Source organism: Lissotriton helveticus, chromosome 6 (genome assembly GCF_964261635.1).
Source record: "Lissotriton helveticus chromosome 6, aLisHel1.1, whole genome shotgun sequence".
NCBI lineage: Eukaryota > Metazoa > Chordata > Amphibia > Caudata > Salamandridae > Lissotriton > Lissotriton helveticus.
The window spans coordinates 291341302-291413390 of record NC_136067.1 but is presented as its reverse complement, the minus strand read 5'-3'; positions in this window follow the sequence as shown (position 1 = coordinate 291413390).

Below are 72089 nucleotides of genomic sequence, written 5' to 3'. Positions count from 1 at the left end.
CCCCCAGCCTCCTTGGGCGCTGGCTCCGCCCCCCTGCTGGGTGTCTGGAGTCCTCCATCCCAGACCTCCCGACCTCCAAGAGCGAGGGTCCGGACATCAAAGGGCGCCAGACCTATAACTGAGGCAGCCCCAGGACAGGAAGGCAGTTGTATCCTGGAGTCGAGAGACACCGAGAAGAACTCATCCTTGACGGACTGCTGGCGCTGCCACAGCCCTGCCTTGTGAACTATTGCCCTGCCTGCTGGCGCTGCCGCGGCCCTCTGCAACCTTCATCCTCGTGGGACCTGCTGGCGCTGCCGCGGCCCTCTGCAACCTTCATCCTCGTGGGACCTGCTGGCGCTGCCGCGGCCCTCTGCAACCTTCATCCTCGTGGGACCTGCTGGCGCTGCCGCGGCCCGTAGAAACCTCCATCCTCGTGGGACCTGCTGGCGCTGCCGCGGCCCGTTGCAACCTGCATTCTCGTGGGACCTGCTGGCGCTGCCGCGGCCCGTCGTAACCTTCATCCTCGTTGGGACCTGCTGGCGCTGCCGCGGCCCGTTGCCACCTACGACCTCTTCGGGCCTGCCGGCGCGGCCGCGGTCTGACCCATCCGAACACCGAGCTCGAGGATTGTGAGCTATCACCGTTACACCTCCGTACCCGTGGGTACCAAGACTGTCCCGCTACCCCCTTCCCTTACTAGAGACTAGAATTGAGAGGATCGTCGTGTCCTGAACGCCTTGTATCATACCACTCTACTACCAGAAGTGCCTATAAAAGGTGTTACCCTGATCTTTGTGTGGTGTCCATCTGTGGGGGGGGAAGTTACCTGTCTGTGCGATCACTGTGCTCGGCCGACCCTTCAGGTCTCCGTCTAACATTGGTGGCTAGCGGCGCGATCCGAACCAACGCGTACCGTACAGACAGTAACTCACCCTACGACTAAAACCACAATGACGACCAAAGAGAACGGATCGGCGGAGAAGTTCCAGATGGAAAAGCTGGAAGAATACAACCACCGAGAGCTCAAACAATTTTGCATGGACTTAGGCATTGCTACCACCGGGCTAAGCACAAAAGAAGACTTCAAAAACGCCCTAGAGGCCTGGACAGAGACAAATACCGCAACCCCCCGGGACCCCGCAGCCCCGGAAGTCAACACCACCCGGACGGAGGAACGGAGAACAGGCCCCTCCCATGAAGAGATCCAAGAGCGGGAAAAAAATAGATTACACGAGTTAGACTTGGCACGACTCAGATTAGACGGAGAATTGAAACTGGCGGAACAAAAAATAAACTTAGAACACTTACGGCTCAGAGAAGAGCGAGAGGAAAAACAGAGACAGAGAGACCTCGAAGAAAAAAGACTGGCATACGAGCACGAGTGCAAACTAGCGGAGATAGAAATACGCAAACTGAACAAAAACCTAGGGGTGCCCGAGCAACCGCACTCCCCGGGTCCTACCGAGCAGAAGGTCCACATCCCCAAGGATGTGGTCCGAGAATATCACCGGCACGACGACATACAGCAGTGGTTCAAGGCCTATGAGATTGCCATGACCGCCCACCGAGTCGCTCGAAGTGACTGGGGAGCCGGTCTATGGGGGAGATTCGTCAACGAGGGTCGTGATGCCCTGCTGCAACTTCCGGACCATCAAATGACGTCCTATGACCACATGAAGGCCGCCCTCCTCAGTCGATATGGACTTACACCCGAAATGTACCGCCAGAGGTTCCGCAACTGCACCCGGATCCCAGGTACGACGTGGTTGGAATACGTGAACTATTTCAGCCGAGCCTTCGAGGGGTGGATCAAGGGTAACAACGTAACCACTTACGAACAACTCTTCAATCTCATTGTGTGGGAGCACCTCTCCAACAACTGCTTTGTCGAGCTCAGGCAGCACCTCCTCGACAGTAAATTGACTGAACCCCGGCAGCTCGCCACCGAGGCTGACCGGTGGGAGAGCACCCGAGTGGCCCGGAGTGGGCCGAATGAGCAGAACAGAACCAACCAAGGTCACCATCGTCCCCGAGGAGGAGGAGGAGGCCCGGGCCGGGGCAGAGACGCCGCCCCGACCGCACCCACTAACGCCACCCCGGCCCCAGCAGGCCGGGGAAACCCCCCGATGCGCCCGGGGTTCCGAGCTAACGTGACGTGTCATCGATGCCAGCGAGTCGGCCACTATGCCAGTGACCCGACCTGCCCGAAGAACCAGGCCCCCGGGCCCCGCCAAATGGCGGCCGCCGCCCTGGGAGAAGAACAAGTCTCCGAAGACACGGAGACCTATGAGTCGGAGCAGTTCGAGTGGGAACCCGCCGCCATGACCCTGGCATGCCTAGGAGGAAGAGACATGGTCCCGCGGACTCCCCTGCCCGCCAACACTCGGAAGTACAGCCAATGGGTGAGCATCAATGGGCGCAAGGCCGAGGCCCTGCGTGACACCGGGGCCAGTGTGACGGCCGTCCGCTGTCACCTGGTAACCCCGGAACAAATCCTACCAAACGTACTTTGCCCCGTCCGATCGGCAGATAACTCAGAGAGCCTGTGTCGGATGGCCTGCGTCCCCTTCGAATGGGGAGGAGTGTCCGGCATGCTGAAAGTAACTGTCCGTGACGATGCCCCCGTAGACTGCCTCCTGGGGAACGATCTCGAGAGCTCCCCGTGGGCCGCTGTGGAAAGAAGAGAGCATCTGGGGATGTTGGGTCTCCCGGACTGGGCGTGCGTAACCACCCGGTCCATGGCCACCCGCACCATCCCTAGACCAGAAGAACCAGAATGGGCAGCACCTCCGCCCTCGATCACTCCAGAAGAAGACTTCCTCCAGACCGACCACCCGGACCCCACCCCAGAGGGGTCCACACAGCCCCCCGAGCTTCCCGACCTGGCTCAGTGGCGTCAAGAAGGGGGGCCCACCCAGGAACAATTCCGGCAGGAGCAAAAGACCTGCCCCTCCCTCGAGGGATTGCGACAGCAAGCGCTCGCCCAGAGCCAAGGAGACACCACCGGGGCCCACTGGGTTTATTGGGACAATGATCTCTTGTACAGCGAACAGAAAATCGCAGAACTGGGGGCCGGGCGAGTGCTAGTGGTGCCCCTCCACTTCAGAGACTTCCTGTTGAACCTAGCCCATGATGTCCCCCTGGCCGGGCACCTGGGCCAAGACAAGACCTACCACCGCCTGGTGACTCACTTTTTTTGGCCCAAAATGAGAAATGACGTATCCCACCATTGCCGGTCCTGCCCGACCTGCCAGGCCAGTGGGAAGAGCGGCCGCAAACTCAAGGCACCCCTACAACCATTCCCCGTGGTGACCACCCCGTTCGAAAGGGTGGGAATAGACATTGTGGGGCCCCTGGACCCCCGAACAGCACAGGGACATCGCTTCATCCTGGTCCTGGTGGATCACGCTACCCGCTATCCTGAGGCGGTCCCCCTTCGTACGATAACAGCCCCAGTAGTGGGTCGAGCCTTGATGGGGATCTTCTCTCGAGTGGGCTTCCCCCGGGAAGTCGTCAGCGACAGGGGTACGAACTTTATTTCAAAGTATATGAAATCCCTCTGGCAGCAGTGCGGAGTCACTTACCGATTCACCACCCCCTATCACCCCCAGGGGAACGGGCTGGTCGAGCGGTTCAACCACACCCTCAAGGGGATGATCATGGGGCTGGAAGAACCCCTACGCCGCCAGTGGGACGTGCTACTACCGTGCCTCCTCTTCGCCTACCGAGAAGTCCCCCAGAAGTCCCTCGGCTTCAGCCCCTTCGAACTCCTGTACGGACACCCCGTTCGCGGGCCTCTCAGCCTAGTGAAGGAGGAATGGGAAATGGCCCCCCTAAAGACCCCTCCGGACGTCTACAAATACCTCCTGACCCTCCGTAATCAGACCCGGAAATTCAGGGAGATCGCTAAAGCCAATCTGGAGGCCAGTCAAGAAGACATGAAGAAGTGGTACGACCAACATGCCTCCTCCATCGAGTTTGAACCGGGTCAGCAGGTATGGGTGATGTCCCCCATCGAACCATGTGCCTTGCAGGACAAATGGACGGGGCCCTTCAAGGTGATCGAGCGCAGGAGCCCCGTCACCTATCTCATCGACCTGGAGTCCCCCCGGAACCCCCTCCGGGTCCTCCACGCCAACCGACTCAAACCCCACTTCGTGCGCTCAGAGCTCAGCCTGCTGATGGCTACCGACAGTGGCGCGGAAGGAGACTCCGAGCCCCTCCCTGACCTACTGAGGACCCGGGAAAGAGATGGTTCGGTGGACGGGGTCCGACTCTCTGAGGCCCTGACCCCAGAGCAGCGTCAAGATTGCCGGGCCCTCCTGCTGCCGTTCGCAAACCTGTTCTCTCTCGCACCCGGAGTCACCTCCTGGTGCCTGCACGACGTGGACACGGGGGACAGTCCTCCTGTTCGACACCGGGCGTACCGAGTACCGGATCGGGTACGTACATGCATCCAAGAAGAAGTCTCCAAGATGCTCGCCCTCGGAGTCATCGAACCTTCGGACAGTCCCTGGGCCAGCCCGGTCGTCCTGGTCCCCAAGGCCGCGGCCCCGGGCACCACCCCTGAACTCCGGTTCTGCATTGACTATCGGGGGCTGAACGCGGTCACCCGTACGGACGCTCACCCTATCCCCCGAGCAGATGAACTAGTCGACCGCATGGGGGCAGCCCGCTACCTAAGCATCTTCGACCTGACAGCGGGCTACTGGCAGATCGGCCTCACCCCCAGAGCCCAAGAACGTTCCGCTTTCTCCACCCCGGATGGGCACTACCATTTCAGAGTGATGCCCTTCGGCATGAAAAACGCTCCAGCCACTTTTCAAAGACTGGTGAACCAGGTATTGGCGGGCCTCGAAGAATTCAGCGCCGCCTACCTGGACGACATCACGGTATACAGCCGCCACTGGGCGGATCACCTCCACCACCTCAGAGAGGTCCTGCAGGCCCTCCAACAGGCCGGCCTCACCATAAAGGCCAGCAAGTGCCAAATCGGCCAGGGGTCCGTGACCTACCTCGGACACCAAGTGGGGAGCGGTCTGGTGGCCCCCCTCCAACTCAAGGTAGCTGCCATTCAGTCCTGGCAACCCCCCGAGACACAAACCGAGGTCCGAGCCTTCCTGGGGCTCACCGGATACTACCGGCGGTTTGTAAGGGACTATGGCAGCATTGTGGGGCCCCTCACGGAGCTCACGTCTAAGAACCACCCAAAAAGAGTCAACTGGACTCCCGACTGTCAAGCAGCCTTCGAGACGCTGAAGGCCGCCATGTGCACCGCTCCTGTGCTCCAGGCCCCCGACTACAGCCGCGAGTTCATCGTGCAGACCGATGCCTCCGACCATGGTATTGGGGCCGTCCTCTCCCAACTGAACCCCGAAGGAGTGGACCAACCAGTGGCCTTCATCAGCAGACGCCTACTGCCCCGAGAACAGCGCTGGAGCACCATTGAGCGAGAGGCCTTCGCGGTGGTATGGGCCCTCAAGAAGCTCCGGCCATACCTCTTCGGAACACATTTCCGGGTACAGACGGACCATCGGCCCCTGCAATGGCTCATGCAGATGCGGGGGGAGAACCCCAAACTATTGCGATGGTCCATCTCCCTGCAGGGGATGGACTTCACTGTGGAACATCGCCCTGGCCAAGACCACGCCAACGCGGATGGCCTGTCCCGCTTTTTCCGCCTCGACGAGGAAAGTCCCCAAGAAGATGGGTGACTCTCCCCGCCTTCAGCTGGGGGGGACGCATGTTGGACAGGCCACATGAAGGGCTCGCTCCCTCCCCGCAGGACAGGGCCCGGGCCACCGTCAGCACCATTGCCCGGCCCAGCCGCCATCTTGGACACGGCACCACGCGGCCGCGCGGCCTCAGCCCGACCCCAACCCTGGGCCTGGCCAGGCCCCGACATCCCGGCACCTCCCTCCACCCAGGAGGTGAACGGCCCACTTGGCAGGTCAATGGGAGTACGAAGTGTCGATGGCTCTCCCCCGCCAGGTGCCGAGCACCCCCAGCCTCCTTGGGCGCTGGCTCCGCCCCCCTGCTGGGTGTCTGGAGTCCTCCATCCCAGACCTCCCGACCTCCAAGAGCGAGGGTCCGGACATCAAAGGGCGCCAGACCTATAACTGAGGCAGCCCCAGGACAGGAAGGCAGTTGTATCCTGGAGTCGAGAGACACCGAGAAGAACTCATCCTTGACGGACTGCTGGCGCTGCCACAGCCCTGCCTTGTGAACTATTGCCCTGCCTGCTGGCGCTGCCGCGGCCCTCTGCAACCTTCATCCTCGTGGGACCTGCTGGCGCTGCCGCGGCCCTCTGCAACCTTCATCCTCGTGGGACCTGCTGGCGCTGCCGCGGCCCTCTGCAACCTTCATCCTCGTGGGACCTGCTGGCGCTGCCGCGGCCCTCTGCAATCTTCATCCTCGTGGGACCTGCTGGCGCTGCCGCGGCCCGTAGAAACCTCCATCCTCGTGGGACCTGCTGGCGCTGCCGCGGCCCGTTGCAACCTGCATTCTCGTGGGACCTGCTGGCGCTGCCGCGGCCCGTCGTAACCTTCATCCTCGTTGGGACCTGCTGGCGCTGCCGCGGCCCGTTGCCACCTACGACCTCTTCGGGCCTGCCGGCGCGGCCGCGGTCTGACCCATCCGAACACCGAGCTCGAGGATTGTGAGCTATCACCGTTACACCTCCGTACCCGTGGGTACCAAGACTGTCCCGCTAACCCCTTCCCTTACTAGAGACTAGAATTGAGAGGATCGTCGTGTCCTGAACGCCTTGTATCATACCACTCTACTACCAGAAGTGCCTATAAAAGGTGTTACCCTGATCTTTGTGTGGTGTCCATCTGTGGGGGGGGAAGTTACCTGTCTGTGCGATCACTGTGCTCGGCCGACCCTTCAGGTCTCCGTCTAACACCTATCTTCACTGAGACATTTAGTGCGGACTCAGCTCTTTCCAAACTTAATGACTCCCTCATAAAGGCAGCCGATATACTAGCACCGGTAAACCTACATAAACAACATCCCACCTCTAAGCAAGAAATAGGGTACACCGAAGCACTTAGAGTAGAGAAACAGGGATGTAGAAAGATTGGAAGGTATGGAGGAAAACCTGAACTGAGGAGAATAAGAAGGCACATCAAGAGGCCCAATCGAAATATTATAAAAATATTAGGCTGGCAAGGAAGAACAGTCTTATCCAGCAACTTGATGAGGCAGGCAATTCCTCTAAGGAACTTTATAAAATACTACAGGCCTTTGTAAAACCGACGGCCTGTGAAAGTTCGGATGAGTTTTCCCAGTCTCTCTGTGATGACATCTCTCTGTTTTTTGAGAATAAAATAAATATGATCTATGATAAAATCATGAAAGCCTCCAGCCATATGAACAGTACTCCTGCTCCATTCAAATCATCCATACTTGGTAACTATTCATTTACCACCTTTCCATCAATTAATGATGTTGATTTTTCCAATCTTATCAGTCATATAAAATCTGGGTCTCCAGATGATTTTTTTTACCCGCCAAAATGATTGCTCCTTTGAGTACTCTGATTAGATCTGAAATCAAATTTGTACTAAACCTTTCTCTCAAGGAAGGGCGGGTACCTATGGAGTGGAAGAAAGCGGTGGTGAACCCTATTCGTAAGAGCACGGCACACCCATGGACAGAGCTCTCCAACCTCCGACCCATCTCCCTTTTGCCATACTTCAGCAAGATGGCCGAGAAACATGTGAACACCTGTTTGTCAAAATACATCGAGGCAGCGGGGGGTCTGGACTCCTCTCAATCGAGGTTTAGACCCAATCACAGCACCAAATCTGCCCTCCTCTCAGTGACCGATATGATCCGGATGGCACTAGATGGAGGGGGCTCGATGATTCTGGTGCTGTTAGATTTGTCCGCTTCCTTCGACACGGTGTCACATGAGATTCTTCTCGGCTGCTTGCGGGAGGTGGGTATAGGGGGTGTGGCCCTGTCCTGGGTGGAGAGTTTTCTCCCAGGCCGCTTACAAGGTGGCAGATTGGGCTCCCTTCATTTCATCTCTAGGGAGCTCACCAAGGAGTGCCACAAGGCTCATGTCTAAGCCCTACACTATTTAATGTGTATGTGGCCCCCTTGGCTGACATTGTGAGAGAATACGGGTTCACCCCGGTGTCGTATGCTGACGACACCCAGCTTCTGTTCCCTTTCCAGTCCCTCACTCCAGCAATAATAAAATCCTTTGCAGATGGTATGAGGGTGGTCTCTAACTGGATGGCTACAAATTGCCTCCAGTGTAATGTAGGCAAAACAGAGGTGATGTTATTTGGAGAGGCCCCGCTTTTGTGATCCCCAGAATGGTGGCCTTTAGATCTTGGGCCAGTGCCGAGTCCAAAACAGACGGTAAAAAATCTTGGTGTGCGTCTGGTTCAGGCACTGGTGCTTAAAGAACATGCCAATCAAGTCGCCGGTTTGTGTTTCCATACCATCGGACTCCTGCGACGCGTTTTCCCATTTCTGCCTGATTATCATCGAAAGACTTTGGTCCAGACCCTGGTGGTCAGTAGACTGGACTACTGCAACGGCCTGCTCATCTCGGCCAATGAGGAACAACTAAATCGTTTGCAAGTGGTCCAGAATACCGCGGCAAGACTGGTGCTTAACGTTTTGCCCAGGACTCCTTCCCGCCAGCTTCTGGACAGTCTTCACTGGTTGCCTGTTCGGCAGCGGGTTAAATACAAAATCTGCTGTACCATACATAAATGTCTTCTTGGGTCAGGCCCAAAAACTTAACGGACAAGTTCATCCCCTATAGTCCTGGACGTTCCTTGCGTTCAAGTAATCAGCAACTGCTTCAGGTCCCCAGGATTAGGAGGGTAAGACAGGGAGGGCGTGCCCTCTCCTATAAAGGTCCCATTCTCTGGAATTCACTTCCACTTGCCCTAAAGAAAAATTCCAATTTCCAATCCTTTAGGAAGTTCCTTAAAACCCACCTATACTCGACCTCCTAATCTGCTGGCAGTTAAAATACTCAGTTATCAGTCTAACATCTGTATCAAAATCGGGGGTTGAATCCTGCGCTATACAAGAAAATAAATAAATAAATAAATAAATGTGCGGCACGTATCACTATAGCAATGGTGATATGCGCTAGCGTGTGGCGCACCGTACAGGTATACTTCCGTTGTTGCGGTAGGTTGTAATCCCCGTCTGCGCCGTCGTCGGTTTCTATATAGGAGGTCGTAGGCATACAGGGCTGGGATGACACGCTCGAAGGGGTTCATGTCGTGTACAGGGGCGGTGGGTGACATTTGAAAGTGGTGGTGCGCAAAGTGATTTGCATTCAGCACCGTAGCGAGCGAGCGCAGCGAGCGAGCCCGAACCCCAAAAGGGAGGTTTGGGGGGATAACCCCCCCAAGAAAATTTTGAAAAAAAAGAAGAAAAATCGTGCATTTTCAAGCAAATTTGAGAAACAAGGAAGGTTAATAAAGCAATTGTGAAAGTGCAGTTATTACATTAATAGATGGCATAACATAGGTAGCTGCTTATTCAGTATAACCACAGAGCTTCATACATTCACACTTGTAAAAGCCTCTAATGTGAGCCACGATGTCTTGCCTAAGGCGCAAACTGGACTGATTAAGGTAATACATTTTAAATATAAAATGGAAATGTGAAAGGAGTGTGTAGGAAGACTTCATGGACATTGTTGGTAATTTAAACACCATTATTCAGCTCATGGATATCTTCTAATAGTTATGCGCGGCAGCTTGTCTCTCTAAAGGCATTGAAAATCCTCTGAAACATCACACATGATGCATTCTAAAATGTTACAAGTCATGCACTAGGCTGCCTTTTTAAGTACATTAAGCACGTACAGGGATATTATTACAGAGTAAAAATATTTTATGTAAACAAGAGAGTAGCCAGAAAAAGAAAATATGCCCCAGACAGACTTAGAGGGAGAGCTCCCCCTGAGGGAGTTCTAAAACATATTTCCTGCCCCATCACCATTAAACAACACTGAATTCTGTCTTTCTCTTATTCATGCTTTCTCTATTCTTTGCTTTTCCCTCTCTTGCTCTGGGCCAACGTCTGATAATGAAAAATAAGTCCCAGTCGCCCAACATTTGCACCGGTGCCCACCACCTGCAACCTAAGCTATTACTAGGACCATCTTCAGAAAAAACAAGCATAATATTCAACAACCAAATTCACCCATGCGCCAACAGGAAACCCAAGAGCGACAGAGTCAACATCACGCTGTAAAAGGGCCCTGAAGAAACAGAAACTGCAAGTCGACATGGTAGTACCCCTACACAGTGAGGGTGCCCAAACCACCAGTCACTGTGGGCCACACTAAAAGCCATGCCCCGCTAAACAAATCTCTGTTAAAATAGCAAAGCATAAAATAACATAACATGACCTAACATAACAAAACAAATAAATTGATATATAAGCAATGGTACCAAGATGTCTCACTTAAAATTTTAAAGAGATATTAAAGGAAAAGGAGACTGAGACTCTAAACAAGCGAGTATGCTGTGTATGCATCTTTAAACATTATGAAAAATGCATGGATCATTTGACAAATTTGTATTAAACAACAATGTTTACACAACAGCAGAATGACAGGACAGTGCAGAACATAAGCGACATATGTTGTAGAACTGCACAATTGCCCTAGTTCTCGGCTAAAATAACAAACTCATTAAATTCTCTGCAGAGATAGATAGAAGGCTTCTACAGTGATTGCTATCTTATTCTGAATTGGAAGTATCAATGAAGAAAAACATGTTCTACATTTCTGCCCTGCTAAGGAATATGCTCTGCCCTCCACTTGTGCATGCCAGGCAATTCTTGGAAAGCAGCTTCCCGTGTGTAGCTGTAGAAAACAAAGGAGGCCTGTGCATGGAGCAAAAACGCTCATGGGGTATACTTCAAGGGAGCTGGCTAACCTCTTCTGCCTGGGGAAGTTCAGACCGCTCTGGCGCCGAACAAGCAGGATTTTCTAGGCAGTAGAGTGATGATGCAGATAAGAGTGAACTGAAGTAACACTAAATATCTTTACTCCCAACAGAGTGCATAACTTCAACACTCTGAAACACGTCGCTTCATAAACATGGGCAAGAAACTTGATGGAGCTGGCTACAGAGGCGGACTAGAAATAAGTTAGTTAGATGCAGAACCGCCATGATCCTAATATTCAAGTGATCTACATTTTGAGAAACCTGTAAAAAATGCAAAATTGATCCCTCTGCTACCATCGGCGCAGCTATCAAACTCAGCTTTCATGTGAACTACACTGGACGCCTTCTCTCAAAGTCAACACATACATGACAATAATAACAAATAACAATTCATGCCTTTTTGCAAATGCGTCACATAACCCACACAGCAATAACTCCTCCAACAACGTTATGAGTGCTATCAGCAGAAGCAGCCTATCCAGATGAACGTGATTATCGACAGTTAATCACAGTAAAGGCAATATTTGCAAATAGCCACTCACCTGCTGACACAGAATGGTCTGCTGCCCCAGCCCGGCATAGTTAGACCCTGCCCGTTCTCTCGCTACTGAGCCTCTTGAGCGCCTTCCACAGGTCGGGTATGAGTTACCATAGCGGGTTTGATCTTGGAACTGCCGGTCGAGCGGCCCCTACCTCGACCTGCCACACGAAACACCAGAGAGGAGAACACCTGCTTTATCTATGATGTGAAAGTGTACATAAACTTCCTGAGCTCTTTAATAAAAGGCTCCCTAAAAATTCCTCCCTGGGCCACTGCCCCTGCTTCAGAATCTGCCAAGTCCCCCAATTTGGGTCAACTTTCATGAGAAACAAACATCTCCACTCAGTAGAGAACGCTTAGTTGTTACTGAGGAACACCACTGCACGCTGGGCCCAACCAAAGAGCGCCTCCAGGGAATTAAGTGCACCAGATGTCAAAGTGATAGGGCCAAGGTGGTTCAAGAGTTTATCCTGGCATGCCTGCCAAAATCTGTCGATGCTCTTCTTGGGATATTTAAATTTTGCTAGGAAGGTGGCCATGCTGGAGTCCAACGAGGACATTCTGAATGGAGGAGACTACGGGCCACCTTCCCCATTGGGGTGCAAATCCTACTTGTCACATAATTGCAACCTTTGAGGTAGGTGTCCATTCAGACGACCGAGGGTGGAGGATCTGTTCTTAGTCCAGCATGTCAGATCCATCGTCCAAAACCTGGGGCTCGGTAGGCAATGGTGTAATGGAAGGGGCCAAGATGTGGAGGGACCGGGCTCCTCGTTGGTGTCCCTATGGGCATCCTCTCCAGCCCCATCGGCTAGAACAGAAGGTAGAGGTGCCTTACGCAGGGGCTGTACATCACAGGGGGTTGTGAAAAGCACACCTGCGTACTCCATCTTTGTTCATGCTTAACTTTTCAGAGCTTTTCTGGCGTGCATGTTTGCTCCGCGCGCCGCCCATCTGCGCTGCAGTGTCAACGAAACACGAAGGAACCTATTATGGTTCCGATCAAACTGCACAGCCATTTGCGGGACTGAATGAATCAAATTAATTAAATTTGACAGTTTATCTTCTTTTAACTCCGTGTTTTACTCCATTACTCTTTTTCCATATTTCTTCTCATCCATGTTTTTTAATTTATTTTATTTATTCCATAACGATGTAGCAGTTTTTCATATAAACGTGAAGGACGCCAAGTTTTTCCACATCTGACATCTTTATTTTAAAATAACCCAATGCATTTCGGGAAGCCAACTTCCCTTCGTCAGGGGTATCTACAATAAAAGATTAATAATATTGCCATCAGCATGAATAATTGTATTCCTTGAACATAGACTCAAATTCATTTTTACTTTACTCTCAGAATAACATACTCTTCGAGATAAAAACATCCCTTTGTGATGCTATTTGTGTTAATTTACATACCGAAGTTTCATACCCTATTTCCAAAAGGACTCGCAACCTCCCATTGATACCTCCCATCTCATGTTGTTAACCTTCTCAACGCCTGATACGTTCCATCGCTTTCATCCCTCTTATTGATTCACAAGCAGTAGACTCACCGTAACAGAAAATTCAAGCTTCATATTAGAGAACTCGGCCTTAATCTCTCTGTGCATTCTATAAACTTGATTTCCCTCCCGGTCCTCATGTTTTCTATTCCATAGCGTGACACGGTGTAAACTGAGCTCACTTTTAGGCTTGCTTGATAAACACGCCTCCCCTTCCCTGCAGGTGATTTATATCGTGCTGATTTCACTCTGAGTGCAAAAGACGGACTACAAGTTGTTAAACACTACGAGTTGATCCCACTTTCATTCTCTTATACTACTGGTCCCAGAATGCATCTCAGACTACTTGATCAAGCCCCTACTCATTGATCCTCTCTGTCTACTCAACAAGTACTACTGCATTACTGTTCACTGCAACAAAATATATAATGTAGTATAAACAGGTCATAATGTACTTCATAATAGATTCAATCAATTTATAACACCAGTGGAATGCTATCAGTGGGTACAGTAAGAGACTGTTTGTGGGCCCGAAACGCCTTGCACAAAGGTATCATGATCCACCACGTCTTCCCAAGGGCATTTGGTTGGGGTAAGTTGCTCATCTAGTGGGGCTGTCTGTGGGGTGGTTGAAATGTTATCAGCCGGAGTCTGAGCCCACTTCGCGCACTTGTGCACAATATGGCAGTCATTCAGCGCGCACTTGCCAGCAAGCCGGAGCCAACCCTTGCTCCGCCCGATCAAACTGACTTCCGCGGTCGATATCCAAATATTTTATATGGTTCATCTACTGATGACAACCTCGCTGTGCCTCACTATGTAGTGTCCCGTTATGGAATTACGACACCCCGTGCTTTGCCTCTGGTGACTTCAATTTGCGCTTCCACTAAATGTTCTGATCAAGTCTGATTACCTAGCTTACACTGAGACTTGATCGCCTACTGATAGATTACAGCCCCAGCCTGCCACAACAAGCGCTCGCCTGCACCTTCATTGTGCCTTCGCGACCCACCTATCTTCGCACCGGTTTTCTCCGGTCTCATGACTTCAGCTTCCTCACATATACTGTACTGAAGATGTGGAGTGGAGACTCGGATATTGTCGGAGTCTCCTTGGCAGTTGCCACGCGCGCTCTCCGGATCGCCTCGCCTGTCGTCTGTCTGGTGATGATGACACGCATACAGACTGTGCCCCCCTAGCCAGTCCTGGCGCTGCATGCAGCCCCAGGATTGGCTAGGGGGGCACAGTCTGTATTCGCCCTGAATCGCCCTGAATCCTCCCGGCCCGGGCGGCCTGAGCAGCACCCCTGGGACCCGCTGGTACAGTGCGCTGCGCATGCTCGAGCTGATCACAGCCCTGTGTCACTCAACTTGAGTGACACAGGGCTACACCAGCCCGAGACTCAGGATGCCGGCCCGCAGTTCAGCCGCCCCCCGCCCGACCCCCTGGCTTCAGCGGCATGACACATGACACTGGCAAATGCAATTGTATTTTGCCTGCTTAGCGGACGGCTAAGCAGGCAAAAATACAATTGCTTTTATTTTGCCAATAGCGTGCGTGCGTCCATGTGGCTTGGTGGGGCTAGGCCCCCACGCCCCAATGGGTGCACCGCTGCTGGTCGTGTATGTTGCGTACCTGGGTGCAGTTCGGGCCGGACTCTGGTTTTACGCCAGTTTACAGCTTTCATAGCAAAAGGGCCGTACGGAGTGTCTTCAACACGGATCGTACTTCCTGGTCCGGAAATGGCTGCCTATTTACGTATGGACGTAGCGTACAGCGTCACCCAGAGACAATCCGTATGTACTTTTTAGTTGTACGGTGTTTGGTACGAGTTGTACGGAGTGGCGCTTTGGGTTAGGATCGTACTTGCTCGTTCGTACGTGGACTTTGTAGGTGTAAGATTCATACGGGAAAAACGCTCCGTACAGCTAATCGGAGCGGTTTTTCCCAATTTGGAATCGACCCCTATGTGTCAACACAATCAAGACTACACGACTTTTGCCTTTTGTATTGTATACATTGCATGGTGTTGTATTTATTAAAGATAAACTGACAACAAGGTCAGGTAACAAACCTAATAGTGGTTGTGCTCTGTAACCCACATTTATCTGATTAATGTACGGGGAGAATTTCTGCATATAGATAACACTGGTGAGTGGCACAGTGTTGTACATTGAGCACGCTTATATACATAGATCTTAATATACTTTGGGAGATATTGCAGATGTGCTGACCCGTGCTTTTTTACCACTACCACTTGCTCTGTAATCATCTTATATACTAAGGTACCACTCAAAAGGTCAACCACTCATTGTTGATTCAGCAAAATTACTGAGAATAATGCTGGACGGAAACCTAAACATGCAGAAACATATCAGTGCCTTTACAAAAGGAGCACATTTTCAAATAAACACCTTGTGAAAACTGAAACCCTTTTTGCCCGCAAATTACTTCAAACAGGCAGTTCAAGCCTTACTAATCTTAAAAGTAGAATATGGGTGTGTTGCCCTTTGAGGTCTTCCCAGATCAACGAGTGCGCACTAAGAACCACAATCAACACAGCGGCTAGACTAATCACACGCTCCAAAAGAAACTGTCATATCTCCCTGGACCTTCGAGCTCTCAACTGGCTACCATTTGAGGCTAGCATTAATCTAAAAATCGCTCGCATGATGAACAAGGCCGTATACCACAGTGCCCCAAGTTATCTAACACAAAAACTGTCACTCTCATCTGGTAACAGTTCCACCAGGAGATTCAAGTATCTTCTTTTGAAACTGCAAATATTTGCCAGAAAAAAACAGATAACTGATCCTTCTCAGGAATGGCCCCCAGGATCTGGAATACCCTACCCCTAGAAAAGAGACAGAACCCCTCTACTGCCTTTTTAAAAAAATAAGTGAAATCGATTCTCATGTCTAAGTTTACATGAAATATTTTCTACACAAGATTTGATCTATATTCTCAGGGATATTATGTTTTTAAAAAGTATGTATATAACCTTGTAATGTATATGTTTTATATTGTTAGCTACTTCTGGGTACTAGACTCAATCATTGATTTTCTACTATATTTGTATCTGCTCCTTACATCTTGCTTGTAAAGCGCCTGATGCCGCAAGGTTCTTGTTCCCGCTATATAAAACTCTCAAAATAAATAAAATACTACAAAATTTAAAGAAGTATACTAGGTGTACTACTAATGAGTGATATTACTTTTAATATATATGTGAGTGGCTCTGTGACTGTATGTATCCTTGTGCGTATCGGTGTGTGAGTGGCTTTATGGGTGTATAAGTGGTTGTGTAAGCAGCAGTGTGGGTGAGTGGGATGCTATATGAGTGGCTGTATTGGCGAGTGAGTGGGTGCTTCAGTGGATGTATGGGTGGTTGAGTTATAGTGTCATTGGCTCTATCAGTGGATAGGTGGGTGTATAGTGAGTGTATGCATGAGTGAGTGGCTGTCTGAATGGCTGTATGAGTAAGTGACTGTGTGTATAAGTGACTGTATGGGGAGTGAATGGCTAATTCAGTAGGTGTTTTGTTATGTGACTTTTTGTGTGAGTGACTGTATTGGACTGTGAGTGTCTGTGTGAATGCTTGTATGGGTGAGTACAGGAATATGTGAGAGATGTATGTATGTGTTAACGGGTTTGTAAGTGATTGTGTGAGTGAGTGTATGAGGCCTTCCTGGGTGAGTGAATGGCTCTGTTGAGAGGCTGATTGGGTGAGTAAGTGGGTGTGTGACTTTGTAGGTAAATAGGGGGGTATATGAGGACCTGTATGGGTGAGTGTGTGGTTATGTGGCTGGCTGTATGGGTGAGTAACTGGTTGTTTGAGTGGCTGTATGTGTGAGTGAATGGTTGTGTGAGTGGGTGTACAAGTGAATGAGTGGGTGTGTGAGTGGCTCTTTAGAGGACTGAGTGGGTGTGTGAGTACTGGTATAGGACTGTGAATGGGTATGTCATTGGCTGTACGGCTGTGTGAGTGGGTGTACAAAAGGTTGTACCGGGTGTGACTAGGTGTGTGAGTGGTTCTGTGGATGAAGTCATCAGTGATGCCATCAGTGATGTCATTTGAGATTTCTTCAGTGATGTCACTGACCATTAGCACAGGTAACTATAACTGCAAAATGTTGCTGGTTTGTACAAGTGAAATCAACCCCTAACTATAAAATCCCTGTAACCTTTGTTTTTTTCAGTGAATGTCTAAGGTTTTTTAAAAACAAATTCCTAAGTATAACTTCCTTGTAACCTTTGTTTTTTCTGTGAATTTTTACAGTTTTTTAATGTTCTTTCCTAACTATAACGTCCCTGTTCTTTGTTCTTTTTGTGAATCTTGAAGGTTTTTTCATTTTATTTCTTATCTGTAACATGTAACCTTTGGGAGTGAGTGTGTGAGTGGCTGTATGGGTCTGTGAGTGGGTGTGTGAGTGGATGTATGGGTCAGTGAGTGGGTGTTTGAGTTGCAGTAGGGGCATGTGAGTGGGTGTGTGAGTAGCTCTAAGGGGCTGCGAGTGGGTGTGTGAGCAACTGTATGCATGTGTGAGTGGCTGTATGGGTCTGTGATTGGGTGAGTAAGTGGTTTTGCGGGTGTGTGAGTGGATGTATGGGTCAGTGACTGGGTATTTAAGTGCCTGTAAGAGTCTTTGAATGTGTATGCAAGTATCTGTATCAGTGTATGAGTAGATGTGTGAGTAGGTTTGAGGGTGTGGAAGAGGCTGTATGGGTGAGTAGCTGTGTGGGTATGTGAGTAGTTTTGTGAGTGCCTGTTTGGGTGTGGGGCTAGGTTTGTTAGTGTCTGTATGGGTCAGTGAGTGGGTACATGAGTGGCTGTATGGGTCTGTAAGTGGGTGTGCGAGTGACTATGCAGGTGTGTGAGTGGGTATGTAAGTAGCTGTATGGGTCTGTGAGTGGGTGTGTGAGTTGTTTTGTGGATATATGAGTGGCTGTGTGGGTCTGTGAGTAGATGTGATAGTGGCAGAATGGGCGTGGGAGTGGGTGTCTGAGTTTCTGTGTGGGTGTGAGTGGATATGTGAGTGGTCTCTGGGTCTCTACATAGATGTATCAGTGACTGTATGGGTATGTGAGTGTCCATATGGGTCTGTGAGTGGGTATGGAAGTGGTTATGTGAGTGTGTGATTGGGTGTGCAAATGGCTCTTTTAATGTGTGTGTGCATGTGTGAGTGGTTTTGTGGGTGTGTGAATGACTGTATGGATGTGTGAGTCGATGTGTGAGTGGCTGTGTGGGTCTATGAGTATATGTGAGAGTGGCTGAATGGGTGTGTGAGTGGGTGTCTGAGTATCTGTGTGGGTGTTTTAGTAGCTGTGTGAGTGGCTGGGCCAGAACAGAACCTCACCTGCTCCTTTATCCAACAGGACTCAACAGTTGTAGGCAACATTTCTACCCAACTGGAGGACTTTGTATTGGCTAATGAGTAAGTGATACCTTGTTGGGTAGATGCCTAGTGCAAGAAACTGCACTGCATCTGCATAATGGACCACAGGGACATGTCTCCAGTGACCTTGTGTGCCTGTAATTTTGGAAATTTGATTGTTCCTCGAAGCTCTTGATCTTTAAGTCCGTGATAACATGAATCCTTTTCAGAGAAGATTACAAGACTACAAAGAGGATAATCTCTACCAAACAAGGGTACTCGGTCTTAATTTTATGAAGTAAGTACTTCTTTGTTTGGTGGAGATGTCCTCGCATTCTTCTGCATCAAGAACGAGTCACTATAATCAGTGGAAACTTGGTTGCCTTTTGATAAGCTGTCAATTAACGTGGGGAAAGGCGGGAACACCACTGCAATCTACTAAAGAAAATGGTGCGGGCCAAATAGGCAGAGCTTGCAGATAAGTTTAGGCATTTGCATACTCGTGGTAATTAAGATGGAGAACCATTGACTCTGCTCTCACCAGGAGACAACAAGAAAGAAAAAACAGTCACAGTGGTCACAGTCACTAAGATCATATTGTGCTTAAATAGATCAATTATGCATTCATCTCTAATAAGGATTTCAAGGGGAGGGGCCCACTTCACTGGGCCAATTTCAGCCCAGGGGAGCCCATCGCCTGGAGCTTGGCCTCTTGATGCTGGGTGCATTTGAGCCCACCCAGGTCACCCAGTGTGCAGCATTGGAGACTGTGGGGGAGCCTCAATGCCCCTACGGTCCCTGCCTGCTCCTTGCCTCCAGTGGGAGCCAACATTGCACTCTTATGCAGGGAGCAGCCAAAAATGCTAGGTTAAGCCTAGGCAGCACATGCAATGACTTATTGAGACATGCTATATTCACTCACACAGTCTGTCTTTTGCCTATTTGTTCGTCCCTTTGGTTGTTGATCATGCTTGCTTGCTAGTGGTTATTCCTTCCTTTTTGCCCCTCCTTTTTGTGTTTGGTTTCCTCCCAGAGAGCACACCCCAATTACTGTTAACATTATGTTTCTGTGTTTGTGTGTTCATTTGGGAGACTATTTTTCTCTTTGATTCCTGCTCGTGTCACTGTTTGCCTGTCGTTGGCTGTTCAGCTTCGGCACCCGTCACTTTATCTCCCCGTCCCATTCAAATACCAAAATGAAATGTCAGATGCTTCAGATTTTGTTTTCAAGGGTGCCTCTTTAATTTGATCTGACTTCAAAGTGTCAGGATGTCCCCCAAACCCCTCAAGCATTGCTGCTTATTGCTTTAGCGAGCCTTGGCCACCTGACCCTTCAGCAGCCCAACCTTGCAGGACAGTTAAGTGCAAGGCTTGGGTAACTACCTTTGCATTTTCTCTGACGCTTGTTTATATAATGTGAACTCTAGTGACCCACAGGTGTTGGAGCACTTTACCTGAGCACTAGTTACATTACACAATCTCAGATTCATATTTGGGGGCATTTTTATAGATCACGAACTCGACTGACCAAAAGATATTGAAGCGTTTTACAATTGCTCAAGTTACATTACACAAGGTAAGGTTAATTATTTGGGTTTTGGGTGGTCGGAGAGTAAATGATGCAGCCCCTGGTTATTCATTATTTCCCCTCTACCTGACAAATGGGAGCAGCATTCATCCCTCTCATCTCCTCTCATGTGGCTACATGCCCACCCAACAGCCTCTTCCAGTCGTCCTCCTCCATTCAATGCATTAATTTCAAAGCACATTAATGGCAGCTCCCCAGGGACTGGAAGGCATTATTTTATTATATAATGTAAACTCCAGCAATCTGAAGGTGTTGGAGCGCTTTACATGAGTGCTAGTTACGTTTTCATAACCCTCCCGCTAGAACCTGAGGCGGATGGTGGGTGCGGATGAGCAGAGGCATTTTTGGATGTCCCATAGCTATTTTAACCTGTTGTGAATTGCGCAGACTGCGAGCTTTTTTTTTAAACCTTTGTGCTACATAGATCGTATTTCGCGCTGACTGCTAGCGCCTGAAATACCTTACTAGTAATGCGGCATTATTTTGACCTTTCGCTGATTGCTAGCGCTTTTTAGAATTTTTGGCATTTTGTGTTCCTTTACCTGACTGTGATACTGTGTACTTCCCTCTCCCTTTACCTTCAACACCCGAGGCGGAAAGCCGGGTGTCTTCTCGAATTTTATTTTCCTGCCTGAATCTTCATTTCTCCACTTTGCCTGGTGGTAATTGCATCGCCTTGGATTATTTTCATTTTCCCATACCCGCACGGCCGACGAGGTGCCGCTGGGGTATTCTGGGACCAGTAGGCGGCCTACACTAATAGCGGCCATCTTAGGAGGAGTCAGGCACGCTGGTCGGGGGACCAGTGGTGCGGGCTTCCTCACTTTCACCTGCTAAGCTATATACCTAGAGGCCCTCTCCTCCGCGTAGGGCGGGCGCGCCTCTTTCGCGCCTAAGGAGCACCGAAGGAAAGCCCGTCTGCACCCGTCAGCATCCCAGAGGCGGAGGGGTGCCAAAGAATACATATAATACTATAAAGTAATGAATTTACGCATTATTTAAACCAAAGAATCCAAGGGAAGCCTAGTACAAACTGGATGTACATGTATTTTTGTCACAGTTGTGCAGTACAGTGAAAGTAATCTTAGGCTGTTGGATCGAGGAATCTATAGTGGCGAGAACATACATGGGGCCACAGTCACAATAGGGGTTCATTACTTTATAGTGTGTTTTTGTGAAATTTCTTATTGTTTATGAACTGCAAATGTGTAATATATGTATTCTTTTGCTCTGTATTTTTAATTATTGTACACATGAGATATTGATTGTATGTCTTTTTACCTTTCAAAGAATATTTCTTTGGAATTTTAAACATTGCGTCTTTTTTATTGTTGTATGAAAAATCTCTTATTAAATAGATTGTTAACAAATTTCATTTTTCTGTGGAAATTATTACCTGACTGGACACTATAGCACAGCAGAGTATAGTGGTTAGTCTTAATGCTTTAGTGTAACTCCAATGGTACATACACATTAAGCAAACAAGCTCACTCCAGGGATTCCATTTGACTTGTTGTCATTTGTGCCCTGTTCCCTGGTTTCAGTGGGGTACCCTCTCTCTTGAAATCTCACCAGCATACACACAGTATGCAATAACCTCATAACCATAAACATCAATAGAGGCATAAATCAGGGTGCATAAATCACATCACATAAATCACATTATGCAATCACAATCAACCGAGGCATAAACTCACATTGTGTAGCTTTGTGGAGCCTGGCGCTCTACCAATCTGACCCACAATGACCCCAGGCCATCTGTCCTTACACCTGAGCCCTAAACGCCCTTTGTCCAGAATTTCAGGGCTTGGCTGCCAATGCAGCAGAATCCAAGGCCGCAATTGCGCTGGCACCACTGTGCCTCCTGGGTCCCCACTGGGACTTGTAAGCAACTGGCCTAAACGTTGCAGCTCCTGCTAACTGAGGTGCAGCTGTGCAGAGACTGTGGCCACTGGCCCAGACTGTGCCCCCACTGGGGCTCTCTCCAACAAATGTGCCAACGGTTGCAGCTGCCTGCACTGATGCGGCGCAGCTGTGAATGAGCAAAGAGTCTAGCACCACTGTGCCTATGCAGCCCCACTGGGACTCTATCACAAAATGCCCCCATTGTTGCAGCTGCCCTCTATCAGACGGGGCAGCTGTAGCAAATAAATCAGGCAGCCCTGGCACGCTGGGGCCCCACTCTGGCGACGTAACCACATGGGGAGTGCACCGACATTGTGCCCCGACACACCCCCTGGTTTGGAAGTGAAGTCAGAAGTGCCCCCAATGTTGGAGCGGCCCTCAATCAGGTGGGGCCGCTCAGGCACTGTGCTTCTATCTTGCTCCCCCCAGCCATCCCCACTCACCGGGCTCTCTGCTGGGGAGAGGGGTGGGCACCTGCCTCAAAAATGAACCCATAATTCCGGTGGGCACCCACCAACAACTCAAAATGAAGGGGTGGGCATCCGCCAAAAATTCCAAAAACGGGGCGGGCACCCGCTATCTTTGAAAAAGTATAAAGCGGGGTGGGCACCCACTTGGCTGCAAAAACTGTGGGGTGGGGTCCCGCTCCATAAAGCAGCAGGGGGGAATCCCTACGCTGGGGATTCCCTCTCCTAGGATGTGCAGCGCAGCGCTGTCGATGCAGGAAAACAAGCTCCTCTCTCCTGGGAGCAGAAGAAAAGCGCTGACAAGTAGCTAGGAGCCACAGTTTCAGCAGAAAAAGTCCTTCGAAATCAAGGGGCATAGCAGGGCAAAGGGAGGCCAGCACACTGGGCCCTCCAGCATGGAGATAAACCTTCATTGCGGTTCCTCCTGGGCCCCCAGCATCAGCAAAGCCCTAGCAAGTACAGGCACAGCACACTTGCATCGAGTCACAGCCCCAGTATTTATACACATATTCTCTTTGCCTGCAGGACAGGGTTTTGGGGAACCAGATGCAACTGGTTCAGGGGGAATTTGGAGCACTCTGTTGACAGGGCCCCTTTTCTCCATTGTTAGGTTGGGGCTCGTCATCAGATACACAACAGGGGGATGGAGCCAGCATTCACTAGGGCAGGCACAATCCTATTCAGGGACCAGGGACTTCTCCTCCCACCCCTCCAAATGCAGATGTCATATTCAGCCTAGCGCTGACTCACCCTGCCCCTCCTGGAGCCACACACACCTCACCAGCCCCTGTCACTCACAAGCCAGACATTCAATTCACTTCAGGCAGGCAGACACATAGCACACAAAAATGCCAACTTCTAAAAGTGGCATTTCTAAAATAGTTATAATAAATCTGCGCACACCATTGCGTAGCATTTATTATTACTATTTCAAACATACCAAACTTGACCACGCTGTGCCTCTCATATCAGGAATTTTCACTGAAACACTTATCAGGGAATCCCCAATGCATTCCTATAGGAGGGCAGCCCCACATTAGTGAGAAACCATAATGGACGTTTGTCACTACCAGGACATGTCACACACTTAAGGTACACGTCCTATCTTTTACCTACAATGCACTCTGACCATAGGGCTAGCAAGGGCCTGCCTTCGGGGTGACTGACATGTAGTAAAAGGGGGGTCACGGACATGGCACACAGTTTAGGTGCCACGTTACAGCGGCAGTAACACTGCTTGTACAGGCCCTGCAATAGCAGAGGCCAGGGATAGGTTTGAAAGGCTACTTTGGTAGGTGGGGCAATCAGCGCTGCAAGGCCACCAGTAGCATTTAATTTACTGGCCCTGGGTATATGAGATACCACTTTATAAGGGACTGACAGGTAAATGAAATAGGCGAAGACCAATATTACCATATTTATCACAGCGAGCACACGCAGTTTATACTGAACAGCAGTGCTAAAGTGCCCAGAGTCCTAAAACCACCAACAACATGTCAGAAAAAAGGCAAGGAGAAAGGCAAATAGTTTAGGGATGACCCTGCGAAAAGGGCCAAGTTCAACAGATATTAATTAAAGTAAATCCATCAGTACTTGGCCACTGCTCCAAACTGTTGAACCGGAAGTGACATTGGCAAATGCTAGCCAATTAGGAGGTGGGAAATAAGAGTGTCAACAAAACCAATGAATGGTAACCAATGGGGGTACTCCCTATACAGTAAACAATACCACTGTAGTGACAGCACATGCGCTATTGGCAGGCGAGACATAATGAAGTTACCCCCCATCTCACTGAGTTGCTGCCTCAACAATGCAATGAAGTGCAAGTTAATTCTAGCTTTAAATTGGCCATCACATAATATTGAAATATCTTAATTGTACAATACTTTGAGCCTCATTTATGAGGCCCTTTGCGACCCCGGAAACATCACTTTTTTTGACGTTCCCTGGCGCACAAGCCTGAGTGAAATTTATCAGGCAGCACTAAGCCACTTTTTTTGCCTTATTGCTGCCTGATAAATATCAGTCCCTTTAACAGTTTTCTGCGCTAGAGGGGTGTGCAATGGATGTTGCTGGGGGCATTCCCAGCAACATCCATGGCATTTTGACACTGCCCCAGATTTACGAGAAATTGTGAATCTGAGGCAGTGCCAAAAACCTATGCCTTACGCCAACGAAGAGAAATATCTTTATTTCTCCTAGTTTTTCCTTTTATTATGTGTGCTGCATTTTGCAGCACACATAGAAAGAGGAAAAAGCCACTTGTGATTATTTTTGTAAAAGAAGGTTTCCCTTCCTGTACAAAAATAATCATCCCCGCAACTCAGGCACGCTTGCAACATGGTGCAAAGGTGCCTGCCTTGGCGCACGGCAGCCGATTGTGCTCCGGCGGAGGAAAAAAGGACAGGAATGCGCCATATCTGATTTCCAGTCTTTTTGCCTTATCACTATCCACCTCTAAGTATTGGGGTTGCCCTGTATCCCTCAGAGCCTGGGTATATAATTATGCTCTACAAGTGGTTCTGTCGCGTGTCACAATTCTGGCAAGAATTGTGAAAAGATGCTTTTTTATAAGCATGAATATTATGGGTCAAGGACTGATACCTATAAGGCAGATTACGAGAGTTTATACAATTTCTTACAAGCCGCTGCACTATGTACTTCCTATTGTCTATAAAACATGACAAATAGAGCTGTTCATCAATGACATGTATTATTAGGCTGTCCACAACACACATAATACATACAATACAGTAAATTAAACTGACACGTATCACATGAAAAACCAAACATTCACAGTGTTCACAATATACAGACATCTAAGCATAGAAAACTAATTTTGTCAAATGTCCACACTTATGAAGTTCAAGATATCCTTGTATTGTGTCTTTTTCATATTTACACCAGAATTTGGAGTGGTGCACACCTCAGGTGGTCAATTCAATATGTATGTTCACTTGTTGTATCAAAAATCTGTTTTTTATTTTCAAAGTCATCCCACAAAACTGAGTTCCAGGTTTCTCCTGAATTAAAGAAGCTGTTTAATGTGAAAAAGCCCAACATGAAGGGCATTCATCCCAGCGCTAGCAACGGTATGAAGGCTTCTACCCCAGTTTATTTTCATACATTTTGATGGCACACCCTCTCCACCCACTGCCTCGGTCTTTACATTCTTAGCTGCTGATGTCTTGTGTTACTGTATCACCAATGACCATGTCCACACCTGCGATTTGTCACAGCAGGAAGATTCTTTTCTATAGCTGTACCTAGTGACAGAGCTACACTTTTACGTGCGCAGATGTTGCCTACACACAGTGACGAGTATGCTGAGTTACGAAATACTCAGATTCCCTCACAGAGTCACTAACTGCCATAGTCCAGTGCTTTATTTGAACCAGTGGTTTCCGGGGCTCAGCACAGCACTTAATTGTCAACACCGTGCTTATGACAGTCTGCCACAAGGTTGCACTGTCTGGCTAAGTTAGAGATGACCACAACAACAGTTAATTATTAATTCAATATACATTCCCACCCAAGCCATTCTTATAGCTTTCGGGCTTTGGAGGACTGAAAAAGTCTGAATTGTCACACTTGTAGCACTGTGATGCTTAGTTGTGTTATTACTATTATTGGCAGCAGGGGCAATGTGTGGTGCAAGTTGCAGTGGCTTCCTGATGAGAGCCCTGACACTTATTTTTAACAAATAAAGCACTGCCCTAGTGTATTCTCCACAGCCAAACTTCTGACACAGAACTCAGGTCAGAAATGTAGGACACCTTGGGGCAGATTTAGAAGCCCCTTGCGCCACTTTTGCATCACTTTTAATATGGGAAAAGTGACGCAAACGATGCACAAGGGGCTTGACAATCTGCCCCCCTTATGCCTTTCTGTAAGAAGTCTCTTTGGTAGGGCAACTGGAAAAAAGCTTGGCTATGGCAATGGCTGTCTTCCACCTCTCACTTGCGAGTTTGGAATTCTTCTTCCATTTTTGCCTCCTCTGTTTATGACTTGGGAGTTTAGTCTGTTGTTATTGATTAGATTATCATTACACACCCAGATGCACACACACAGACAAACAAAAACACACACACGCACGCACACACACACACACCCACAATCACACCCTGCCCCCTTTAGAACTGGAATAGAATCGGATCATTATTTTTGGGGGTTTTTTATGGTCTGAAAAATTTGTTATGAAACTAGGTCCTGATCTACTTCAACCTGATATTGCTCCACAGAGCTACACAGGTGAACCAATTGATCTTCTGAGTTTTAGGAACATTATTTTTAGATTCAAGAATAGAAGTGCGCTTTGCAAACTTTATGTTTGCAAGTAAGGCCCTTCAGTTATTGGATGTAAACTCAACATGATTTTGGACCCCAATGGTATTGAACAAGATCTTGTATTGGATGAGGGTGAATATTTAGGTAAAATGTTATGTGAAACATGTCCTGTTGTTTTTTCTGGCAATTTAGGTAAAATAGAAGGTTTTGAACACCTAATTCGCCTCAAACCTGATGCTTCTCTCAAAATTAATAAATTACGTAATATACCTTTTTCTGCTAGAGATGAGGTAGAAAAAGAATTAAGTAGATTGGTAGATAATGGCAATTATTGAACCAACTGAAGCCTCCCAATGGGTTTCTCCATTGGTCACAGCAAGGAAGGCCAACGGAAAGCTCAGATTATGCATCGACTTGCGTCATCTTAACGATAATATTTTGATTGATCAATTTCCGTTACCTACAATGAATGAAATGATTACCAAAACCAGGGGTATGGAAGTTTTCACTACGATTGACCTCTCAAAAGCTTACCATCAAATTCCCCTTGTTAGTGCATGTAAACATCTTGCTGCTTTCATTTCTCACATTGGTTGTTTCCAGTACACTAGAATGCTGTTCGGTTTAGCTTCCGCAGCTGCAGTATTCCAACGAGTAATGTACAACATTTTTGGCTATTTAAAATATATGCTCATCTTTCAAGATGATATTCTTGTGATGGGTAGGAACATCGAGGACCACAAATCTAAATTGCTCCATGTGATGTCCCTTTTGAACAAATTTGGTTAAACTATTGAATTTTCAAAGTGCAAGTTTGCAGCCAGCAGAGTGAGTTATCTGGGTCATGAAATCAGTGCTGTGAGTATTCATACCAAAGCCAAGTTGGTTTCTGCAATCACAGACGCCTCCAGTCCAAAAAACAAAGATGAAGTTAAATCCTTTTCAGGTCTAGTGGAAATGTTTTCAAAGTTTGTTAAAAACTTCTCTAACAGAACGTTTCACATAAGAGAACTCCTTAAATCCAATGCTAAATTTGGGTGGTCCAAGGCTTGTCAAGAGGAGTTCTCTGATGTTAAGAACACTATTGCCTCTGCCCCAGCTCTTCAAGGCTTTGATCCTCGTGGGAAAAATATAATCACGACTGATGCCAGTCCTGCTTGTCGGTGCTGTTTTTTCACAAATTGATAAAAAAGGGTGTTGAATCCATTGTTGCGTATGCATCTAGATTCTTTGTCTCCTGCTGATTGTAGGTATGCTGTAATTGAGCGTGAAGCACTTGCTTGTGCTTGGGCTTTAGAACACTTCCGCACGTTTGTTTGGGGCAGCGAAGTTACCATCAAATGCGGTCACAAACCTTTAGTCAAGGTCTTATCTAACATTGGTATGATAAATGTTTCTGCCAGATTAGCAAGCATTTCTATGAGATTATTGGATTTGTTTATACAAAGTTGAATATTTTCCTGGCAAAAAGAACGCAGTTGCTGATTTCTTGCCTCGCTTACCTGTTCATATGGTGGAGAACCAGGATGATCCTATGGATAGTGTTCAAGTCGCGTGGTTATGGGACCATGGTCTGGATTCTTTTCAAAAAGAAGAGTGGAAGGAAGCTTTGACTAAAGATGACTGTTTAAAAAAAGTTTTTTAATGTGTGAGCAGTGGTTGGCCTCGCAACATAGACATTAAAGACGGAAAACCTTTTTGGGAAGTTACAGATGAAATAACCTTGTTGTATGGAAATCTTATGGGACGTGACATGATTATTCCTCCTTTTGAATTAAGGAATACAATAATTGCTTTGCGCCATAAGGGACATTTAGGGATGTAAAAACCAAGTCCATTGTCAAGATCAGGTATTGGTGTGGAAAGATTTGTGAGAGAGTGTGGTTTGTGTTCCTCTGCTTACAAAACACTTAAAACTCTAGGGCCTCCTATGGGTGACTTTATGTGCCTGGATTCCCCATGGGAGTGCGTTGCTGTGGACATCATGGGTCCTGTGGACAGTTCTGAGAAGTATGTTATTTCCATGATGGACGTAATATCTAAACGGCCGGTACTCAAAGTTATCAGAAGATTAGATACTGAGACTGTAATAGCGTTTTTTTTAATGAAGTTTTCTTTTCTGCAGGTACTCCTGCGGTCATCATTGGCGATAATGGTGTACAATTTACTTTGGAAGTCATGAGCCAATATTTATCCAAATGTGGCATAGTACACAAAACCACCTCCCTATACAATTCCAGTGTAAATGGCTTGGTGGAGAGGTACAATAGAGTGTTATAAGGTGCAATTCAGATGGCTTTAAAAAACAATATTCCCTGGGAAACACAAATGTTCAAAACTCTCTGGGCTTATAGAGTTTCAATTGTTGATTCAACTAAATTTTCCCCGTTGGAGGTCATGAGAGGGAGAAAACCAAGAGCTAAGTGGTATCCTGGTTGGGCCAAAGGTTGCAGTGAAGTGATTTGGTCTTCTGCTGATGTAAAAAACAATTTTTCCCTTAAACATGACAGGTAAAAGAAATTCTATGACATGAAGCGTAACACGCAAAATGTTAAACTGTCTGTTGGACAGTGGGTTAGAGTAAAAAAACCTGGCTTTGTAAAGAAAAATATGAGCACATTCTTTGAACCTCAACGTATTGCCAAGTTAAGGAAAAATGCTGTTATTTTGGAAGATGGAAAGTGTTGGAATCTCAAGAGAGTAACTTTGTGCATAGCTCCTTTAGCTTACAAATCTGATGTCAAACAGTCTTCGGTGTTGCATGACTTTTCTAATGAACCACAGTTTCATCCTGCTCAAAGAAATGAAGACATTGCACCACATGACGTTTCTCTGGATAAAGATACCAACACTCGTGGGAAAAGAGTCATCAGACGTCCTGTTGCCCTAAATGATTTTGTTTGCAAATAATGTTTAATGTGTTGTAAAGGAGGAGATGTGTAGTGTTCTGCTCTTTCCTCATGGGACTCTCGTGCTTGATAGGGCCCACGAGGAAAGTATAGAACCATAGTTACGTAATGCAGCTTAACTGTTTAGCTTACCTTTTAAACTGTAACGGCACCAGAGAGCAGTTGATTATAGCTGTTAGCTCCCAGAGGCTCATCTTCTTCTTTGTTTGGTCGAAAAATCTAATAAATACTTCTTTATCTTAAATGTGTAGTTCTGGAAATCACTACAGAAACTCTGTGCCACCTAAATGTACATGTGGGCCCAAGTATACTGATTGTTAGAGAAGGGAAACCTTTGGAGTGAATTAGACCTGTGAACATAACACACATTATAACAAATGGTCATCTATAACTCACACCTCCTCATCTATCATATGCAGAGTCCTATAACATGAGAACCACAGCTCGATGGTCATCACGTACCACAAAGAAACATTTCCCACCTGGGCTCAAAGCAAAGACAACACACTTCCAAGCACAACACACATGGTGTGGCATGCTGCCAGAGTGGATAAGAGCTTGAGCCCCCCACATAGGGATTGCAGGCCCAATATAAATGTTTTCAATACAATTAAATCATCAGTGCACCTCTTAGATTTAAGGCTGTTAAATCAGATTAAGTCGACCAGGCACATATGTAGTGGAAGAGATGTAGCCTAATAGCCAAAGCAGATGACTTTGTAACCAAGGACCACTTTAAAATCCCAGCTTCAGCTCCAAATCCTATGATTCTAGGTAAATCACGTACTCTCCTTGTGTCTAAGAAAGAATTTGTAATGTAATCTGGCACTTGTGGCCAAGTTTACGTATGTATGGCTAGAGAGAGATATACCTGACGTACAGAAAGGCATGATATGCTTTTAAGCACACAGACCATACACTTGCAAAAGCAATAGGTCTTACAAGTGTGCATGGTGTTTGCTAATATCTTTAATGTGCAAAGTAGATGTCAGAACATTACAAATATATATTAAAAAATGGAGAGGCCCAGGTATACCAGCCCTGGTAGTGAAGGGCACTCCTTTTCAGGCAACTCTGCACATAGGAAAGATACATGGAACTAGGCCAGGATTTTGTTAGGAGCAAATTACTCTGTTAATTGGTGGGCAACAATTGGATTTAGTTAGCTGCTGTACCGGGGTTGGCAGATTATATTGATGGAGGGTTGGAATGCATTAAAGCAATTTCATGTTGGATCAAAGGCGGATCATAGACAGAAAACGTTTCTGGAAATTAGACCAGCTCTTCAATTTCTCAATGCATGATTTGGGTTATTCTAACCATGTTTATTCAAAGTAACCTATGTCAGTCAGTCAGTCAATAAAACTTTATTTGGTTTTTTACAACCATAAAGATATACAATACAGAATCTCACTTAATTAAGATAAGTACACAAGTCAAGTAACATTTATTGCCAATTGCAAAGGAGAGGTGATGGACACATCTGAACTGATAATATTTAATATATGATTTCAATAGCTCTATCGACATTGTCTTAATTAGCAGTTTTCCTGTTTAATAAGCAGTTTTTCTGTTTAATAACATATCTTAAAATCATTGGTTTAATGTACTTATCTATATTTTGTTATTTTTGTGTCTTTTCTTTTAGACATACCCAATGTTTCGTAGAGATGTCATAATGATAGTCTTTCATGTGGTTTGATTTCACTTCCGTTTCGGTCGTGTCATCCGTTTCCCATGGCTCCACCACCCTCAACGTTTTGTCTGTCATGTAGATATGTTCTTTTTGTTTTCTCTTTTTGTGTGTTATATCTTTATTCTCTATTTTCCACTTATTTTTCTATCTCATTTTTTTCTTTTCATATGGTTCTATCTTTCTATTCTCTTCTATAGTTTGTTACATTCTCACCTCCTGTTCTTTAACTCTTTATCTATTATATCCCTTTCTCTACTTACTTTCTACTCTTTCTCTCCTCATGACTACGCCTTATTTCTCATATTCCATCAATTTTTGCATGTATTTCATTGCATCTTCTTTGTTTACCTCATTATATATATGATAATGTTGTATTTTGCATATTACTACTTTTTTTTGTCAAAGTTCTTTTTATTGAACATTCTTCAAAAGCAAAGAAACAAACAACAGTTTAAAGTATAGTATATTGCATCTGTCCCAGTAATCTTGCTGAAGCCAATGTTTAATTAGAGTTGCCTTTCAATCTGGGATTTAACCATACCTATTTCCGCATTTTGTAATGCTCAACATTTGATCCAGGAGACATTAACTCTTGGAGTCTCCCATCCACCCCCTCCCACTGCCACCCTGACCCAACTGCCTCCGGTCAACAGTGACTTGGTGGCAAGTAAAAGAAATTAAAAGAAAAAGAATAAAAAAGAAAAAAGAAAAAAGAAAGATGAGGAAGGAGAAGGCCAGGCATAAGACAGGGTGTCAGAAATCAGAAGCTTCCTTCAACTCTCAGAAAGGGGAGAGTACTCCCCACTGGCAGCTCTCGCCTGTGATATGTGTATGTGAGTGGAGGGCACTCATTTGAGAACGACTGTCTATCTGTCTTTGGGGGACAGCTATAAGAGCCCATCTATCCTTAGAAATGGAAGAGATGAAGTGCTCTGACTGTGGGGGTGCATGTCGTCATTGGTAAACCCCTAGTCACATAAGAGACCAATGGGCCGCAGCTGGCCTCGACATTTTTAAAATAGTCACGGAAAACATCAGCTAATCATTCCAGTATGAGTGCTCTCCAGAGTCATGACTGCCATTGAGTCAAGGCTGGGGTTCTTTGTCTTCCGGGCTGACACTATTGCTAATATGGCTGCTCCTAGGCACATCCGCATGATTGCTTGGTCCCCTTATGCCTGGTGTTCTAGAGTGTCATCTCTTAATCCCAGTAATGCAAACTTGCAGTGTGGTAGGGATCGGGTAGCCTAGAATTTCGTTGATTCGAGGTAGGATTTCTGTCCAGAAAGGTCTGATAGTGGGGCAGTCACACCAGATGTGTTTCAAATCTCCTAGTAGGACGCACCCTCGCCAACACATATCCAAGGTCTCCGGGAATATTGTTTCCAGTCATAAGGTATCTTATATTGTGCTTCCCTCAATCCTCAGAGTGATTATTTTTAACTATGTCCCTCCACAGTGTCTTCCACTGTTGCTCTGAGAGCTCGCTCTCGCACATGGACTCGCACAAGGTGATGTGTCTAGGCCAAGGAGAATGTTAAGTAAAGAGGATGAGTGTGTATAAGAAAGAAATAGCTCCTTTCGGGGAGCCTGCCTTCATTACAAACTTCTCTATCGGGGGCAGTTCACTTGTGGCCGCCTCTCGCATGTCGGGGTGTAGGACCCAATGTTTAAGTTGGAGGTAGTGCATGTGTTTGGAAGCAGGTAGATTAAGGTCGCATCTACAACTCTTGAAAGTTAGAATATCGTAGTTATGAAATAGGTCAGACATTCGCAGGCATCCATCCTTTTGCCATTCCTCAAATGGGCCTCAGTTGAGTGCCGGCGGATATTCCGGATTGAAATATAACGGTGTGTGCGGTGAAGGAAACGATGTCCATTCCGCCCTGCCCACCACTGCATCCCACACCCTCAGGGTAGTTTGGGTGGGTGTGCTGAGATAGGTATTGCGAGGGTGAACCTTTTAGTCTTCCAAAGCAAGTCCCAGATAGTTTGTCCAACCATTGCTCTACTCATATGCAGCCAGTGTTTGTCTGAATCTCGTAGGGACCACTCGGCTATTACCAATAGCTGTGCTGCTTTATAGTACAACTCTAGGTCTGGTAAGGCAACCCCTCCCGCGTCCCTGGGCCATCTGAGTGGAGCGAAAGATAGTCTCGCTCTTCCATTCTGCCAAATATATTGAGTGATGAGCGTGCGCAGCTTGGGGTGAAAGTCTCCAAAATATGGAGGGATTGAAAAGGATATACAAATTTTGGAAGCACTGTCATTTTATTCCAGCGTTTCAGTTCCTGCTGGAACTGGAGGAGTAGTGCAGGGTAGTTAGCCTTAAAAAGTCAGTCCAGCCTCAGCGTTATTTTGATTCCTAGATAGGTGATGTTATGTTAGGCCCAGTGGTATGGGAAGTCTGCAAGAAGGGATTCTATTTCCACATCAGACAGTGTAAGATTTAGCAGGGGGGATTTGAATGCGTTGATCCGAAAACCTGACACCTCCTCGAAGGCCTATAGCTCCCTCTGGAGAGCCGTCAATGAGGCACAGGGTGAAGATACCATGAGCAAAACATCGTTGGCAAATTACGAAATATTGTGCTCTATCAATCTGAATTAAATCCAGCATATTTCGCTTGCCGCTCTGATCCGGGCAGCTAGGGGCTCTATCCTAAGAGCAAAGAGGAGCGGGGACAAGCAGCATGCCTGCCTCGTCCCTCTGCTAAGGGAAAACAAGTGTGACCACACTCTGTTCAGTACCACTCAGGATGTGGGGCCAGTATAGTTGGATAATACTATTTTGATAAATGCTTAGCTGAATCTGAATTTCCCCAAGGCCCAAAAAAGGAAGGACCAATCCACCCTGTCAAATGCCTTTTAGGCATCCAGGTCCAGCACTACTGCTGGAATTCGAAACCTAGTTGTTTTTTCTATCAAATGGAGAACCCTATGAACATTATCATGCGTCTGCCTGCCTTTGATTAACCCGGATTGATACGAGTGAATCAGTTCCGGCAGTACTTCCTCTAATCTTGTTGCTAATATCTTTGAAGCAAGTTTTGCATCGATATTTAGACATGCAATCGGCCTGTAGGAGGAGCAGAGTTGTGGGTTCTTCCCAGCTTTTGATAGGACAGTGATCAGAGCCTCTCTTATCGAGGGCTCCACCTCTGCTTCCTTGGCTATATGGTTTAAAAAACAAACGGGTCAGTTAAGGTTTGATTTCTGCTGCATATATCTTATAAAAAAGGGCTGTTAGGCCATCCTACTCCGGGGACTTATGGGACTTCAGCCCTGATATTGCTGTCTGAACCTCCTCGTCAGTTATAGGAGAACTCAATAACTTGTTTTGGGCCAGCATCACCTGTGGGAAAATCACTGAGTCAAAGTAAGTGTTCTGGGTCACTTTATATTCTCGGTGTCGCTCGAAACAGCCCCTCATAAAATTGCAAAGAGTTGTGCCTTGCATTCATCAGAAGTCGTGTAAGAAAACACAAGGGACACCCTACTCGCATGAAACCAGGGTACTTACAATTTAGATAAAAAAAACAGTGGTTCATGTGGGCACTTAATGATTAATATTACAATATATATATCAGCACAATCGCAGTTAAATGGGGCTATAGAAATCTCAGAGAAAGAAGGACATGTAACTCCGAGTGTGTAGAGAAACAAGGTGTTTTATATATGAAAATTCACATTTGTTATACATTTTCAGTGCTGAGTGTCCCAAGAGAAAAAAGGTGAAACCTATGAGTATCGATTGTGACTTTTGTGATATATAACACGGTTTCAATGCTGTTACAGAAATTACCATTCAATGGATACCCAATAAATGTTAGCAGCTGCATTTGTCTCGAAGTACTGTTTTAAAGGAGTCCCAGTTATTTAGAGGTGAAGTGTCTTCCGGGCAGTTCAATTGTAAGAATTCATTAATTGTCCCTCTAAGCTCGTCCCTAAGAAGCCTATCTCATGTAATAGATGTGGGGAAAAACCAGAGTGGTGACCTGGAGGGGGAGGGCCCCCAGTGCCGGCAAATCGAGGTGGGCACATGATCGGAAATCGTTATGGAGTGGATCTTAGCATCTTGCAGAGTGCCTATTAATTTGTGACAGACAAAAATATAATCTAGCCTTGAATAGGTGCGGTGCACATGGGAGTAAAGGAAAAATCTTTTTTGGTAGGTGGCATCATCCTCCAGGCCTCCCTCAAGCCTAGGTTGTGTATCGTCTTTTTGATGTTCCTCTGGAAGTTGCCTGTGTGGGACCGTTGGGAGTGTGAGCTATCTAGTGTCGCGTGCCATGTAAGGTTAAAGTCCCCCATCAGAATTATTGGGCCTGGTTTAGGAGGGTGTCTAAAAATGCTGATTGACGAGTGTTTGGAGTGTATGCTGCCACAAATGTGCATAATTTCACTTTTATTCCCTCCTTATCCTATTTGACCCCTTTCCTCTGAAATTTTAATGGCAACACAAACCAGTTGTGCCACGCCCTTTTGTTTTGTGTGTGCAGCTGATTGGTAGATCAAGGGTGTAACTCTTGTGTTTTAATCTATGTGTTTCCTTCTTTTGCAAGTGCTACTCTTGTAACGCCACTGCATCAAATTGATGGTCTAAGATATATTTCCATACTTTCTGCCGCTTAAGAGGTGAGTTTAATGCTCACACATTCCATGATACTAAAGAGACCATAACTGCTGACCCCCCGGGCCCCTCCTTTTCTTGCTCCACGTCCCCCTATTGCTTATCTGTTCTCGAGTCCCATGGTCTAGCCTCCCTCTCCCCTGTCCCCCCGGATCTCTGCTCCCGATCCCAACCCCTTCCTTGATGTATAAACAGAGAACCTGTCTCTCCTTCCCTGGACAATAAAAGAAAATGTCACAAACCCCAAAAACATGAACCGTAAACAGATTCCCCACCAATGAGGTGGGATCTAATGACCCCCCTACTTGTGAGTTAAGAATTTAGCAAAGATTACGATGAGCATTACGACCAATGCCCACCAACACAGTTGCGCGCTGTTTCTATTCCTATACGTCTGTAGGGTTTAAGCTTGGAAAGCTAGCACTAAAGCAGCTCTGTCTGGGAATTGTGGATCTCCCATTTGACCACGTCCTGTCCGGGAGGGGGGCTCATGATAGTCCCATTAGAAGTACATTCAGTACTGTTTCACCCACATCTGCAATATCTCTAACAGTAGTTCCCATTGTCCTCATCTCTAATTCTTCAAGTTACATTTGCCATGGATTTTTCTGCCTTCGGTCTGCCCGAGATCTCGGTGCCTGATTGTTATTGGTCTCTGGGTCTGGCGTCGGCATTCCCAAGAGTTCCACTGCTTCCATGAGTTCTGTGACATGTCGTGATTTGTTGTTGAAACGCAAGACCAAAAGGGTATGTCCATCTATACCGAATATTATCCATTTTAAGTTTCTCAGTTATTGGCCGGAATTGCTGGCACCGTTAGAGAGTAGCCTGTGCCAAGTCATGCTATGGGGAGCAGATGAAGTCTTGTAAGGTTACCTTGTCTTTTTTCTGTGCCGCCTGCATGATTGCTTCCTTTGAATGAATTTTGACCAGGACGTCACTTGTGCGCCTGCTTTCCCCTGGTGTTGGCCGACCTACTCTGTGAGCTTTCTCAATTTTTATTTTTGTATGTCGTGACCCCAGCACTTCTGTGAACAGGCCAGCCACGAAGGCCTCCAAGTCTGGGCCCTCCACTTCTTCCTCTAGGTCCCGGATCCTTATGTTGTCCCATCAAGATCTGTTTTCCAGGTCCTCCCCTTTCAACAGTGCTCCCTGTAGTTGTGAGCAGAGCTCGTGAAGCGTTTCCCTGGTTTCTAAAGTGCTTTTGTCCAGTTATTGCGTCTTGGATTCCATGTCGACGACCCAGGTGCCCACAGAATCCCCATCGCGTTGTAGGGATGCCATGCAATCTGAGAGTTCTGCTTTTAGTTGTTCCATGGAGGATGCCATATCTCGTTTAAATTCCGTGCACAGTTCTTTTTAAAAGTCCCTGAGGGAAGTAAGAAAATCTTTAGTAAGCGCCATTTCTCTGTCTATATCTGGTCATGCGTTTTTGTCTTTTTTCTCTGTTGGCGCAAGATACCTGGACACCCTGTTGCTTGCTTTTTTCGGGGGCATAGAGGCGGCCTCCCTCCTCGCCGTTGTTTGCGTTGCAGATAGTATTGATGATGTCTTGCTTATTAGCCGTCTGTGCCTCTCCTTTGGTCAGCCCTTGTGTGCCCTTCGGTATTCCAACGGTGGAAGCCTTATCTGCTTCGAGTGTCACGCCAGTGCCTATGTCACTTATCTCTCTGGGGACTTTATTGCATTGATTTTATCTTTCCCCCGTGTGCCAGGCTTCCCCTCTGTTTCCCCCTGGCTCCTCAAGGGTCAGAGTTTTCTTTCCCAGGGATATCGGATTCTCACCGTTCTATTCCGCACTGCAAGGACCCAGGGCCCTCCATATTAAGGATGAGAAACTTTAAAACTGTTGTGTTCCCTGTCGCCATTTTTAGATCAGGCAGTCTGATAGGAAGATGAGTCATCTAATTCTTTGTCGGGTGCTCATGTCCTGGCCATTGCACCTACTTTATGGTTGATGCCGCTGTGTTCCCCTCATCGCTTGGCTCCTCGCTATGTCTAATGCTGCCTGTGTTCATAGAGCTGTGGCCGCCATATTAGGGTCAGGCATCTGCATGCACAAAGTTATTTCTCCTCTTTTTGTGGTCAGCTGAATGAAGCATGTGAATGGCCCCCGCTGCCGCTCCCTTGTCTGTTGTTGTGCCTCTGCTTCTCCACTCGCTTCTTACTCACTGGATCTGCCCCTCCCGGTCGGGCCTCAGCGCTGCTCCTTTTCCTCCTTCAGTCAGAGCTCCACTCGTTACTTTGTTTGCCGGATGCCAGGGTCCGCGCTTTGTGGGCGGTGAGTCGTCCGTTGCGGTGGGGGGGTATTCTCTCCAGTCTTGGCTTAGGGGTGTTCTCTCATCTGTAATCTCCAATCAGTGCGGCTCAGAGGGTTGCGGTTGCCATTGTGTTCTGGGGGCAGTCGTGCGCTCGGGTCCCGGCCCGATACTAATCCGGTCCCCGCTGTGTTCACTCTCGGCACAGATGCAGTCCCCACTATGTAAACTCTCCAAAATGCTACTCAAAGTTCTAGTATATTCCCTGGGTCTTATTAGCACGGTCCTGTGGCGGCAGAGCCGATGTGGATCACGTCCTCCCAGCCATCTTGCCTAGTCACCCTCGTTACTACTTTTTTAAAGTTTTCACTTTCACAATAATTTGTAGAGGACTTTGAGAATTGTTTCATGGAACGTTAAAGGTTTAGACTTGTTTTAGCTCATATTTCCAATCTAAAAGGTGATATTGTTTTATTGGAAGAAATACATATACCCAACAAAGAAATATCTAAACTTAAAAGACAGTGTTGGCCACATTTTTGCTTCTCCTGGTACAGGGATGGATTACCTGTTCTGTGTTATAAAAGCTGAGATATACAAGTCATTTCTCAGGAACTTGATACTATGGGGAGATTGGTCTCAGCTTCCATAATTGTTAATAAAATACCTATGATTGGTTTTAATTTTTATGCACCCACTTCCCCAGATAAATCTTTTTGGCCTGAGATATTATCTAAATTGATGACTCACAATGATGACTATTTAATAGTAGGTGGTAATTGTAAATGGTTTTCCCCTCACATATACATTACCAATAGAGATTCTCTATACAACAACGATCCATTGTCGATGCTTCAAGATTATGTAACCCTACACTTCAAGAGTATACCTTTTTCTCTTCCTCTTAAACTCTTCTCAATCCCAAATTGACTATTTGTTTATTTCCCAGTAACTTGCACAACATAATATACATTCAGATATCGGCGTCATATTAATTTCTGATCATGCTCCCACCACTCTAGAGTTAGATCTTCTTCCAGATATTCAGGGGATTAAGCGATGGAGATTCAATAATTCTCTTCTGGATCCCAAATTTACAAAAAAGTTTCAAATTTTTTTCACCACCTTTTTTTTCTTCTTCTTAACTATAGAGTTTAATTCACATTTTCCAAACCTCTCATTCCCAAATTACATTAATCTTTTTTTTATTTTATATCTTCTCATCATTCTGGGGGCTCTTTTCAGGATGCTTTAATATGCCTCTACTCCAAGGAGAACAAAAAGCCAACATTATGCAAAACATTTAGACCCATTTCCCAAATTAATTTGAATTATAAAATATTTGCGAAAATACTTGGCCTTTGTCTTGATATCTTATTACCTCAGTTGATTGGAAAGGAACAATGTGGTATTATTAAAGGTAGACATATTTTGAATAACACTAGATTATTTTTCAATGCCCTAAGTAAATGTAAATCATACAAATATTCTTTAGCGCCTATTTCCCTGGATGCTGCAAAGACGTTTGATCGAGTTTGTTGGCCTTTTATTATTTCTACTCTTTCTTGGTTTGCCTTTGCTTCTAAATGTATTAATTATAGTTCCTTGTTATATTCTTCTCCCAGAACCTCTATTTTATCCATAACTAAATTCCTTCATCTTTTTCCCCTTTATCGGGGTGTTCTCCCCTATTGTTCATTCTTGCCATAGAACCCTGTCTACCCTTCCTTTAAATGAATTATGTTTTCACTCTAATTTCTCTTTTTCCTTTCATTGGAATTTGGACAACATCAAATATCTTGGACTCTGGTTTAAAGCTTCCATCAACAAAACTATATCCTTAAAACCTGAAAGAACTTTAAACAACACTAACTTCTTTTGCATCCCGGTGGAACACGTTATTCCTGTCTTGGTGTGGCCGCTTAGATACTATAAAGATGAAATTAGTTCCCATAATATTATTCTATTTCTCTAATATTCTTATGAATATCTCAAATTCTCATTTTAAGAAAATATATTCTATGTTGTCTAAATTTTTAGGAAATAGCAAAAAATCTCGGATGTTTCTCCATAAACTCAAATGACCCAACCATATGGGAGGTGTTAAGTTTCCTGATTTCCGTATTTACCATACTGCATTTTTCCTTACAAACGTCTTTCCTACTACTTGAGGATGATTACCTAATTTCCCCCTTTTTGGCTGATCTAGAAAAAAAAATGTTTGGTCCCTTTTCATTTAACCGCATGCGTGCGGGCGGAATTCCGCCCGTACGCTGATTTTTTTTAAATCGCATGTTACGTGACGAGCTGGGCTCGTCATGAACGTGCGAGGAGGCTACCTCATGACGAGCCCAGCTCGTCATGAGCGTGGAAGGGGTTAAAGAATTTGTATCTATTACGCTTAAACCCCCTATCATTGTCCCTCCCTTTATTTAAAATGATATGTAAAGTCCTCCATTCCATTCTTATTTTTTATCAGAATGGCAAAGAACAATTTCTACATTCATCAATTTGATTTAATGAACATATTATAATAAATAACAATACCATCTTTAGGAAAGCTTGGCATTCTAAAGGATTTAAATGAATTTATCAACTCTTTCAGAATGATGTTTGTATTCCTTTCACAATAGTTCAAACGTGCTTTTCTTTTCCCTCTTCCTATCAAACTAAATACATAGTATTAATCTTTGTGCTTCAATCATCATATAACCAATCCCTACATATTGATGTAGCTAATTCTCAAGCAACTTGTATGACCTAAATTTTATACAATTCTCCTTCAGCGTCCTAAATATATAAACACCTAACTTCTTTACCAGAAACCAGAAACAAAACAGAGGTAGAAATGCAATGGGGAATCTGATCTAAAAACCTCTTTTACAATTCCCCTGTTGAATAAAATTTGGACTAAAAAAGGAAATCATCTAGAACAGCTTACACTATTCAAACTTTATTTTTTATCTGAAATAGACTATTGATTACTCTTGCTACACTTCATAAATATGACCCTACTCTCCCTCCTCTTGTTGGTCATGCACTAATGCTTCAGCTGATTTTAAACATATGTTATTTGAATGTTCTTATATTCACAAGTTTTGGATACAAGTTTGCTGGCAGATACATTATATTTTTCGCACACAAGTTCCATTTACCTTTGCTAATATTTTTCTAGGAAGTATTTCAGAGGATTGGTCCTCTCACTCTGACACTATTCATATAATTGACCTAATCTTTTCAGTTGCATTTCAACATATAATCAGGGCATGGAAAGATTCTAACACCATATTGCTTCAAGTTTGGTGTATTGACAGAGCGCACGTCTATCCAATTACCCTTGCCATCAAAAGAGACCTTTGGTTACCTCTAACCCATTTTCTAGACTTTTCTGCAAACAATACATGTATACATAGCCCTTGAACTGAAGAAGTACCTAAATCTTCATGATTTGTCAATATTATTATTAATTGTTAATTATCCTTGCTATTTTTTCACTATTCGATTTTAGTAATGTTATTATACAGTTGTTACTTGATTCTCGATAGTATAGGATTATGTTATTTTTCTCTCTTTTTCTTCTCCTTCTTTTACTAAGTAACTTTCATATCTTATAAATATTTTCTAAAAAGCAAAAGTTTTTATTTTATACATCATATTGCTATTATATGCTTATTGCTGTCAAATTTGCTTTATTCGATAAAACAATTATCATAAAAGCATACTACATATAAAAGTCTCATTATAAAATCTTTAAAATAGAATAAAGCAAATAAATTCATCCGGTATATAAAGATTTTTGTGCAGTTTTACAAAGATAAGCATTCAGTTAAGACCATAAGTAGCAATTATAAAAAGAAGTCAAGCAGCAATATAAAATGGGTAAATTACTGAGGTAGTTGAGATCGGAGCTTGTGTCTTATTATCCAAGCACAGCCCAGGTACTTGGCCACTCCACAAACCAGAGTTAAAGAAGAAGTGTCGGTTCTTATGATACGTAATGCGACACGATGGTTCGTGCAGCCAAGTTCTTTATATACTGATTTGAGCCATTTGGCTGTTGCTGTCCTGTACGCAGGACACACAAAAAGAAAATGAGCATTGGACTCTTTAGGAGCAGTACAGCCTGGGCAGGATTCAGATGGTGTGGTCGACCTATTCCATGCTGCAGTCGTACTGTTGAGTGGAAGTGTCCCTAGTCTCAACTTCATGAAAAGAGCCCTATCCCTAGGTATTTGTATAAAATCTAGATACGGTTCTAATCTTTGCGTGGATTTGTGTTGAAGGAACTCCTCAGTAAGTTTCCCAAGTTTAGGGTTGCATATCTCTCTATCCTTTACCCATTTCCAATAGGCATTTTTAAGCTCCAGCTTGGTCGGCGGAATCTGGCTAGCCCAAACCTCCCCAAAGTCAATGTCATCTAGGAGCTGCCTAAGGTTGGTCAACCATCTAATCATATTCCCTGTATCAGCTAGTATTACTTCGCTGAGTGCTGCTGCGTAATTGGCGAGAAATGTCCTGAATAGAACGCATTCCCAAATCGGAGTACAGGGGTTTTAACGGAGTGGATATCGGAAAGGAAGTAAGATCTCCAAGAAATTTTTTCTCCGATCTAACAAGTTCACCAACATTTTAAAAGCCCCGTAATTCCGCCCCATAAAGGGCCAAAGGCAATGCTTTACCCTCGTAGATCATGAGTGCAGGGGCTACTGGTCTACTCGAAGAAAGATGTTGCTCTCTTTCTATGGCCCGAGACCTGTTTGTGACTTAGGAGCATTTTGGCTAGGTGGGAACTCCATTTCATACCATTGGAGACCCGGATTCCCAGATAGTCAAAAGACTCAACAGTGTCTAATATGGTATAGTTTAGAGTGATGTTATTCTTAAAGCGTTTTGATGGATTAATTGCCATGAGCTTTGTTTTGTTAGTGTTGATTATGAGCCCACGGGATTTGCAAAAGGAACTGAATCTGTTGAAAAGTTTTTGGAGGTCGCCGGGTGTTTTAGAAGTCAGGAGAGTGTTGTAGGTGAAGAGGAGCATTGGTGTTTTTTCCCCTGCCAAAATTGGGGCATCTGCCGGGTCCTCTCTAAGGTGGCTTACCACCCCGTTATGTATAATTAGAACAGGGTGGGGCCAACACGCACCCTTGGCACACGCCCCTGTTCACTTCGACCCTCTCTGTCAGCTGGCCCTGTGAGCCCCACCTAACTCTGGCGTAGTTATCCTTTGTGCAAACATTTGACGAAATCAATCCGTGCAGAGATACCCATTTCTTGTAAAACCAGCCAGAGCTTGTCCCGTGGCACTAGATCGAAAGCGGTCTTTAAATCAAAAATGGCCAGGTACAAGCTACCCTTCCCAATTACCACAACTTTCCAATTGATCAGAAAAAAGTCTGAAGATCTGGTCCATTGTGCCAACCTTTTGCCTGAAGCCTGCTTGGTAGTGGGAGAGGACTTTTTCGTCCCCAATCCAGGACCTCATCCTCATAAGGAGGACCCTGCCTACCACCTTCTGGATCACATTGATTAAGCTAATCGGCCTGTAGTTGGCAGGGTCCTCCCTATCTCCTTTTTTGTAGATTGGGACGACCTCAGCTCCTCTCCATGAGTCAGGGACTGAAGCCCCCCTGACGATTTAATTCATTAAAAGTAGAATGAACTGAGCCCAAGGCTTAGGATCGTGCAGGAGGAGATCTCCAGGGAGGCCGTGAGGGCCCACAGCTTTTCCAGGAGAAATAATATTTATTGCTAATTCTACCTCATAAAGTTCAAAACAGTCTGGTGGAGGGGAGGGTGAGGGAAAAGAAATTTCAGCCCCCGTATGGACTGTGGCGGGACCTTCATTACCAGAGTACAGTTTAGTAAAATGAGCTTGCCATATTTGCCCAGTGATGTGGTTCGGGATAGGATCTAATTCTTTCCTCTCTTCGCTTTTAAATAAGTTCCAGAATAAGGTTGAATCCCTCAGTTTAGAGGCATGTTTGAGTTCCTGCAGTGATCCTCGTCCACCTGCATTTTGCTTCAGCAAGTGCCTTATTATATGCTTTCCTTGCTGAACGAATCGCCGAGGGAACTTTCTTTTTAAGCGCTTCAATCAGAGCCTGCCTCTTCGCCCTACATGTTGGTGTGTACCATATATTTGTGGTCCGCGCCAGACCTCTACTTGGGCCTTGTTTCCCTTCGACAATGAAGAAAGATCCTATCCTATCTGTTGTTTCTAGATAGACCGCAGGAAATTTCGAAAGGCTCTCTGCCTTGCTGGGGAGCACTTCAAGCTTCATGATCTTTTTGTCAAGGATTTCCCTAATGCTTGATATTTTGGATTCATGCTGGGACACTTTGAGCCACTTGAGCCGTCTATTGCCGTTTGAGGGGATTACTTCTCTTGTAGACATTAAGGTAGTTGTGGGTGCATCTAAGGTGAAGGATGACCAGACATTATTCATTTGGAGACAAAGTGGGTTATGGTTGCTTACAGAGGTTGGTTTGACAACCATATCCAGAAGGTCCCTCCATTGACAAACGTCAATCAAAATGTAGTCAATGCGGGATGGGGAACTTATCCTGTTAAAGGTATTAGAGCCCATAAGATCAGATCATGCCCTCCCAGTTACAGCTCTTAGGTTGAATTCCTGGGTGAGCGCGTTAATTTGGACTGGCATCTGCGACCATTTTTTGATTGGGGCTAAGTTAAGAGTCGGGATGTCCCATTTGCTATCCTCCTCAGCAGTTCCCAAAAGGTCATCTACACTCAAGGGTTCGAATGTGCAGTTCAGGTCGCCAGCTACTATGATATTGGAGCACGGCAGAGTATTGGACAGCTCTTGCTCCAGTGCTGATACGATCAGAGATGTTTGACCTCCCACAGGTCCCCTTACATATACATTGAAAAGCTCTAAAATTGCTCCATTGGGTGGCCCTCTAATGGTCAGATGGAGAATGTCTGGAGACAGACAAGTGTGTGAAGTGACTGTTCAGTTCAATAAAATACTAATCCACATTATTAGGCCCCCAGACGGGCGACCCTTACCCCTGTTGGTAGCTGGCGCAAAGTAGGTGGTATAACCAGGTTTGTGTATAGGAACTAGGCTCCAGGTCTCCTGAAATAAACAGACATCGAAGCTTTCAATGAACTTGTTCCAATCAGGCAGTGATACCTTCTTCTGGAGCCCAGCTATGTTCCAAGAAAGAAATTTAAGCAAGTTTGAATTTGACGAAACAACAGAGACTTCACTGCATGGAGTACAACACTGAGAGCATGGCTGGGCATCAGACGATGCCTCCCAAGCTTCCACCCCTAGGAGAGGGATTTGAGCCTGGAGTAGTTTTCCTTCTGCTAGCTCCATTTAGTTCAATAGCATTAGTCTGATTTGAACCCCTATTTAGTCAATCGGCCACATTCAGGCTGGACTCACCTTCCGGCATCCCTAAGACTACTTGGCCTTTTGGCCTGGATAGTGACGGGAGAGGAAAACGTCTTATTTGAATGGCAGATGGCTCTGGGGCAGAAGTGCGGAACTCTAAGGCTAGCAAGTTCACAGCTAAATTGGCATCTGTTAGAGTCAACTCTATGCAATCCAAATTGGAATTGTGCGCTGTGAGCCTCCTTGCTCTGACAATATCATCCCGGATTATAGACCTACAACCCCGCACATGGCGTATCCAGTGTACTGCTTTATTTCGTAGGGACTCATTACTCTCAATCCCATGCATAGTAGAACATTTTTGGACTTTAACCATATACACTATTGGAGGATTAGCCTCCTGAAAAGTAGGGAATCGATTTATATGGACCCCAGCCTGGATGTTCATGCCAAAAGGTGGATGTTGGTACTGAGAGATTGCGTCAATGTTGAGGAAACTGGGAGGGCCCCTGATGATTTGATCGCATCGACAAAAGATGTTTTTTTGTGATTTGGAGTAGCGGTCTGAGAATAAGGACCTTTCACCAGGCTTGGCGGCTTGGGTTGGGTCCCACCTCTCGCACAGGGTAGGGAGCTACTCTGCGGGCTGTTTGAAAAGGTGGAATGTACTGTGTCAAGAGGCTGAATCTGAGGATGGACGGCTGGGGGGAGGGGCTCAAACCTATGATTTAGCTCCACCACCAATCTCCTTAATGACTCCACCTCCATTTGTAATGAAACAACTATCTGTGTTAAGTCCTTATTAGACTTGCGCAATTACATTTATGTAGTGAATCAGCATTATCGCTAGGCGCTAGATCACATGGTGCGGGAAGTGAGATTTCCTAATCTATTGCTTCCAAGGCAGCAAACCTATCTGTACAAACAATAGAAGTAATCTGCTTATCTCTGGCGTGGCCTCCTAATTCTGCTGGAACACATAAATCTACAGATGGGGAAGGGGTTGAATCTAGGGTCAATTTCTTGGGCTGGTTGAGTAATGGGCCAGACTGGGTAGGACTAGATGGTTCCCGTAACTTCTTCTTGAATATTGGTGGGATTACTTTCTTAGATTTGCTGACAGATAGCTCCTGTTGGTTGGTATTGGGCATCTCAACAGCGGCGTTTTTGACCCTAGAATCTCTTCACAGTCACTAACTATCGACTCTATCCTATCTAGTACGCAGTTGCTGGCTGCATGCCTTGTATTCTTGGCATTTTTCCCTTTCTTGCCCCCAGAGGAACCACCTAAGCCGTCCCCTCCCCCACCCTCCATTGATTTCCTCTTGCCCATGGTGATAACTATAATTCCTCAATGGGAAGTAGAAACGAGCATGCAGTGGATCGTTGGTATAGAGGTAAAGCGCCAACCTCCACAACAAGCACCTCTTTGGGAACAATAAGGAAGGAAAAATAAAGTCCATAAAATTGAGTACAAGTCAGAGTAAAGTACCTTGAGTCCCAAAATGAGATGTCAGGGTGGTGGCCCTGCCCTGCCTCTTTCGGGCGATGACGGGCAAGGACGGGCCCGCCCTTGGCCCAGGCTTCGCCCGGGGCATCCCGCACAGCGGGGGGGTGTTGGTGCTTTATGGCGCGGTGTTGAGGCCTCCGCCCTCAGCAGCTGCGGCTGGTTTTGTGCTGCTGGTGTTGCACTCTGGGACTCCGAGTCCCACCAGAGTGTGATGCCCGCAGGAGAACAGCAGCAGGGGTCCGTGAAGAAGATGGACCGATGTTCAGAGGGGGCAGGGTGCCTCCACTCCCTCAAAATAGGCAGAACAGCAGTGTCGGGAAAGTAAAACAACAAAAGTCCCCTATGCTTATTGTATATGCCTGTATTCTAACATATTGTATTTGCCTCTTCAAAACTTAAAAAAAAAAATCTTACCTGGAAATTGGTGTTTATTCTTTCAACTGGCTCAAAGAAAGAGTGGGTGAAGACTTAAAATCATATGTTTTCTAGATCTCAGGAGATAAATTGTGTGTTCGGGATTTAGCTATTTAGTTGAGTGCAGCAGTCAATTCCCTTTTGTAACGTGACTACTGACACATCTGCGCAATGAGATAATATCACACTGGTCAGTTTTAACCATGATGATCGATTCTTTGCTAGGTTTTGGTTAGACCTATTGCTAACAATATACAGAGTGAGCTTTGGGTCTGCCCCTATCTAGCACTGACTTTCTTTGACTAGCCTCTTACGGCCATTGATTTCCTGGCTCAACCCAGTGTAGCATTCGTCTTCTACCTACTGCTACTGAATGTTTAACTTTATCCTTCCTCCTACATTGAGGGACTACTTTTCAACTATAATCTTTTCTGTCTGCTCCTGCTGACTCCTCTATGTATCACTAATGTGCTAGTTAAACACAGACCTACTTCCTATGCCATTGTTTGTTTTATTAGTTTGCAAACATGCAGCGCCCCAGGTAGCCAGGGGAGGCAGTACAATGTGACATTAAATAAAGCTAAATTGTAGTTTTATATAGTACTGCCTACTGGAGATTTGCTACTTTTTAGCGCTGTAAAATAAATGTTTATTTCCCATCTTCTTGTTTCTCACGTTATCTTAGAGGCTCATTCTGACAAGATTCTCACAAAACATAGTCTTGGTATCAAATGCACGTTTAACTGACTAGGGGCCAGATGTAGGAAGCCCTTTACCGGTCGGTAACGGCCGAAAATCGGTATTTTCGGCTTTACCGACCGGTATTGAGCTTTCGGGATGTAGGAGACCGAAAATCGTCCGAATCGGTAAATTTACCGAATCGGTAAAATACCGAATCGGTAAATTTACCGAATCGCAACGGTTTGCGATTCGGTAAATTTACCGAATCTGTAAATTTACCGATTCGGTAACTTTACCGAATCGGTAAATAAGAAGTGGTAAAAATGGATATTGAGATGTAGGGAAGCTCTGAAATACCGAATTTGCCTGAAATTCGGTATTTAAGAGTCGGTATTTACCATGGATTGGAATCAGGTGGTAACCAGGTGCAACCTATAAAAATGGACCCAAAATGCACTTCTGTTTGCACAATGGCGGCATTTTATGTCATTGCAAGACGGCTACGGCTACAGGAGGAAGGAGAGAGGGAATGGCAGAGAGAGGAGCAGGTCTACAGGCAGAGGGTCACCTTGTTCATGCTCACTGAGGCAGAGAAACTGCAGAGGTACAGGTTGGCCCCAGACACCATCTTGGAGCTCATCAGGGACCTCCAACCACTGTTGCAGCACACTACCCCAAGGGCACATGCAATTCCCCCACATGTGCAGGTGCTGTGCAGCCTCCACCTGCTTGCGTCTGGGAGCTACCAGAGCGTGGTTGCTGTGGTAGGTGGGGTGACACAGAGCAGTCTGTCAAGATTTTTCCACAAATTCCTTGACGCCATGTTACACAGGATGGAGCATTACATATCTTTTCCTGCTACCCATGCTGAACTGGTGCAAACAAAATCTGACTTTTACCAGATGGCTCGATTTCCCAATATAATTGGCTGCAAAGATGGCACACACATTCCCATTTGTCCCCCTGCTGCCACAGAATATATCTACAGGAATAGGAAGTCAACCCACACCATCAATGTGCAGGTGATTTGCAATGCAAAGTACGCCATCACTGACATTGTGGCAAAATTCCCTGGGAGTACCCACGACTCCTATATTTTTCAAAACAATGGCATCTATGCACGGCTGACTGCAGGGGAATTTGGTGAAGGATACCTCCTAGGTGAGACACAGTGTCTGACCCCCATAATACCTATTGCAGTACGAAGTACATGTATGTAATGTATTCCCTTTTCCTTTTAGGAGACAGTACATATGCCCTCCGCTCATTTATACTCACCCCCTACCTCAACCCCACAACCCCCAGCCAAAGGAGATATAACCGGGCCCACAAAAGCACGCGGAATGTTGTTGAACGGACCTTTGGTATCTGGAAAAGCAGATTCAGATGCTTGCACAAGAGTCGAGGTGCAAGGCAGTATACCCCATCACCTGCTGTAAGATAATTGCTGCCTGTGCCATGTTGCACAACCTTGCTGTTAAGAAGGTTACTGAGGTGGAGTTGTCTGACTATGAGGATCATGACGACGACATTGCTGTGCCTGAAACACAACCTGCTGGAGTGACAACACCAAGTGATGGCAGATACAGACGTGAGGAGATTACACAGAACTATTTCTGAGTAAGTAATGAGACACAGACAGGTTGTGAATGAGAAGAACGTATTTTAATGTTGCCACAACGTTCATGCACTGAAGTGCAACAAATTAAACATAATAAACTTGGGGACTGCATGTCCTGGGTTGCTTCACCCACACCGGCAATGTCACTTGCGCCCGCGCTTCCCAGAGCCACTGGGATGTTGGTCACTGCTTTCCGCATGGCCTGCAGCCTCAGATGGGCGCTTGCTGCTCCTTCGTGGCTCAACTACAGCGCTTGCCAAGCTGCTGCGGCTACTGCTGTCGTCTCCCTCTGCCACATCCAGGGCAGGATTCAGTGCAGTGTGTGAGATGATCATAGCCTCTAGGGCACTAGTGATCCTGGTCATGCCCCTTGTGACCTCGGCCGTGTTCTGTGTGAGGCTCTCCTGCATATTAATGCCTCTACAGCATAGCTGGGATGTGGCAGTGGCCAGACGATTCATGGCCCTATTTTGATCACGGGCGTCCCTGCGCCTTGTGTGTTCCAGGCTGTCCAGTTTTGTGCAGAGCTGGGTGATGGAAGTGCTCATTTGCTGCATTCCTGCGGCTAGGTCAGCATTTGTTTTTGCTACCTCCCTATTGATTTCCACAATGTCTCTGATCCCCTTCCGCATGTCTCCTATCTGTTCATTTAGGACACGAAATTGGCGGTGGCAGGCCTGTATGGATTTGCCCTGCATGCGTTGTATGCGCACCATGCTCCCCTCCAGCCCACGGAACACAGTGCCATCTCCAGGTCCACCTGCACTGCTGGGTCGGCGTTGGCGTCTGCGTGAGGTGAATGACTCATTGGTGGACTGCAGTGCAGCAGGAGTCACAGGTGCAGTGGCTTGAGTCTCACCCTCTGCTGCCTCCATTACTCGCAGTGGGGCCACGACTCTCCTTCTGGCTGGGGATGTTGCAGGTGCTGACAGGGACAGTGATGGGGAGGTGTCTGGTGAGAAATCCAATGGAGGGGATTGTGAAAGGTGTGGGGAGTGCGGAAACATGGGGGTCTGTACTGTCTCATCTTCCTGGGTGATGGCAGTCGTGTCATCTTCCTCCTGCGAGGCTTCTACATGGCTTGGCCCTGCCTCCTAACTCGCTGGTGCAGTCCCTTCTGTTGCTGTGGCTCGACTGCCTGATGTTGCCCCTAGGTATAAATAAGCATATGTCAACTCAGTGCTACTGTGTCACAGTCACTACAATAAATGCTTTACACACTTAACTTTCGTTTTTCTGCATTACTTTCAGTGCCTTGCTGATGTCTGTGCAGTTACACATGGTCTTACATTAGCTGACTACATTTCCCATAACGCATTGCTCCTGTATAGTGCTAGCAGTACTGGACTGGGGTTGGCCTGTACACAGAGGCTAAAGGGAAGCAGGTTGCTATGGGGTGTCATGCTGCGCATGCGTCTTACCTTTTCTTGCTGCTCTGGCTGAGCTGTCCACATCTCCAAGTCCCACAACACTGTCTGGCTCGATGGTAGAGGCCACCAACTCCTCAAGGTCAGTCAGGGGGGGTGCTGGGTTCCTGCCTCCACCGGTGACACCAGCCTACTTGTGGATTTCTGCCATCTTCTTTTTTTTGAGGCTCCTGATATCATAAAAGCGTTTCTTCAGGTCCTCAATGTTCCTGCTTGTGACTCCAACTGCATTTACCTTTTCTCCAATTGCAAGCCACATCTTACGTTTTGCTGACTCAGGTACAGTGAGGGAGTGCCTGCCAAATAGTTCTTTGTGGACTCTCACAACCTCCTCCACCAGTACCTGCAGCTCCATGCTGCTGAACTTAATTTTTCTTTTCCTCTCTGCCTTCTGGCTCTCACTGCTGCCCACCATTTTTCTTGTGGGAAACACACAAAAAACTCTCCCTGCTGCTCTGTGTCTCTGCTCAGCTCTGACTGCCTCTCCAGAACCTTCTAATGAGTTGCAGCTGCCTGGGTAGCCACTTCCTGGTCGGGAGGGGGAGGGTGGTAGCACCAGATTGGCTGTTTTCATTAGTTTCACTTTTGCTTGCTTTCCGATTCGGAATTTACCGAATCGGTATTTACTGATTCACTATTTACCGATTCGGTATTTCCAATGCATTCCTATGGGCCTTTTGGCCCATAGGGATGAATGGAAATTACCGAATCGGTAATTACCGATTCGGTAAATTCCGATTTTCAGATACCGATTTTTACCGAATCGGTAAAAAATACCGATTTTCTCACTAGATATCATTTACCAATTCTTGAATACCGAATCGGTAAAATTCGGTATTTAAGAATCGGTAAATGACATTTACCTACATCTGGCCCTAGATTGGTACACAGGGTGCTTGTGGACATGCCTGCTTCCCTTTGATGCAGTACACTCCCAACACTTTTGTAATTTATGCATCAGTCTTCTGCCAAAACTGTTGTGCTGGTGTCTCCAACGTGTTAACAGGTGTATCGTTATATAGCCGCTCTGTTCGTTTTTAGAAGCCTTGTATGGGCCTGTGAATGATTCAGTACTTTTTAGGTGTGAATATCGTGGCTCTTAGCCAGGGTTCACAGTGCATGTTATGATACTGTACAGTGTGACTTAAACAAAGCGAATGATGGGTGGGTGACTAAGAAAAGTGAACTTTCACCAAGTTACATCACGAGAAGTGCCTAATTATCTGCCTTCTTAACGTTGAATGATGTTTTTTGTTGTTGATTTTTATATACTGCGAACTAGAACCGATACATCTGGTATCAAATCACTTTACATGAGCACCATTTTCGTTACAGATGGACACATTCATTTTTGTCAGGCACAGGGAGATTAAGTGATTTGCCCAGAATCACAGGATGTTGAGTGTCAACGTCCAGACTCAAACCAGGTTCCCCAGCTTCGAGGTCAACTGCTCTAGCGTAAGGCTACATCCTCCATGTATGTCTTTGATTCTGTCAAATGAATTAACAGCCAAGGTATTTTTTAGATTTAGAAACTAGCCATCAATGCTACGATTGTCTTATATAAATCACTATACTATTTTTTTACACGGTTGTTCCCTGTCCGACTAACCAGTGATAAAGCCTATATATGTCTTTTAAAATACAACAACTGAAAGTGCTTATTCAATGATTGGTGAGTTTGCATGTTTTAAACCTTTTGCTATAATATTTACTAGGACTCTATTCTACTTGAACTATATTTGCTAATTTATATTTTTTTACTTTTTTAAAACTCTTTTTTATTAACAAAGCTCGAGAGACCATACAGAACAAGAATATGTCCGTTGTTACATCCTGAGGTGACCACAGAATATCAATCACAGTGAATTCGCGGGGGGAACAAGTAAAAACCTTTACATATCTAGCCAGCGTCTATTCACCCATGTACAGCTCGCTGTATTTCTGTCAGAGTGCCCACACTCTTTCCCATTTTTTAGCACATCCCCTGCTTCTGTTTACTGTTTCTTCGGCTCCATGGCACCAGTCGAGATCATGTTTCCATTCCTCCATCTGTGGAGGAACAGGCACCCCCACCTCCTGCCGATGTTTCGGTTCGCAATACCCGTTACCAGAGCCAACCATATTTCCTTATATCTGGACCAGTCAGATTCACCTTTGATCATTAACCCTTCGACGCTCATGACGAGCTGGGCTCGTCATGGCGTAGCCTCCTCGCACGCTCATGACGAGCCCAGCTCGTCACGTAAAGTGCGCTTTTTAAAAACCCAGCGTACGGGCGGAATTCCGCCCGCACGCATGCGGTTAATAAAAGCCACTTTGGGGGCGTGCCTAGCAGCCGATAGCAATGGCTGCGTAGCTGAAGAGCTCCGTTGGTGAGGCGCCCTCTAACACCAATCCGTTCACTAATCCATTAAGATACGAGGCTCCGGGGGCTACAGCTACGGTCCAGAACCGAGCAGCATGGACAGGTGGAGTCGGGAGATGATCGGACATTAAGAACTGGAGGTGGCGAGCAACGAGCCTTGAAGGCCTGCCCGACGGCCCCAAGATGCGACCTGCCGTACGTTGAGAGCTGGGCGGAAGTGGGGGAGAGCCGGGCGGCGCGGAACCGGAAGTGCGCCCAGCCTCCCCCGGGTCGGAAGACAAACAACTGAAGGCCCTTCATCTGTGGTCCGCATATCGCTGCGGTGATCCCGGTGTCGACAAGGACCGCGGCAGACCCCGTGGTAGGGAAAGCGGCGGAGCGGCAGGAAATAACATTGAGCCTAGAGTAAGCACTATACGCTTGTTGCTGCGCCGCTTGCACACAGCGTCATTGATGAGAATCGGCCCTCCTCCCCCCCATCCACATCGAAGCATCACAAGTGGGAGAGCGGCGGTGTTGTAAGCAGCGATCCTCCCCCCACCCAAAGGAGGCCACGGTGACAACCCGTGGGCAGAAGTGACGCGGGGTAAGAGTCTATTGCGCAGCAGCACACGAATCGGCTGCTTCATGTAGCGGTGAAGGGGGAAACATATCGAACAGTACAGGGGGCGAAGGGAGGAAGATACCGGCAGTGGGGCCTCCTATTAAAAGATCCAGTGTATGTACAACAACGGGCAGGCCTGCGAACAGTGATCACAGAGGAGTTGCGGACTTGGGCTTTCTCTTTCCTGCCTTGGGCTGCAAAAGTGCTGATGACAGTGGAGACCCCACGACCACCGCCTCACAGACCAAGCGTGATCAATCGCCAGTAGCAGTGTCCTCATCACCTCACCCTGGTGTGTCCGGACCTGTGAATTTGGAAGAAGCACGGTGACATAACGCGCACTCACTCAGACGCATTTGCCCATCGGATGCTGTAACGCACGCTCAATACCGCACCTATTACTGATTTGGCTCCGTTGGCTATCTCCTCCTAAGTCTGATTTACCACGGCGGATTGCTTGAAGGGTGCACCATGGCGGGCAGGGCTTCGAGGAACCACTCAGCACAGGCTAAATTGGACAAATACGCCTATGAAAAAAACACTACGCAATCTGCAGAAGGACGTCCATCCACGGGGAAAGCGCCAGACGGAGATGGGACCAAAAAGGTCACATTGGAAGACATCATGAAAGCGCTAACGGCAGTACAAACAACAGTATGAACGATCTCAACAGACGTCTCTCTGCTGCGGGCGGACTTTCACAAGATGACCGAAAGAATCAAGGAAGTGGAAATAGTCACGAAGTCACTGGTGGAGGACACATCGGAATTACAAACAGCGATGGCTCGGATCGAGACAGAAAATAAACACTTGAAAGAGAAGCTGGATGACCAGGAAGGGCGCTCGAGAAGGAATAATGTAAGGATTCTTGGAATTCCTGAAACAGAAGGAACACAAGCCATGGACCTATATGTGGAGGACTTAATCATGACCAAACTGCAATCCAAGGGTTTATCCAGTTTCTTCTCGGTCGAAAGAGCTCATAGGGTCCCCGGTGGCAAACCTAAGCAGGGAGCAGCCCCGAGACCGGTGCTTGCTAGAATGTTCAATTTTAGGGACAGAGACGCGATCCTTCAGGCAGCGAGAACCTCTCAGCCGATCCGTATACTAAACTCGACACTCGCCTTCTTTCCGGATTACACGGCGGAGGTAGCGCGTCGCAGGAGAAGTTTCATAGAGGTCACAAAAGCTTTGAGGACGCGTGAGTTACCCTATTGCATGTTGTTCAAAGCCAGGCTCCGAGTGGTGGCTAACGATAAAACGTGGTTCTTCGACACACCAGAGGTGGCGTACGACTGGCTGGAGGGCTGGCGGCAAGTAGGAACGCATTGGCGCGCCAACAAAACTCACCGGCGCCAACAGGAGGAAGGTCACGTCGGATCTCAAGAAGTAAGAAGGGAGGACTTAAACCGCTCGCCATGAACGGACACAGATGAAAACTAACAGAGGTTGGAAATCTGACTTCCCGACCTACTAGAACTAAGGCTGTACTGATAAATGGAGCTCGAGCTGACTCTGGAGTCTGGACTGGGGCATGCATAATGGGGCGCAGGGGGCTGCCGCCTTTACGGACCTCCTTCACCCCAACAAGCAAGTACTATGGGTTGGGTTGGGGAGAAGCACTCTGCTAAGTTGGGGAGGTGGGCGGTTCTTTGTCCGTTAAGCAGGGAGGCAGGGAGGGGGGTTGGTTGGGAAGAAACGGTTTCTGTTTTTCAGTTTCTATGTATGATGGCAGGCACTAAAGTTATACATACACTGGAAGCTCGACGACCGGGCAGCTGCATTGAGACTGAGTCGGGGGGATTCTCTCTCACTCTAAACACAACACTGATGATACGTGCTCTGCTGAGTTGGAGTGGCGGGCAGTTGTGGGTTCGCCGAGCAGGGAGGCGGGGAGGGTGGGAGGGATCCAGGATGAGGGGGCAGCTGGGTTGTTTTATTTAGTTCGTACTTTTGTTTGTATGGTGACGAAGGCGACATGTTGCTTTAATGAAGGAACATCACGGGTCAGATTCCTTTCGGTTTGCACAACATTACTCTCAGCTATAGACGACCTCACACGTGACAGATACACCTGAGACTCATCCGACACAACCCTCCCATCAGTCTTCCCTAACTGTTTTGACATGGATTGTCCGGGGATTAGGAGATAAGATGAAGAGAGGTCTGGTACTGCAGTACTTGAAGCGCTGCAAGCCGGCGATAGTTTCACTACAGGAAACTCACCTGGTGGGCTCGGCCGCAAAGGCAATGGATAGATGGGGTTACAGGATTGTAGCGCATGCGGACTTCTCCTCGGGTTCTAGAGGAACAGGGATCCTTGTAAGGAAAAATTTTCCGCTGGTGTGTCAGCAGACACGAGTCGATGATCAGGGCCGCTTCGCGGCTGTAACATGCCAATGGGAGGGCCGTCTGTTTAATTTTGTCTCTGTATATGTCCCCCCCCGCTCTACAGGCTACGGCACACACTGCCCTCACGCATTCCTATTGGCTTTACCTGTAGCGACGCTGGTGATAGGGGGCAACTTTAATGATATTATGAATGATGAGACTGATAGATACCCACCCACAACAGTGGTACGAGGGAGTGAGTGACTGCTGGGATTGCTGGAAGCCCTGGGGCTTACTGACTGCTGGAGATACAAACACCCTTGTGATAGACAGTATACCTATTACTCTGCGGCCCACAATTGTCTCTCTCGGATTGATTATGTTCTGATGTCTGCAGATGGCCTGCAAGGAATTGAGGGGGCGAATATCCGCCTCAGGGGCATTTTGGATCACTCCCCACTGTTACTCACGTACACAAACCATCGAAGGCATAGCCGGAGAATGTTACCGGTTCACGTGGGATATTTACAGGTGGCCCCCAAACTGAAGGACCTAACCAAAACCACCAAACAGTTTTTTCAAGAAAATACTGGTTCTGTGGACTCCCACAGTACCCTATGGGAGGCCTACAAAGTAGTCCTGCGCGGGCACGCGGTAGCCTCCAATACCGGCCATAAGCTAACACAGCGGCGGGAGCTAAACGCCCTTGAAGAGGATCTTGCCGCTGCAGTCTTGGAACAGGAAATTCACCCTTCGCTGGGGACAGCCCAGGAGGTTCGCCTTAAACGAACCGCGTGGGTGACATACCAGAAGGAAATGGTTAAAAATACACTTCAGGCGACCCGCCACAGAGTTTACGAGTTAGGGGATAAGGCAGGGAAGATGTTAGCCTGGTTGGACAAAAAAGAAAAAGCAGGTAGAGTTATTGCACAACTGATGTCCCCCACGGGGTCTTTGACCTCAGATCCTGGAGCCATAGTCGGTCTCCTGGCTGATCACTTTGAAAACACTTATGCTCCCCGAGCGCCCTACACGGTGGAGGAAGCATACGATTATATCAAAGATCTGACGATTCCCCCTCCTCTCCCCATAAACGGTGCTCCTACTGGAAGCGGACATTACTGTGGATGAAATACAAGAGGCGACTTACGCGCTCGCGTCTGGCAGGGCGCTGGGCCCTAATGGGCTTCTGGTTGAATTATATAAAAAAACTGTGCAAACGACGGCCCCCTTCCTACTTAATATGTTCTCTGATAGTCTAGAAGCTGGGGGACTGCCTAGGGATCAACGCCTCGCTACGATTGTCCCGATCCATAAACCTGGTAAGACTGCGACGTCCTGTGCTTCTTACCGCCCTATCTCCTTAATAAATACGGAACCAAAGATCCTCGCCAAGCTACTGGCGTTGCGACTAGCCCCCCACCTTACCACTTTGGTGCACCCAGATCAGTCTGGTTTTATGCCGCATCGCAGTACAGCGCTTAATCTGCGCCGCTTACTGGCGGTGATGGCCCGCCGAGAGCACATAAAAGAACATGCTGTCCTTCTCTCCCTCGACGCCCCTATGGCGTTCGACACAGTAGAGTGACCCTACTTGTTCGTGGTGCTCCAGCACATGGGCTTCGGCCCTAAGTTCTGTGCCTGGATTCGTCTACTCTATGCCAAACCCCTGGCCCATGTGGCGGCTAATGGACACATCTCTAGGGATTTCCCACTTGGCCGCGGAACACGACAGGGATGCCCGTTGTCCCCCTTGTTATTTGCACTGATCCTGGAACCGTTAGCAATCTGGATCCGGTGGGAACCATCCATCAAAGGTATACGGTGGTCTGCAGTATGGGAAGATCGCATATCCCTCTATGCAGACGACATACTTCTTTATCTCACTTCCCCCAAAAAGTCAATTTTAGAGCTTCTAAATGAATGAGAAAAATTCGGGAGAGTGTCGGGATACAGGGGTAATTGGACTAAATCAGTTCTCTTCGTTCTTGCCGGCCTCCCGCCTCTGCTCCCTGCGAACTGTCCTTTGCGACCTACCGGATTGACGTTCAAATACCTGGGTGTTTATGTTACATCCAACCCAGATGAATTCTACACTTTGAATTTGAAACCCCCACTGGACCGTTTTAAACGAGATGTGAAGGTGTGGCGGTCCCTCCCCCTCACCCTCCTGGGCAAAGCAGCCCTTTACAAAATGATGTCACTCCCTCGTTTCCTGTATCTCCTTGAAAATACTCCTTTCCCATTCCAGCCCTCCTATTTCTCAGCGATCTTGGCGGCTGTCTCTAGCTTATTATGGGATAGGAAAACAGCGTGTATTGCACAAAGTAAGCTGGTGAAGGACTGGTACGACGGAGGCATCGCGCTCCCAAACATCGAACTGTACTACTGGGCTGCCCACTTCAAACAAATCAATTTCTGGTTGCACGCACCGCAGACTGAACCAGCATACCTAGCAGACAGACAGTGCTTGGAATCCAGAGGACTGTTGGGGAACCTCTACAGTCGGAATATGCCCTCAGATCTAGTGGGCCCTACATGCCACTCGGTCCAACTATGGTACAAAGCGCATAAGCGCCTTCAATGCTCAGATCTTATCACGCAAATGACACCATTGTGGGACTCGCACAGGTTGGGTACTTTACGCAGCAGTAAGGGGTTTCAGTGGAAACGCAAGGTGGTGGACTTCTCTTTTCTGCAAACCAATTACGATATGGCGCACACGGAGCGGTTTGGATATATCCAAATTCAACATGCATTACAAACAGTCATTCCGGCGGGGACAGACCTGCAGGAATGTAAATGTAAATGTAAATTGATACTTGTATAGCGCACTACTCACCCGCAAGGGTCTCAAGGCGCTTGTACGAATACCGCTGTGGAACCCATCCTGGCTTTCCCTGTGAGATGTCCACTCCTGGGCACCCCCAAGGTGGAGGCCAGGCATCCTTAGCGTTGTGGGGGCCGCTGTGGAGATTAAGCAAGCTATTGCCCAGAGTTGCAGACTGGGACTCCATGATTGGAATAGGCACCGAGGCGAGAATTATCAGGTCCGTAGAATTTTTTAGCCCAAGACCCCTCTTGATGATAGGTTGCTGACGGAACATATGTCTTGCAAAGCGACATCCTTTACATATCGTAAGTTGGTTAACAACCTTCCCGACATGACATCTAAACTTAGGTTGAATTGGTCCCGTGATATTGGTGAATTCGATGACTTGGAGTGGCAGGAGGCCCTTTCCTCCCCACGGGAGACGGCTATCCCCTCCAGGCTCAAATTAGTCCAACTGAAAATATTGCACTGCACATACTACACCAGAACGGTCCTTTATAAGATAACACATGCGTATTGTCTGCGTGGATGTGGGGAGGAGGGGACATTTTATCATACTATATGGGACCGTGGTCGGGTGGCATTGTACTGGACTGCTGTGATGCGTACCATCTCCCAGACCCTAACTGTTTCCCTACTGCCCGATCCTCGACGCTGTTTATTAAATGTGTGGGAAGCGACTGATCTAACTCATCGTCAACAGGATTGCGCTATGTTGGATATGATGATGGCGAAACGCAATATTGCTAAACTGTGGGGTTCTGATGTACTGCCTACACTGAGGGACTGCTACAGGGATATGGATGAAGCAATGGTGGCCGAAAAAGCGGTATTTGTCCACCGTGGATGCCCTGGGAAGTGGGAGCAAATATGGGATGCATGGAATAAGTTTAGGGGTGAAATATGTGACCCCCCACAGCTGGACGAGGATGTGGTCACCTCAGATTAAGAATTGTAACTATGTATGGGTATGCTGTTTTATGTCTGCATCCGATCTACCAGAACTCCTGCTGATTTGAAGGTGCTATACTGGATGGGCCTGACCTTAAATGTGATCTATATGCTCTATATGGTTTAGGATGCGAAACTGTCTGTTCAATCGCCTACCATGTTTAACTCAATAAAAACACGTTAAAAAAAATAAAAGCCACTTTGGATCCAAAGGGACCGTCTCACTCACCACCCAAGACATAGTATCCGTGACTTCCTGCTAAAACAGAGTTAGCACAGGACATTCCCATATATTCCAATATGCAGGAAAGTACCCTCTTGCTGACATCCCCTGACACATAGCGCTGATCCTACCCCATGTGTATTGATGGGTGCCAGGGTAGTACGTGCAGTGTAGGATCTTGAGCTTCACCACCCTAAATCTAGGGTGTATTGCAATCTCGCGAGGGCTCTGGATTGCCTCCTGCCACTCCTCATCATCCATGCTACCCAGATCTTTGGCCCAGGCTTTCTGAAGATTAACCAGGGGTCCGGGACATTATTTATCAATTTACGAAATATCGTGGAGGTCGGTTTCTCAGAGATGGGGTCAAGCAGCAGCCTGTCCTCTAATGGGGAGTATTCTGGGACCATTTATTCACAGTTTTGATAAAACTGTAATGTCTATTTTTAGTCTGTTTTCCCTTGTGTTCAACAGTAACCTTTTGTAGTAATTAATTGTTATATTTGTTACTATTTTCAAATCCACATTTATCTGGACATTAGATGCATTGCACTGTGATTGCTGATTCCTACATCCCCTGGTACCTATTCAAGCTCAGCTGATTCTGCCTTATGGAGAGCCAGGGGCACTTAAAGCATCCATAGGCGTTAAAGCAATGTCATTAATAGTTTATAGATCCAGACGTATTTCTATCTTTGTCTAAAATATCTAATCTTTATTTATTGAGTCTTCATCAAGAATAAATTTGGTTTCATAGATTTCCAACAGTTACAGCCAGTCAAAATGTGTCTCGGGGACCACCCCTTCATTAAGGTTGTAAATAAATACATGCATACACTCAGAGAGCCATAAAAATATATATAATGACAATATACCACTATACATCTCTACATGCTCGATCCACCCATGACTAAAAATATAATTGCTCAACACTAATAGTCATTACTTAATCATTTTCTATTATTGTATAACAATCCACCATCCTGGTATTTTAATCAGTTTCACAGTGCATCAATCTTCAATTCTGCTCAGTTTTCTTTAAGTGAGAATGTCAACAAATCGAGTTCAATGCCTTTCATTAACTCTGCCATTAGTCTCATTTGGATCACAGTATGCTGAGCTGACACCGGACTCGAACCTGGATCCTCAGTTTAAAACTTACTGTGGCCGAGGACGGGGCGCACGGCGAAGCAAGATGGCCACCACCTAAGGAGTCCTGCCGCATCGAGCAGCGCTCAGATTAACAGGGACCTCTTCCGCGCCCTCCCGCTTCTCCTGGCAGTCGGTTCCGGGCGTCGGAACGCATGGAGACTGCTTCCAGCAAGTATTAGACCTCAAGGGGGTCTTTTTGTCTCTTTTCTCGCTCCCGTTTTTCACGGAGCTTTGGCGGCCGCCATTTTAAGGTATTTTACCCCGTGCTTTTCAATCTCCTCAGTGCGATGTTGTGGTGCTTTTTTTTTCTTTTGCCCCCATCTTGTGCTTGCTACTGCTTAATACTACTATTTTTGAGGGACAAAACGTTTTCTTACTCTCTCCCCAGTTTCACATGTCATTCATTTTTGGACTATAATGCTGCAGAAGACAGAACCTGCGTATTTTAATGTGGTGCAGCCATTTCTTATGTTCATGCCTTAATTTTGCGTTTTCCTGCACGCTTGCTCCTCAGGATAAGCTTGTTTTTACTTATATTTCTTGGAATTTTTTCCTTTTTCCTGTGAAGCATCTTTGTCGCCCATTTTCTGACTCTGACGCAGCACTGTTTTGCTTGTTGTTCTGCATTGGTTGTTAGCATGGAACACTCACAGAAATCCCAGGGTCCCTCAACTGGGGGTCGTAAGGATACCAAGGCCAGTACTGGTAAATGCCTCAAACAAGATCCCCCATCTCCCTCCAAGTCACCTCTTCCACTCACGCTGGAAGACATTATGGAAGAATTGCATCTTATTAGGCCCTTTATGACTGATACTGCTGCTGCCATACAGCGCATTGAGGACAAATGGACAGGCCTTGACTCCAGATTATCAGAGCAGAGGGTCAGCGATGCCCAAGTTGTGGTAACTACGGTCAAAACTCTGAAAAAAGAAGTCAGTCAGTTGAAGAGGACCACGGAGGATTTGGAAAATTGAAATAGGCTTAATAATCTGCGCTTTTATGGTATTCCAGAAAATTCTGAAGGTAACGACTTGATAACATTCTTGAAATCTCAAGTCCTCCAGCTTGTTGGTCTCCCTAAAACTATGGACTTCAATATCCAGAGGGCGCATAGGCTTGGGCCTCGGACTGCCTCTACCTCTTCCAAACCACGCAACATCATTGCTTACTTTCTCCTTTATTCCGACCTCATGGCTATTCTCAGTGCAGCGAAACAGCACAAACAACTTGTTTGGTCCGGTCACAGAATCTTCTTGAGTCAAGATGTCTCCAAATACACTGCTGGTCGTCGGAAGGAATTTCTTGATCTGAGACCTGCACTTCGATCTATGAATGCTCGCTAAGGACTAATTCACCCCTGTTTCTTCAAGGTTTCATACAAAGAAAGAACTTTGAGTTTTGAGGATCCAGCTGACCTTCGCAAGTTTATCCATTCACACAGACGAGAGCAGATGAAACTCAGCAAGCCATGATAATACCTTGATATTTCCGTAGTTTGTCTTAGTTTTTGTTTATTATGCTTCCCGCTATTGTTCAATGTTTGATGTTTGCTGTTTTCTTGTTACCTGTTCATTATTTCCTCATCATTACCTTCTTGTTTTTCAGGAAGTTTTTCTTTGTCCTGCTTGCTGGCTACCCCTCCATTTGTTGCCCTCCTATGAGTCCTACGTGTGCTGTATTACTCCACCGCCCCGCATCTCCCTATTGTGTGGTAAGCCCCCTTTACTCTTCTTTATAGTTATTTTTAGTCGCAGTAACTACTTCTCCACCCTATTTATTTTAATTTCCATTATGTATTTTCTCTTCATTCTGACCCATTTTATCATTTTCCTTTTCTCGATGTTCCTCTCCTGTGTGGCTGTCTTGCCTTTCGTCGCCCCCTCCCTCTCTACTGCCTTTTCCTTTGCATCGCTCCGTGACTAGAGTCTGCGGATCCTTGTTCATCTTCTTCTTGATACCCATTCTGGTGGAGTCCTATCCTCCACTGCCTTTTTCTTTTCTCTTTTCTTTGCCTCTTTCTCTCTCCTTTTCATGTTTCGCTTCTTTCATTCTATTTTTCACTACTTCTTGCTCCTCTCTCTTCTTATCCTCTCTTCATGTATCCTTCCGCTTCTTAAAATTTGGTTCATTTCACAATTATAGGTACTTTTTCCCCCTTTATCTTCTTTTTGCTCTTAATATGTTTATCTCATCTCTTTCCATTTCAGCCTTTTTATCCTTTCTTATTGATTTATCTTTATCTTTCAACTTTTCTCTCATCTATTTGAATTCATCTATTTTTCCTTTTCCTTTTCAAAATATTTCCTTTCTTAATCCTCTATTTTTCTTTACTCCTTTCTCATGAAAGGTCTACGCATTATAACTTGGAACGTAAAGGGATTGCGCAATCCCATTAAAAAACATCGAGAGCTTTCGCACCTTGCTTGATTAAACTGTCAAATTGCAATGCTGCAAGAACCTCATCTTGCTACCCAAGATTTATCTATGTTACGCAAATATTGGGTTGGTAAGATTTTCTGTTCCCCTGCTGTTAATAATAAGAATGGTGTTATTATTTTATTTCATAAATCTTTAAATGTTGTTTTTCATAATGATTTTGCTGATACTAATGGTAGATGGTTATATTTAGATGTTACAGCCAACAATCATCCTTTCTCTCTCTGTAATGTTTATGGCCCAAATGGCGTTGATACATCCTTCTGGAGTGATTTTTCCACCCTCCTCTCCTCACACTCTGCTGAGCACTTAGTCTTAGGTGGAGATTGCAACCAACTAATGGACCCTTTCCTCGATCGTAAATCTCAGACAAGATACGTCCCTAATAGAATGCTGAAAGGTTTCTACAAGACTATTACCAATAGGGGACTTATAGATACATGGCGCACTTCCCACCCCGATATTTTTGAATTTCCCTTTTTCCCCTGTTCACAAATCACACTCACGGACTGATTACTTTTTCCTCACACAGCCCGCCTTCCAATATGTGAATAAGGTTCAAATTGGCTCCATACTCATATCTGATCATGCCCCTGTCATTCTAGATATGGATTATCCTTCTTCCTCCTCTACTTCCAAGAGATGGCGCTTTAATAATTCTGTTCTTCGGGATACTCAATTCTCTGAACAATTCCTTGCATTTACCCAAGAATTTTTTCAACTTAATCTCTCCTCCGTTTCTCAATTTCATGTTCTCTGGGACGCCTTTAAAGCCTCTGCTAGGGGTTTTATTATTGATTATGTCTCTCGAAAGAAAAAAGAAAGCTCTTTCTCATTCCCTATCGCTTTTTAAGCAAATTAAAGCTCTTGAACACAAGTATTTTACCACTCCTTCTCCTGATACTTCACCTCTTCTAATTCGAACCAAGATGCAATACAATAAGCTTTCTTGGGATTCGGCCAGTAATACCCTCCTTAAATTTAATGCCAAGATGTATGGTGATCGCAACAAAGATGGCAGATCTCTAGCGAACTATCTTAAGATTAAGAAACAAAAGTCTAAAATTGTAGCTATTAACGACATCTCGGGCACTTTACACTTTTCTGTCTCCTCCATACTTGACTGCTTTTCTAAATATTACTCCTCTTTATATACACCGGAGACGTGTCCTTCTTCTGACCATCTTGTAGTGTAGTTCCTATATTCCTAATAGGCTCTGCGCATTGGAATAATATATTCAGCAGTGTAGACGTAGGACTGAGGTCGACTAGGTCTCTACTGACTAGTTCTGAGGTCACTAGAAACTTTCTCGAATAAACGAGGAGGAGTTTAACCTCCCTGGATAGACAAGAAGGGATTAGCTTCTGACAACCATATAACATGAGAACTTTGCTCCCTCAGAATAAGAGTGTATCTCTAGAGGCGTGTGAAAATAATAGACAGCTATTTCACTCAGTCAAGTGTGCATACTTAGTTTCACCAGAGTGCAGAGAAAAGAAAGACAGGCGTTTTCAATAAAAGGTTGTTATTTATTGAGCAGTCTTCTTTCTCATACAAGAGAAATGAATTGCCACAATTGCAATACTCATAGTAAAGTAAAGGGCGTACAGTAAAAGGAGGATTAAGAAATAATACTGTAAAAGCATTGATAATGTTTCTTAGCCATAAGATACTTTAAAATAGATAAAATATATACATACTTATATACATTGACTAACGTACTCAACTGGTGCTTCTAAATACGCCTACCCCGGTGTACCTGACCTAAGCCTAATACGTGGGAAGGAGTAAGTAAGTTGCAGTTTAAGTTAAGTTTGTTTTTGCCAAGAATCTGACTCAAGAATTCTCTTCAAGGGTTTAGTCAGCTCCGTACCTGGGTATTAGAAAGCAGGAGGTCTGGTATCTCTCTCTCAGGACTCGATATCCCAGTAACCCATGAAGGTATCTGGAAACACTGGAGCTGGATTTCTTGGCAGGAGAAAAGACAGCGTCTCTCTCAGTGCGTCAAAAGGGAGGGGCAGCGTCCGTGGGCTCTCGCATCAGCTGGGCTCTTGGGCAAGTAGATAGCTGCTCTGCTCCAAAACCACCACCGTGTGTTTGCTTAAGGCAACGTTGGTATATTTATACCTGAAAGGTGCCGGGTTTGACGTAAGGTTGGACATAAGACGTCAATAAAGATGTCACTAAGAACTGGCCGTTCTTACAGTGCTTTACAGGAGTTCTAGGACGAAATCAAAACAAAGGCAAGGGGGATTTCACAGGTTGCTGGAGGTTTGGTTTGTTTAGAGAACTCGTTGTGCTTTCTAGGAGTCTGGGGAAGTAGACTTGCTTAATGTGACAGCATGTGCTACGACTGAATATGGATATGATTACTATGCCGTTATTGGGATATTATTGATTATAACCGAACAAGTGCATAAAATAGTAATATCGATTTAGGCTCCTGGATAAAAACACAATACCCACTCCACGATCTAATGTCCATCATTACTAAAACTAAGCAATAGTAAACATTTAAAGGTGTATGTGTATTCCAACCCACCCCAAAATACATTTTTTTTTGCATGTGAAATGGTGTATGCGAAATACACGAAAATTATATTGGTACTGTACGCTTTTCAAGCAGTGTAATCATTCAGTTAAAACGATGCATATATATGATTAGCTGAACGATTTGCGAAATTTACACATGAAATGGCTCTTAATACAGAAAAGAAGGTCGAGACCATTCCATCACATATAAGTATAGTCGCTGTAAATGTGCTAGAGGCTGAGGTAATATATTGTCTCTAGAGTTCCTAAAAATAGAAGCTCTGTTCTCTAAGAATAGTTCTACTTTAAGCAGAGTACAAGTGCCAGGAAAAAAGGTAAATATTTTGGAATTGAAGAAAAAATAATTTTGCTTTCAGTGGGAGAAAACAGTTCCAAATATTTTCAGTAGCTTTTGTTTATCAAAGCTGAAGGCCGAATTCAGAGTTCAGGGAACGCTGTGTGCTCGTTTGCTTAAAAAGTTATTCTTTTTGTTCAGGGGAGAACATCATTTCAGACAGACTCGCAAAAAAGTTGTCTACGGCTTCAGGTGAAAGTTCGATCAAGTTCGAAAATGCCGCAACTGAGCAGTCTTGAGCATGATTGCTATCGTCGATGTCAGGATCAGCAATCCTCACAGAAGGTCGTACCTTGGTGATGTTGCTCTCATCTCGTACTTCACTACCCCCTAATCGTAGTGGTGAAGTCTCAATGAATGCCGTCATCAGAATGGGTAGCCGCTGGGGACAACACGATGCATGAGCCGTTATCGGACTTAGCAAAGTATCTATATCCAATGGTACTGCTTATGGTAGTGTAAAACAGACGTCCAACACGCATTCTTCTCCGCATAGCATACATCGAAGCACAGGTAAGATGCAATTCTGCCAGATGGGTCTGAATGAAAGAAACCAGGTCATATTCAGATCTCTTAGCCAGGCTAATCCAAGGACTTTAGTTATGCGGTCCCGATAGCGTATAGCCAGGATCGTTTCTTCCATTGTTGCTGGAGTCTTGTCTGCGACTTGGCTTGCCATATCGGAGCAGAAGGATCAAAAATAAAATGCCTGCTACGAGTCCCAACAGAAGTGGTAGGCCGCCAAAGACAGAATGGACAAAATTAGGAAAAATGCCCAGAACTGTTTCGAAGGGTGTTAACAGTCCCGAAAAAATTGTCTTAAATATATGAGGGATACCACTGGTATCAGACATATTTAGGATTTGGCTTAGCATTTCTACGAAATGCACGGGGCAATTTGTTGATAAAAGGGTATGTATCTCTGCCGTTGTCCTTGCAACTTGCAGATCATACGTTTCTTTTGATGACGTCAAGGGCACCGTTGTCTGTAAAAGGACAGACTTTATTCTGCTTAAAGTATCAATTCAAATAGAAGAGATATTCAAAAGTGGCCAAATTGTTGCCTCCGTATCTGGAGTGCTGTTTGGATACAATACTTGCATACAGCAAGTGACCATGGAACTCACGCTCACGAGATAGGCTTTTCCTGGCACCATGCCACAACAGCTGTGGTCCACTATTAGAATATAACTCCCGTTAGAAAGTCGTCTAAAGAATGGCTCTATTTGTGTTGCAGGTGTGCCGTGCTGGTGACATGAAAGGTTATTTGTAGTCCCCTCACAGGCCCCATGCAGGTCAATACCTTGACACAGAAGTATACCGCTTAGTGATTGTTTGCAATTTTTTCCACTAAGAAATACATTCTGTTTCTTTTCACTATAACATGTGTGTGTGTAAGGCAATTTCCATGATGACTTAATGTAACCTTTACCCAACCTTTCATACTGGCCCGCTGGTATATACTCTTGACATTATTTAAATTGGAAAGTTGTTATCGGAATTGTGATTATTCCATGTATTATCCATTCAATGACAGGTCTTTCTGACATTGTCAATGGTAATCTCTCAAGTCTTTCAATGCTCAGAATCGTATAGTCTGCTCCTTTTTGTGCCAAACTGATTTGTGTATCAGTAAGGTTAATGATAGAGAATAATGACGTTGTGTTGATTAAACGCCAGGGCACATAGCCTGAACGCAGATTTTGCAACGTCCAGCCAAGCTGTACAATAGAACGTAATTGGGACTGACCGTGTTGTAACATTAGTAGTCTTGCTCTATTATATCAATAGCAGATGAAACAATACTGTCCAGTGAATATATTCTGGAGGACAGAGTCATTAACCCATTGTCCACAACAGAAAATGATTTTTCCAAATTAATACGATCAATTTCTTGTATTTTTTCTGCTGTTTTAATTTGCATCACTTTCCAAGCTTTGTTATAAGTAGCGTATATACCGGCCGCTATGAAACGTTTTTGACGCTGTTTGCGTGGCCCCATTATGAAATCACGCAAGTCAGCACCGTCTTTAAGTAAAGTCAAGTGTTGCTTAATTTCTGCCAGTGTGGATTTCTGTAACCATTCGAGGCAGAGTTTTCCTACACTGTATGTTGTAACTATCCCTGGATGTTGTCTCTGGGAGTATCTAGGGTCTGGCCTGGTCAACTTGAACCCCTGTATTTTGTTCAGGAATCTATTTTGACAGTTATTTGTGTCTGTGGGCCAGATCAACCATTTTTTCCAATCAGGATGTGTTCTGTTTTGGTTAAAAATATGGGATACGTCTATCTCAACATCTGTAGTGCTATTACTGTCAGGTGTTGGCTTTGGAATAGACGGTTTGTTTAAGTCTTTAATTTTGGCTAGGCCAAGACAGGTTGTCTGTTGAATTGTGTCATTCAAGAATATAATTTGTTCTGGGATCATGCAAACTCTAAATAATGCTTCTAAACCTTAGACCTGCCATTCTTTTGTACCCCAGATGGTTTTCGTTTCAATGTTATATTTCCAAAAATCAAAACCAAATGTAGTCAATTTTTCAAAAAATGTTTCCAAATAGATCAATTTAGTGTTTGTCAGCATTGTTTTCATCCCTGTCTTATTTAACAGTTTGAAATAAAAAGTTTCTGCTTCACTTGTGTTAAATCCTGAGAAGTAGGGGAATTTCTCGTAAAATGTCTTCGAACTACCTTTTGGTGGAGTTGCACAATGTTCCCATTGATTATAACTAAAAACATTTCTAGGTTGAGCAGATTTATGCAAATAATGATGTGCAAAGTGGTTGTAACAATACATTTCTTCATAATTTGATGAACCCTGTAAGTAATCATGTTCTGTAAATTTTGCTGACATAACTAAATCTGACATCATATCATTAATACTTCAAAGTCCCAATCATCAGAGAATGTACTTGGTTTTACAAAGTCACTTAATGAAACCTTGAACTGGTGTGGATATTTCAAGAGCTCGACCGGGCCATAGATTTCGTAATCTGTTTTGTCCCATGCTACCCCACCGGGTATTAGATTGGATGTGACATTCACTGATGATAGTTCTCTTTTCTCTATGTGAGATGACTTGTGAGGCTTTAGGACCAAGTTGATGTTCTGACTTGCTGTGTCCATTGTACTGTATTTTCCCTCAATAAATCTTCCTAAACAAAGAACCATGATGAGCCAAAGCAGGAGGAAAAGTACACCTAACACAATCCAAAATTCAATCCATGGAGAAATCAGATAGGTTTCTTTGAGTTGATGAAAGAGTTCTGTTCATTTGTCTTTAAAAGTTTTTGTTGTTGGCTGTTCTTCAGGCTCGCTTGGATCCTCAGAAAAGTCATCGAAATTGATGAAGTAGCCAGATGCAATTCTGTCAATCGTTGGAATCGCTTCCGAATTTTCATTTGCTTTTGGATTTTTCTTTGTTTCACTAGCATAGTCTGAAGCTACATCGTTGTAGACAGGTGTTTCTTGACGAACTGTTGCAATTTGGGTTTCAAGAGGCACAAGTTCCATGGCATTGTTGCACAGTCCTTTTTTATTCACTGCAGGTTTATCAAGTGTGATTAGTCTCTCAGTTTGAACCTTTTGTGTTGTAGCAAGTTTTGGTGTTCTGCTACATCTTGGGAGTCCACTGGGCCTACTACTTATTATTGGCCACATGATTGTGGTTTTACCAGGTCGATGGATACAACTCGGTTCTCCATTTTACCAGCAAGGGGCGGTAGTACAACTGATCTCGTTCCGCTGACAGCTAAGACAGGTACTGCTTTTCTGTAAGAAGGCCCAAATTCCTTCTTCACCGCGATCTTCTCTCTGACCAGATCCCCAATTTTTGGAATCCAGACAGGCCTTGCTGGGACAGGTGGTTTATCCTTAGTGGCTGTTGGCTGCTGTTTTAACTTTACGTTGCTCAGGTCTTTTCTTGTTTCATTTAAGTCCTGTAAAATAGCCAAACGATATTTGATATCAAAAAAAATGTCTTCTACCACTGAAGTGTGACTATCGAGGTCCTGAATATACATTCTAGTCCCGAACAATAGTTCGTACGGACTGAAACCTTTTAGAGAATTTCTTGGCAGATTATTAAGACTACGTTGGACACTTGTTAAATGTTGGACCCACCCATCACCCGAACCTAATACCCTCGCCGTTATAGATTGCTTTATGTCCCGGTTTTTTCTTTCCACAGTCCCATTTCCCTCAGGATGGAAGGGACAAGAGTACCGCAATGCAATGCCCATGCTGGTCATGGCCTCCTTATAAGCTCGAGAGCTAAAAGCAGGACCCTGGTCAGAATGTAGCATGCCAATTGCGTATGTGCCGATATGGACTCGCGAATCTTTTATAACAGTTCTGGCGTCAGCCGAGCGCTGGTGTCTGCATTTTAAGTGAATCTAGTCTTAAACATAAATGGGACGCATTTCTCCTATTGGATTTCGGCGTATAGATATCTTTATGCTTTCTAAAAGAAGGGTCCTGGCAATACTCCGGCTGGTTCGCCACTGCGATCTCTGTTGCAGTTTTGACAGCCCTTTGCAAAATTTGTATTTATGCAGGCTCATCCCCGGCCACCAGTATTCTGATTGTAATTCTTTCAGAGATGTCATGATCTCCTGGTGCCTTAGACCTAATCCCATATGTGCTTCTTGAATCAAGAAGATTCTCCTGTTCGTGTTTGGAATCACTCTATCCCCCACTCCAGGGATTCGAGCAAAAGGAACGGAGTTTGCATCTATTACGTATGTATAATTGAGTGGATAGTTCAGGGGTAGTGCTGCACAGTTGCCTTGTAAAGACGTTTTTACCGCCAGCATGGTTTCCCCGTCTATGTATTTTTCTGAACGCTTTTTTGTGGCTACGGAAGCCGGATTAGTTGCTTCCGCTGTGGCAGCCAATGAATTCCCTGCAACGTGAACGCCATCACGCTGATGACTCAGTGTATGGATCACGTGAGTCTTTTGTACTTCCTTCTGCAAAGGAACTACCTGTTCCCAAAGCGTTTTATGCTTGATTGTGCCACCTTTTGCATCTTTGAAACCGTTTTGAACCCAGTTACATTATTGTAAGATTTGACGCAGTAATGCGAATCGCACACTATTAGTGCGGGGAATTCGCGATCTGCAATATCGAGCGTCATCTTTAAAGCTAGTAGTTTAGTTCGTTGATCTGAACTATCTTTTACAGATTGAGTGATAGTT